Source organism: Vespa crabro, chromosome 7, assembly GCF_910589235.1.
Source record: "Vespa crabro chromosome 7, iyVesCrab1.2, whole genome shotgun sequence".
Lineage (NCBI taxonomy): Eukaryota > Metazoa > Arthropoda > Insecta > Hymenoptera > Vespidae > Vespa > Vespa crabro.
Window position 1 is genome coordinate 2,674,939 of NC_060961.1, and position 72,089 is coordinate 2,747,027.

The 72,089-nt window shown below is 31.7% G+C and overlaps 6 protein-coding genes across 9 annotated transcripts; 4 read left to right on the forward strand and 2 right to left on the reverse strand.

Moving 5' to 3' along the window:
• Positions 1–1,146: 1,146 nt before the first annotated feature.
• On the reverse strand, positions 1,147–4,626 carry LOC124425616 (repetitive organellar protein-like). Its single transcript, XM_046966169.1, has 2 exons — positions 3,244–4,626; positions 1,147–3,177 (listed from the first exon to the last, which is right to left on the reverse strand). Exons 1-2 carry the CDS (start codon positions 4,624–4,626, stop codon positions 1,147–1,149), a joined length of 3,414 nt encoding a protein of 1,137 aa, XP_046822125.1.
• A 1,982-nt stretch (positions 4,627–6,608) lies between these two features.
• LOC124425617 (myosin-2 heavy chain-like) lies at positions 6,609–14,365 on the forward strand. The gene is made up of 12 exons (XM_046966170.1): positions 6,609–6,864; positions 7,130–7,352; positions 7,624–7,931; positions 8,204–8,463; positions 8,655–8,703; positions 8,788–9,114; positions 9,193–10,280; positions 10,353–11,706; positions 11,924–11,986; positions 12,464–12,702; positions 13,446–13,514; positions 14,006–14,365. The coding sequence occupies exons 1-12, from the start codon at positions 6,609–6,611 to the stop codon at positions 14,363–14,365; spliced, it is 4,596 nt and encodes a 1,531-aa protein (XP_046822126.1).
• A 1,954-nt stretch (positions 14,366–16,319) lies between these two features.
• Positions 16,320–18,987, forward strand: LOC124425370. Its single transcript, XM_046965635.1, has 5 exons — positions 16,320–16,422; positions 17,483–17,591; positions 17,823–17,975; positions 18,174–18,329; positions 18,467–18,987. The coding sequence occupies exons 2-5, from the start codon at positions 17,484–17,486 to the stop codon at positions 18,608–18,610; spliced, it is 561 nt and encodes a 186-aa protein (XP_046821591.1). The 5' UTR covers positions 16,320–16,422; position 17,483; the 3' UTR covers positions 18,611–18,987.
• A 5,096-nt stretch (positions 18,988–24,083) lies between these two features.
• LOC124425368 (probable cytochrome P450 6a13) lies at positions 24,084–26,752 on the forward strand. The gene is made up of 5 exons (XM_046965632.1): positions 24,084–24,422; positions 24,958–25,477; positions 25,619–25,840; positions 26,198–26,449; positions 26,574–26,752. Exons 1-5 carry the CDS (start codon positions 24,084–24,086, stop codon positions 26,750–26,752), a joined length of 1,512 nt encoding a protein of 503 aa, XP_046821588.1.
• A 714-nt stretch (positions 26,753–27,466) lies between these two features.
• Positions 27,467–57,365, forward strand: LOC124425367 (hemicentin-2-like). Of its 3 annotated transcripts, none has more exons than XM_046965630.1 (10): positions 27,467–28,547; positions 28,666–28,875; positions 48,695–49,039; positions 49,776–50,090; positions 50,370–50,521; positions 50,625–50,769; positions 51,159–51,452; positions 51,734–52,123; positions 53,491–53,802; positions 56,221–57,365. In XM_046965630.1, exons 2-10 carry the CDS (start codon positions 28,791–28,793, stop codon positions 56,823–56,825), a joined length of 2,643 nt encoding a protein of 880 aa, XP_046821586.1. In that variant the 5' UTR covers positions 27,467–28,547; positions 28,666–28,790; the 3' UTR covers positions 56,826–57,365. The 3 variants fall into 3 exon arrangements, with proteins under 3 accessions (XP_046821586.1, XP_046821585.1, XP_046821584.1); XM_046965629.1 differs by having other exon boundaries at positions 28,669–28,875; XM_046965628.1 differs by having other exon boundaries at positions 27,467–28,028; positions 28,123–28,875.
• Positions 57,366–64,272: 6,907 nt separating this feature from the next.
• Positions 64,273–67,086, reverse strand: LOC124425369 (caspase-1-like). Of its 2 annotated transcripts, none has more exons than XM_046965633.1 (4): positions 66,182–66,344; positions 65,901–66,115; positions 65,188–65,556; positions 64,273–65,114 (listed from the first exon to the last, which is right to left on the reverse strand). In XM_046965633.1, the coding sequence occupies exons 1-4, from the start codon at positions 66,238–66,240 to the stop codon at positions 64,822–64,824; spliced, it is 936 nt and encodes a 311-aa protein (XP_046821589.1). In that variant the 5' UTR covers positions 66,241–66,344; the 3' UTR covers positions 64,273–64,821. The 2 variants fall into 2 exon arrangements, with proteins under 2 accessions (XP_046821589.1, XP_046821590.1); XM_046965634.1 differs by lacking the exon at positions 66,182–66,344 and adding an exon at positions 66,816–67,086 and having other exon boundaries at positions 64,275–65,114.
• Positions 67,087–72,089: the final 5,003 nt, after the last annotated feature.

The following is a 72,089-nucleotide window of genomic DNA, read 5'->3' on the forward strand; positions in this document are numbered from 1 at the left end:
CTACGTGCACGTATATCCGTAAACTCTTCTCTTTATCGTTTATAAGCGATATATAAGCCGATGTAATGAATCTTTTCTAACATTGAAATCATTTTCATAAATTGTACGAGGTTAAAATTACGAAAAAGATATGTGTATGTGTATGTACTATACGTATATGTATATCATTTCATGGATTTTTTTTATATTTTCAGATAATTAATGAATTCGTTGAAATGCTCGAATCGTTTTCATATATTTAATTATTTGAAAGATCAACATCGATGAAGATTATTATTTTATTGATAGTGAAAAGTATGCTTGCAATTTATCTAATTTCTTTTCTTTTTCTTTTTTTGGCAATGTAGAATCTATGGGTATCATTCTTAACGAGTATCATTCATGTAGAAGAGAATTCTGATAGTTTCTGGAAGATTTAAGATCGTGGCTTGAAGATCGCAAGGAAAATGTGGTCAAGGATGTAACGGAATTACGTCTGAAAAGTATTTTCAGTAAGCCACGTCGTTGCCGTTCTCTGCTTTTCCTCTCTGCTTCTACCCTCCGGAGAAATGATAGATGGCCAGGAACTATGTCGCAAAGCGAGCGAGCTTCGTCTTTTTGTCGAAATAATCTCGCGGTAGAATTTTAGTGGAACGCGATAACGTCTCCGCAACGACCCTGGGATGTTCTAAAGCGATTAATATATTACCAGCTCGTGGACGATATCTTCTTGGTTATTCGGCCATTATTAACGCATTTTGCTGTTAATTTTCTCATTTCGAGAGTCACCGGTGCAAGAAGATCTAAGTTATATAGTTGTCCTTACAGTTAACATATACATTTATATAAATGTAAATATATATCTTAAATGTCATCTAAAATGTGAATCGAAATGCGATTAATTTTATACGATCAAAATATGTATCAACGTTTACAATTTATCTTAATCAGAAGTCTAGACACCGAGACTACAGAAGACGTGTTTAATGATATTTAGTTAATATTCAAGAAATGTTACATTTTCTGGAAACATAAGAAAGACTTGAGATTAGTTCATTCATTATGAGATCTTTCGAAATCTTCATATTGAAGTTGGTGGGCATTAGTTTGAGCATTATTGTTAAAATAAGCTTTTCTTCTTATAATTTTTAAGATATGTATTTATTTTTAAAAATTATTACTTTCTCCTTGAGCAAATTTACAATCATCGAATTTAAAATTGAGGATACCCAAAGATTCCTTCATCAACGTATAATCCTTAAGGATACCATTGAGTTCGTTTTCAAAATCGTGCGAGTTCTCAACCGAGACGGTATACTTATTAACGTTCTTTAACGTACCTATCAATTTGTTTTCCAATCTTGCATCAAGCGTTTTCAGTTTTTCGTAAGAATTCTGTAAATCGCCAATTTTCGTTCTAAAATCAGAGTTTGTCTTTCTAAGGACCATGAGTTCGTCCTTCAAAGCGATTTTTTCAATCTTCAGGTTATTCACTTCTTGCCGAGCCTCGTCCAATCGTATTCCGAGAGTTTGCTTCTCGTCTCTGAGCTTTATCAACTCGATCTTAAGAGCTTTCAGTTCATCGAGAGCACGGCGAAGCTCATTGACGGTTTTGTCTTTATCAGTGATCGCAGCGTGCATGCTATCTCGCAAAATATCAATTTCAGCTTTCAAAGCACCGTTAACAATTTTCATTCTCGAGAGAATGTTAGTCAATGTATCAAACTTTTCTTTTAAATCCAGACCAGGTGTTAAAGTCTCCTGATTTGTCTCGCTTGGCGAAACAAGTTGTTGAGAATTTGGCTCGACTTGAGTTTCGCTCTCTTGACTTTTCATAGAAACTCTTCGAAATTCCATGATTTCTAAATGATCGGACCGCTTGTCTCTACTAGTATTACTTTTAATTCGAGCCAATTCGATTTTGATCTTCCTATTTTCGATTCTTAAATTAGTCAATTCTAATTTTAAACTTTCGTTCGCTAGTCTCAATTTTTTCGTATCATTCTTCTTCTTTGACTTGCCCTTGCCCTTGATTTTATCAGCTGATCTTTCATATTCCATAGTTTTTTTCTCATTTGTCTCCTCGTTTTCGTACAACCTAGTATCCTCTTCTTCGTTGAATTCCAAGTTTTGCAGTTGTTCGAGGAATTCGTTCGAACGAGCTTTCAACGCTTCGTTCTCCGAACGTAAAGCTTCGTTGCTAACTTGCAGACTTTTCGCATGATTATCAAGTATTCTGTACTCGTTCCTCATTTCGTTGTATTTCCTATGCAATTCTTCGACTGTTCTCCTCAGTTCGGAATTCCTAGATTTCGCTTCGTCAGATTCGATTCTCGACTTATTCAATTCCACGGAAAGATATTCACATTCGGTTCTCGTTTTATTTAGGTGATCCTTCAACGTGAAGTTCTCTTCATTGAGTTCCTTCGTACGCATTATCAGGTGATTCTTTTCCGTTGAGATCACGCGTAATAGAGCCTCTGTTTCGTTATTCTTTATGGTCAATGCATTTAGATCGTTGCTGAGCGTTGAATTTTCCGTTTGAAGATCTTTGAGCTTTTCGTTGGTTCGCTCAAGGACATTTGCGATCTCGTTTGAGCGTATTTTCCAATTGTTCGCTTCCTCATCTAACGATGACTGAATTATTTGGAATTTTGCCACTTCCTCCAAAAGCGAATTATTTTTCATATTCAATTCGTCGATCATTGATTTAATTGACTTTCTTTCGGCTCCCAGTTCTAAGATTTCACCCTTCAGTTTGTTATTTTCTTTATCGTAACGATCAACTTTAGTTTCTAAAGTTGCATGTTTAGATAACAGCAATTTGTATTCTTCATGAGTCTCTTCCATCACACTCGATCGTTGTCTCAGCATTTCGTTTTCTGAAGTTAAACGTACGACGTCGAGCTCGATCTTTTTACTTTCAGAATTCATCATATCGAGCTTCTCTTTCAGATCATTTATCGTATTTCTCGCTTCATTCAATTTACGTTCTAATTGTTCACGCAAATTTTCTTTCTCCGACGTTTGCATTGACTTCTTCAATTCTTCGTTCAATTCTCTCGATACTGCTTCTAGATTTCTCTCAAGTTTCAATTTTGACGCACGAATTGTAGACAATTCCTCGTTTCTTTCCTTCAACAGTTTATTCATTTTCTCGGTTTCCGTGAATAAATGCTTTTTATCGTTCTGTAGATTCTGTAGTAAGACATAAATAATGAACATTTATACGAAGTAACATATATACGATAAAGGAATCGTTACCTGTAATTGTGTTGTCGAATTATTCAATTCGGCTTTCATTCGTCGCATCTCTTCCAGCCGATTTCTCGAATCCTTTTCGAATTCGTCGATCTCCTTGCTAAGGTTCGTATTTTTCTCTCTCGTTTTCTCCAATTCCTTTTTACCCCATTCGAGTTTTTCCTTTAATACACTCATGATTTCCTCTTTATTCGATAATTCGACTTTCGACTTGACCAACAATTCTTCCAGTTCTTCGATTCTTTCCAATAATTTCGTGTCGTTGCCAGAATAAATGGTACCTTCTAGATCCCTCGATTGAGAACACAATTCGTCGATGAGTTTTTTCAATTCTCCGAGCGTTTTCGGCTGAGACGTTCGTGGATTATCTTCATTTGGATTTGTATCAAATTCGCTGATCTTTCCTTTGCATCTCTTCAATGTCTCTTCCAACTCTGTTAATCTCTTAAAGTACTCGAGACAGCTAGTACCACCTAGTTTACAGTTAGCCACGGGCTCGATCTTCAAGTATGCAAGCTCGATATTCGTTTGTTCTATAATTTTCTCTAATGTTTCTACACTTTTAACGTAATCCTTCTTTATTTTCAATTTCTTCTCGTCTTTACATTTTTCCGTGAGAATTAAAGAATTCTTTAATTCCTCGTGCAATTGTCTTAGGATCAATCGAACTTCGACGATCTTCGTTACGTAACGAAAGCAATCAGGATTGCCAGTAGTTATAAGGGCACGTCGATCGTTTCTCAGTTTGTTTCCCAATTCGTTCATCGTCTTATCGATCTTTCCAATTATTTTCATGTACTTCCAAAAGTCGAAACTATTATTCCAAGAACTAACGTCAATATTTTTCTTAAGATAATCCACGTTCATTTTTAATCGTCGCAAAATATTTTGGAATTCAATGATCCTCTTACGAAAATTTTCTGGATCGCCGGTTTTGATTCTTAACATGGCTTTGATCTTATCGATCTCGTAACGCAATTGTCCATTCTCGCAATTCGATTTGTAAAGATCCTCGTTGGCGTTCACTAATTCCTCTGAGAGATTTGGCACCGTTACAGCAACTCTACCTATGATATCCTTAAAAATGATCTCCATTGTACGATCGCCACTTGCAAATTCTCGTAATTTCGATTTTAATTGCTCGATAGTCTCGATATGTTCATTGCCATTCCATCGTTTCTCTTCGGCTTCTCGAACTCGTCTCTTCAATCGTTGAATCTCATTATTAAGACGCTTTTTCTCATTGGCGAATTTCTCTTTAATCTTAACGATATTGTCTCGCAATTTGCACGCAGTCCCTCGCGTTATATCGTTCTCCGCTTCGGCCAATGCATTTCTTAAATTACTTATTTTCATCTCGAAGCTATTGCCACTTTTAGTAGACATTTTTAATTGCTTCCTAGTTTCAGTGAGTTTATCCTTTTTTTTTTTTCTTCTTGTTCCTTTTCCACGTTCTTCTTTTCGTCAGTCTCGTGTGATCATCTCGACGAAGTTTTATTAATAATCTTTGAAGGTTAAATGTTTTAATTTTATTTCTTTCTTCTTTGCAAACAACTACTATTTTACTTTCCTTTAATGATTTCTCGCAAGAACGCACAATTCTTATCGTATCTCTCCGTGAATTTATTTCCTTTATTTGAATTCAAATCGATAGGGTTAAGTGTTACTCGAAATTAATTACTTTTTAAATTTTCTCTTCCTTCCCCGGTTAAATACTTGTATGATTAACGTTCTGAGAGATTAGAGAAACGAGCAATCTCGATGATATCGGGGATACTTCGCATTTCTTCGATCATTGACGTCAATTCGTAGCTGTTAAATTATTAAAAATGTAATCGGCTCGCTTCGGTGGTAGATTCACTTTCGAACGATGATGCATTGTGACTCTTTAGCGACACTTTTGTTCTCTCCTACGAGAGAGAACAAAATTTATATACGCTTTAATTTATAACTTTTGACCAGTGATTTTGATTGAAATGCCCGAAGTTTCGTATAATACGTTGAAAACAAAGTTCGATCATCGATCTTATTACATCTCGTTCTTCTCTGATAGTCAATGATAATCGATCGATTATTATTATTTAAAATAAAAATCAGTTGAGAACATATTAATTTATATACTTATCACTCACGTATATGTTTTACACGTCGAAAACATTTTCTTCGTCGTTCGCAATTACTGATAGAATTTAATTGACGATGTATATCGTTCGATAAGATCTTCGATGTAATCGGACATGACTCAAAGTACTCTCGAAGCTCTCGAAAGCAAAGGAACGAGGGTATCGTTTTCCAAGTTACTCGATATCGGATCGCGTTATAAGAGACGATAGTATAACGAGAAATTGCGAGAAGGAGCGTGTTCAATGAAGCGAAGAGAATTTAACGCGAAGTCACTGTGTCGCAAACGTCGATATAATTCTTCGTTCGGAGAAATGAGGAAAGTTACGTTCTCGAGAACCAGAGAGTATGATTTTTCGAGGGATGAAAAGGCACTAGGCGCCTTCGAGTCGAAAGAGAGAAACTTTTCAGGCCTTTTTAATTGCCCCACTCACGATCAGATATGATGAAATTTTGTTCTTTAAAAATGAGACGTTTCTTTGATTCCTTGCTCGATTTAAACCAAATTTTTAACAAACATTATTTCATTATATCTAAGTTCTTCGGACGGCACATGATATAGGATTATTGAGAAAAGGTAATTAATTTAATGACGATGAAAGAAATGAACACAGATTAAACTTTACTATCTGATACGTCAATATATTTTTAAATTTAATTATACTTCAAATTTTATAATTTGGTAAAGACAATTAATTAAAAGTTGATTAATATCTATTTCTAAAGTCAAATTATTTGGAGAGCTTGATTTGAAATTATTTTATTATTATAAGATAATTTCCTTTATTATATCCTTCATTAAGATACTATATTTTTATTGACATACTGATACAATCTTTTTTTTTTTATGATTAAATCGTATTAAAAGAGTTCATGAATATGAAAAATCGAGGTTATCGATCAATCGACATTGTTAATCGATAATAAAAGGATAACGCCTATATTTGATTGACGTCAAGGAATCCCTAAGATTTAATGTTAAGTTTTTATCGAAAAAGTTACTCATGCTGACATAGTTTCGCAGCGAAGTAATGTGTTAGGCTTTTTCCATGATAACTTAAAATTCTCGTGCAACTCACTCGCATCGGTGATTCGACGACAGTGAGAGCAATAAAAAATATCTGAAGTGTGAGGGCGTAACCTAAAAAATTTCTTTCCCTTTTTTATTTTAACTCTTTCTTTAATCTTTTTCCTTTCTTTTTCCTTTTTTTTTCTTTTTTTTTTTTTTTTTTTTTGATTAAAGAAGAATGGCAAACCCAGGTGTTTGTCCGTGTGGATGCGACATACCACCGTCTCGTGTTTCCTTACATTCACCGAGCGAGCCATGCTGTTGTTGCGTCTATGATCCTTTCAGTGATAATTCGAAGGAGTCAGAGATCCGGGATCTTTCGTTTGCCTTAAAAAAGCTTGCAGTAATGCGCTGCCAAATGAAGAAATGGCGGATGGAGAGACTTCAGCTTGAAAGCGAAACTAGGTCTCTGAAACAAGCTCTACAATCATTCGGTACCATCATATCTTGAGTGTTGCGTTGAACAAAGATATATATATATATATATATATATATATATATTTTGTTTTTAAACTATTTTTATTTTTATCTTAATTTTTTTTCTTAGGGACACTCGTTTTCTCTCCCTCTCTCTTGCACTCTCTTTATTTGTCTCTTCTTAAATTTTAGCTTGTTTCGCCCGTGATTATTCGCTTCTTTTTTATGAAATAACTAGAGAAACATTTGATTTGGTCGAAATAATGTCTCAACGCTTTGTAGGCGTTGATACGAACGTCGCGTTAAAACCAGATCCTCTGATTGTGCATTATCGCCAAGAGAACGAAAGACTACAAAATGCAAATGAAGAGCTCAAGGAAAAGCTGAAGAATCTCGATGAGAGTCTTGCCGAACGTGAGTGTTGGGAAGATCCTGAAGAGGAGGTTATATATGTCAGGGAGAAGATGAAAACGTTGAAAGAACATTTCGTTGCTGAAAAGAAACAGTAATTTATTCTTAACTATGTTAATTATCTAACATCAGATTAATAAAATGTCAAGTAGTTGTATTAATTAAATTTTATATAACGATGAACATTTATCCATATTACCTATATATATATATATATATATATATATATATATATATATATATATATATATTATTATTATTATTATGTATACTGTTATTAGTAACATAAAGTAATAATTATATATTATATGATGTTGAAGAATAAAACATGAAAAATATGTGTTCTAAAATAAATTTCATTATAGATTTAGAGAGAAAATAAGCGAACTGAAATTGAAATTGGCTGAAGCGGAAGATGATACTTCTTGCGCAGCTTTGAATCGTCTCAGAGCAAAATTACGAGAATTGATGAAGAATGGTGAAGAGGCGGACCGGCAGGTCGCGGATGTCGTCGAAAGGTCTATGGATACGATGGTTGATCTTTCGAAAGGCTGCGAGGAATTGAAGTTAGATAACGAACGACTTTACCGGTTATTGAAAGATCTCGGTATAAGTCCAGAGGAGATCGATGAATATCTGAAGAATCTTGCCGATGATCCTGCAATCTACAAAAGTAAGATTCCTATTGATTTTTCATTATTCTCGACGAATCAATTTTATGAAACTTCTGCTCGTTTTTTCTTTTTTTGCTTTCTTCTTCTTCTTTATTTTTTTTTCTTTTTCCTTTTTCTTCAAAGTTAGGAAAAATGTTTATTCTTTTTTTCTAGTTCAACAACGTTTTGATTCTATATTTAATTTGTCGAGTGAGATAAGAGATTCTGTTAAGTAGTATTAAAAGAAACGATAACGATAAGTCGATGACGATGAGTTTCTACGATGACGTAGAAACGATCGAAGATTCACCCCAGAACAAGTTGCTGAATCTAGAAAAAAAACTGAAAGATTGTGAGGAAGCTATGAAAGGTATGAGGGGACAGCTAGACGAAAAGAATACCATCCTTGAGTCTTTAACGAAAGAGTTAGACCAAGAGAGAAGAACTTCTATCGCTTTTGCATCGGATCTCGATAAGGTTTCCGTAAGCTATAAGACTCTGATGGAAGAAGTAATTGCGGCAAAGACGGAACTTCAAAGAAAAGACGAAAAAGTAAGACCTTGTTATCTCTCAATCGTTTAACCAGATCTCCGATTATACATTATTAATCTCCTGGTGTAGTTTTAATTTTTCTTTTTCTTTTTTTTGTTTCTCTTTTATTTTTGTTTTATTTCTTATCTCATAAAATATATCTTGTATATTTAATAAGATTGATTATAATGAATTTCATGTTATTTCTTCAGATATCCAGTCTCATTCGTGAACTTCGACAATCGATGATTGATTTGAACGGTACGAATGATAATAATTAAGTTTTTGTTATGGACAAGGTTTAATCATTATCGTGATGTGTTTTATCTCGTTTCATTCTTATAGATTTGAATAAGGTGCAGAGAGAAATGGAGGAAGTTAAGCCTCAACTGTACAGTATCACAGTTGAGAGAGATGAACTTTTGGATGAATTAGTGAAAACACGTGAGATCGTTGGAGAAAGAAATGACGAGATTATCAAGATCCTCGAATTGAAGGCAAAATCAGAAAAGGATTGCATTGCAAAGTTGGCCGATATGCAGGAAAAAATGAATGCAAAATTGTCGGAGGAAACGAACCTGAAGAAGGATATCTCTGATTTAGAGAATGAACTTGTACGACTTCGAGGCATGACACAAGATGTAGAAGAGCAACGGGCACTTAACGAGGAGTGTTCGAAGAAAATTAAAGATTTGGAAAATGAATTGACTTCATTAAAAAATATCTTAAATAATTTGAACAATGAAAAAGATAATTTAATTTCGGAGTTAAATAATATGAAGCTCGAAGGGGACAATTTGAAGAAGCTACTTGCCGATGAAGAAAAATTGAAAAATGATCTTAGTAATAAACTCGATGCAATCGAAATAGAGATGGGAAACTTACGTAACGAAAATTTAAATCTCGCCAATCAATCGGAAGAATTACAAAGGGAGAAAGAGAGGAAAGAGAAAGTTGAGGAAGAAATTAAACGTTTTGAAAGTGAACTTGATTCAGCGAGGGCTCAGAAGGAGAAGGCTGAAAAGGAAAATGCAACATTAACCGAGGAACTCGCGAAACTCGGCGAAAAGAACGATAAATTAATAGCAGAAAACGAGTCACTCAAGAGAAAAATAGAAGAGCTCGATGGCGCACTCGAGGCGTTGAATAAATGTAAAGAGGAAAATAATAGTTTGAGAGGTAGGATAAACGAGTTGGAGTCTATAAATAATGCATCGAAGGAAGAGAGTGAACGAGCAAAGGCGGATGCTGAGAGGATAAAGAACGAGAGTATAGCAATGAAGGACGCTCTTGATAAAATGATAGAGGAGTTGGATAAACTTAAAGATGAAAATGAACGGCTGAAAATGCAAAATGACGAGAATAGTCGGCTTAAGCCCGAACTAGAAAATTTGAGGTCTGCTAATGAGACTATCAGAAAAGAATCAGAGACATTAAAGGCAAAGCTGAACGAAACGTTGGATGAGTTAAACGCTGAGAAATTGGCGAGAAGTAACATTGAGAAAGAATTGATGGCATTGAAGAACGAGTTAAAGAATTTGCTCGATAAGATCGACAAATTGAAGGAAGAAAACGAAGCTCTCAAAGAAGAGAAGGAAGAGTTGAAGAAGACACTCTTGAAGTTTGATGATGACATGTCAAAATTGAAGAACGCCAATTGGGATTTGAATAAAGAAAACGAAACGTTAAAGGCTCGAATAGCCGATTTCGAGGCAAAGATTATTAAATTGGAAGAAGAAATTGACCATTGGAAAACGGAGAATTGTAAAATCAATTTAAATGTTGAAAAGTTGAAAGGGAATTTAGAGAAAGCGATGAAAGACTTGGTCGAATGTCAGGTAATGATTCTCTTCGTTCCATTAATTTATATCAAAGAAAATGTGAATATATGCAACTTGGTTATGTTTTAGGTAGCTAAGAAATTATTGGAACAACGAGTTTTTGAATTGGAGGAGGAAAATTCGAAAGTTCAGAAATACAATGCAGACATACTGTCCAACCTGGATCATCTAAAGAAGTCTCATGAACTCGACGAATCATCGAAAGAAGAATGCTTAAAGGATCTCAATAACACAAGGGAGGAGAATAATAGTTTGAAGGATGAATTAACGGCATTGAAGGCCGAATTATTGAAACTTAGAGATGAGAACAAAGATCTGAAAATTTCGCTCGCAGATACTATGAAACGGTTGACGTCGGCCGAAGCTGAAATAGAACAGCAAAAGGCTGAGATATCAACATTGAGAACTGAGAATACTTCGATGAAAGGGGAAGTTGAGAGATTGAAGGCCGAGAAGGAGAAATTCTCGGGAGAAGCAGCCAAGTTAGGAGCGGATTTGGCGAGGTTGCAAAACGAGAACGACAACCTAAAGATCGGCCAACAGAAGCTAGAGGAAGATTACGGTAAACTTCGAGGTCACGGAGATGGGCAAAAGATCGAGATCGATAAACTGAAGTCCGAGTTAGCTGAGGAAAGATCGAACATTGATAAACTGAAAACAGACTTATCTTCTTGTCGGAAAGAAAACGATGAAATAATGACAGAGTTAAAAAGGTTAAAAGAAGAGAATGAAAAGTTGAAGAGTCAATTGGAATCAGGTAAACAAATTTTATTAGACACGGAAAGTAAATTGCAGAATATAGAAAAGAAGATATCGGAGATGGAAAAAGAGAAAGTTAGTTTTCTCGATGAGTTGAAAGATCTAAGATCGCAGATCAATAAACTCGAAGGACAATTGGAGAACGAAAAAAATGCTAAAGAATCTGCAATAAAAGATTCTCTAGCTTGCAAGGAAGAATTGGCTGCATTGAAGGAAGAATTGGCCAAACTGCGTGCCGAAACGGGAAAATTGCAAGCTGAAGCGGACACATTGAAAGCCCGTGCAGCCGATGAGATTAAGCTGCTCGAAAGTAAACTTCAAAAAGAAGCAGATTTGAAATTGGACAATGAGAAATTGAAGAAAGATCTTGCAGAGTGTAACAAGATGAAGGATGCTGCGTTGAAGGAAATAGAAACTCTACGAGGTCTCGTTGCTGAACTGGAGAAAAAATTAGATCAATGTCAAAAGGATACGGAACAATTAAGATCGGACAACGATAGATTAAAGAATGATATTAGTAAGACACGTGAAGATCTTAAAGCATTGGATACGATTAATCTTCAATTGAAGAAAAAGATGGCGGATGATTTAGATGCTTCGAAAAAAGAGATAGATCAATTGATATTGAAGTCGAGGTTAGAGTTAGATACTCTAAGTAAAAAAGGTCAGTTCTTATCTATACCAGGTTTATTACTAAAGTTATTTAAAGTTTTTCTTTCTTTCTTTCCCTCTCCTTTCTCTCTCTCTCTCTCTCTCTTTGTCTTTTTCTCTTGATCTTCAATAAATTTTGAACATTTCGATGTAAGAATTAAGTAAAGTAATAGATTGATATTATTTAATTTCATTGTTTAATTTAATAAAAGATAAACCGATGATTTTAGATGATAGTGATTTTACAATCCCAATCAAGGCGTTGAAGGAAAAAATAGAACAGCAGAATAACGGTAAGAGACGTTCAAAGTTCAAATAGATATTTTCCTAGTATGTAAGAATTTTAACGAGCCGAACGATAATGATCACGAAGTATTCGAAACTTTTAATTGGCGACGAGTTTGATGCTTCTGAATAAGTCTGTGGCTTTGCGAAGTTAGAAACGACAGATGCACAAATACAACTTCCAGGAAATAATGTCGATCTGTAGCAGTTTTCGAGAGAATGTTCTAAAGTCACGATTTCGAGTTCGAATTTCAATTACTGTAATTGAATCAAATTTAATTCCAACTTAAAATTCATATTCTTAATTGATAGTAAAGTTACTTATATATTTCCCATATCTATTTTTCTCTTGGGAATCAAAAGAAAAACATAAATTCATTAAAAATGTTTCCAAGTGTTCCATTGTTTTCTTAAATGACGATTTAACGATAAAAATCAACAATAAAATCAATTCTTTGTTCTTATAAATCGACTTATTCGAGTAGGTGTGAACCGTTTGAGGGATTACATTATGTTTTTACTTGGAAAAATGGAAGAAAAGCCGAAAATGGTTTCGTTCTTCGAAGAAGAGGACGATGATTTCGTTCGAAGATTAATTCCACCTTTCGATGGATTAATTCCGATTTCTCATGAACTCTCCAATAATATTTATCGTGCTGAAATCGAAATACAGGAATTGGATGATTTACGAAAACCTACGAGAGAGGATGATGTTTTGGAAGAGGTTAGTGAAACGTCGACAAATATAATTCATAATTTTTCCCTCTGTCGTAATTATTCTCTCAAGAGATGTAAATACTCATTTAAATGTTTACCGATATTTTATAATCAAAAGTTTGATATTGCAAAAGAAGTCTTTAAATTAATTGCTGTTATTGTTCTTCTGTTCGTATTCGCGAAGGTTTCAATATATCAAACAAATACTTTATTTAAAGTTTGAACATCAAATCTTTTAAAATATGTATTGTAGCAATGGAATGTTTATTTTTTGCGTATGACCTTGAGATAGAGAAAAAAGAAAAAAAAAAAGAATAAAGAAATTTCATCATGTGTATTTAACAATTTTAATTTTGAGGAATTCGATATATGTACATTTATTAATATTTTATGTTGTAAATCAGTCATTTTGATAGCCTTTAATTTTCTACTTGTAGGTAGCGCGTTTGCATATCCATTCTTATAGCATGGTATCAGAAGCTTTGTTTACGAAATGACGTTTAACATTACCAGGCATAGAACACAAATCGTGTAATTACAGTTATTAATTAGTTCGTGCAGATCCAAGCGCTTGGCACTTTCTGACGCTGATGTGTCGCCATCAAGCCGTAATAATAACGTGCAGTTCAGAAATATCTATTATTATGTGATATATATATATATATATATATCGTCTATGTCTACTGTAAATTTTTATAATTTTATTTTTCTAATGTTGAAAAATGAAAACTTATTATAATAATCATTTAGAAATTAATGGAAGACGAATTGCTCGAAGAGGAAGAGAAGCCTCCGCTCGATGTCGATGATTGGTTAAAAGTTAGTATACATATTAGAAATAAGATTAAAATAATAATTATTGAATATTTAACTCTCTATAATCTGTATGTGTATGTGTGTGGATGTATGTATGTGTATATGCTATATATGCTATAGACATATTAAAGATGTATCTTTATATTTGAAATTTTATTTTATTTTATCGCTAATAATTTAATTGTTATTCCATATTTGAAATTTCTAATGTTTCTGAAGCAAAAGTTATAGTATAGTATAATTTTATATTAATATTAGTAATAATGTTATTTCCACATTATATTAATATTTGTTTAAATACAAAAAAACAATTGGTTTATAGAGAGTTAATGTAATAGAAATAAAAAATATGTAATGATAAATCATACTTTTTATATGGATTATATTAAATAACCAAATTCATTATACCAAGCTATTCTTTAAATGTAAATTTTAATTAATTAAAAGTTAATGGAAAAGTGTAAGTGTAAGTAAAAAATAAAATTTCTTTTCAGTCATTAACACTAACAGAAATGGCGGATCTTCACGATAAAATTTGTTTGCTAACGTCAAGTATGGTTCGAGACGATCGCGATGCACCAACCTGCATTACAGCTTTTATCGGTCCTTTTCCCGGACAAAGTCCTTCTCAAGAAGATTACGATGTTTTGAACAAAAGAATTGCAGCGCTACAAAGGCAAATAACCGAGAAACAAATGGAGGCGTCTTGGAAGCTGCAGGAATTAAAGAGGGCTCTTCGTTTCGAGCAGGCGAATCTTATACGAATATCCGACGAAATGAATTTAGAGAGAAAACGAAATCTGGCTCTTCAGCTTACTATGGACGATGGGATTCTGACTTCGGACGAAAATTAGAACATATTTATGTTCAGTGTATTGTTGTTAATATTTGTGCCATTGTAATCACCGGTATGATTTCGATCAAATAAATATCATATATCTTTCGAAATAATTACATTGACGTAATTATTTTGATATATAATATAACATTACCGAAATAATATTCTGTCTGTTTTATTTAAAATATCATTTTTCTTTTTTTTTTAAATTAAAAATAAAATTAAAAGAGAGAGAGAGAGAGAGAGAGAGAGAGAGAGAGAGAGAGAGAGAATACTACCTAATATTCTATACTCTAATAACAAGACTAATTATTTTTAAATAAAATAGAAATATTTTAAATAAAACATATACAGAATTTTTTCGTTTCGAATAATATGTACATTTTATTTGAATTGAAGATAAAATGTCTATTTTTAGAAAAACAATTTCTCTCTCTCTCTCTCTCTTTCTCTGTCTCTTTCTCTTTCTCTCTCTCTTTTTCTTCATCAAGTAGTTTCGCAAAGATTACGAAAAACCTATCATGAAAGTCCGATTTAGTACTTCATGCGATTGTGGCTTTCGATTTCGGAAGAGGAGGTTGCGAGAGATTCGATCGCGATTAATTCAATTGCATTGGACTTTGGTGGCTGGGTGTGGACGGAAACGAGACTGGATACGAGAGTGGTAGTAGGCACATCGACGATGCTTTCGTAGTGCGTTGTTCTGCACAATTGGAAGCCGACCGACAAAGAGTAAACATATAATCGAAATACGCCAATGGATCAAATGTTAAATGTATTGTTGTTGGGATTCGTTTAACTGATGTTTCAATCATTTTGAAATCGAAACAGTCTTCATGAAATTTATTTGAGGATTTTCGATTACGAATACGAATCTTATTATTACTTTAATTCCCTCTTCAAATCGTCATTCATTTATAATAATCTTTGATACGATAAAAAAAAAATATATATATATATAATGTGTAAATACAATTTTCTCTTAGATATGACAAATATTAATACATATTAAATTTATCAAAAAGTCTTATCAATTTTGCAGTGGACGATTATTTTTATATCTTTTTATAATTTTTTTTTTTTTTTTTTTTTATTTCTTAAACATCACTTTTTACGAACATCGGCGAATACAACGTTTTCTCCATTTTCATAGTTTCACAGATAATCTATTTTATTTCCGCAACAGTCTTTTTTTTTCGCTTGCGTAGAAGAAAAAAGTATACGATAACGTAGATGAATTTTATCGGTTTCCATTTTTTCTTCATAATAAAAAATGATATTACGTTGTTACTTAAGATAATTTTTTAGATTAAGATAAAATCATTTCTTAAATTTATCAAGTTTTGTAAAAAAAAAAAAAAAAAAGACTATTAATACGCAGTAACTTATACTTATTTACAATACGATAAACTTTTGCAAAGATCTTCTAATATCAAGTTGATCCCATTCTTCGACGTTTCTATTAGCTTCAAAAGAACACACTGGGATATCAAACGGGATGACTGTAGTTATAACAAACTTCAATGCCGTCTTTTCATAACATTATCTTAACTTAGCTCTTTATTTCTCTCTCTCTCTCTCTCTCTCTCTCTCTCCATTTCTCTCTCTTTCCTTTCTCTCCCTCTTTCGAAGTTACAATACTAACTTGGTGCACTCCTAGTTACGTCGTTCGTTCCAGGCTCGCTCGTGCGAGCTTTTGTAAGCGGCGAAAGCCGGATAGTCGAGGGTAATGAAAACAGGTCACGTTATGCGCCTCTTTGTGAGCGCACTGGGCGAATGCCAATGTTAACAGTCGATGGGGTATTCGGTGCGGTTCGAGCGTTCTTCGCGATACAGCGGCACGCCACGACAGTGAGCGTGATAACAAGGAAAGATCCAGGATTAAATAGGAAAGGCTATCAGGAAACCGGTCGATTTCGTTATTTTGCTCTGATCAAACGTTCTTTTTACTTACGTTCACAAAAAAATCAACGATTGATCACATTCGATTGCTTAATTTCGCTTTCTCATTTATTGAGAGAGAGAGAGAGAGAGAGAGAGAGAGGGAGGAGAGAAACAAAAAGAAAATAAACAGTACGTTTATTATTTAAAGGAAATTAGAAAATGATTAACCTCTTTTGAAAAGAATTTAATTTTAATTTTAATTTTATTTTTACTTTAATAACATTAAAGAAAAATTGGTTGTAATAGTTAAAGTAATAGATATTCATTATTATTTTATTATTCGTTAATGATATTATATTCATTAGTTTATTATTAATGTTAATTAAAAGGGGATCAAAAAGGATCTGATTTGACACTATGCTTTATCTTTAATAATATTAAGAAAAGGTATTAAAAATACTTTAGGGAAAGGAAGGAGTATTCATTATTATTTTATTATTCGTTAGTTAAATTATATACATTATTTCATTATTAAAAGGGAAATTAAAAATTGATTAAGATGATTTTAATTTGATCTGATTTTTTGTTTTTTTCTTTTTTTTTTTTTTTTTGTTTTTCTTTAATAACGTTAAAAAGAAAAGTTCTCAGTACTCGAACGAATATTCTTTATTATTTCATTATTCTTTATTTATATTCATTAGTTCATTATTAAAGGGAATTATAAAGTTATAAGTTGCGTTAGTTTAGAACGGACCGAACTTGATTTTATTTTCTTTTATAATAACATTAACAAATGTTCGTTATACTTGAAAAATCATGTTTTACATGCTACAAAATTCGTATTCTTTCTCTTCCTTCTTTTTATATAATTACGAGATATCACGTAACGTGTGTTATATAAAATTTATTTTTTTCGATGGTATTGTATTAATTATATACGGCTTTTGTATTTTTCTTTCATTCATTTTACAAATGTTGTTTATTATTTTAAAAACAATTAATTTCTTTATTTGACCTTTGTAGGTTTCTTTTAATAATCATCTTCATAAATTAATAACTGTAAATTATAGGGTTTCATATAGAAGTGTCAATATCGTGATTTGTTACGTATATGAGTAAGAACAATAATTAATGATTAACCGGAAACAACAATGAGTAAGATTCTATCGCGTTAACGTGAATCAACATTTCGTGTCAAGTCCTTTTTCCTTTTTAATGAAATATCTGATTATATAATGGATTATGGTAGCATGAATGTCAGTAGTTGCTGTGAGATAGTCGTGACAAGTGTAATAATGGACAGGCAAATGTTACTTCTACTAATTGGATTGTGTACACTTCGATCGGTATTAGGACAGGTAAAAATTTTTGTCTTGTTTTAATATAATTTACGAAAATATTCGAGAAAAAATTTTTAAACGAATATAAAAAAGTATATAAAATAATAAATATAAAAGTGAGAAAAATATAATAAAGATATTTATATATATTATATATAATTATTCTAAGTTTATTAAAAATTTCATAAAGAATTTGTTTATTCTTCGAAAAATAAGGATAAAATGAAAAATAATTTCTTTTGTTTGCAGTCCGATTTACAGATTATAATCGATAACATTGATTTAAAAGTAAATGAGGAATACATTCAAAGTTGTAAAGTAGAACCTTGCGAGACCAGCGACATGGTACCCACATTAACTATCGACTGTCAATTTATTAAGGAAGTACCTGAAGAAGCTATAGTAAGAATGTTAAAACTATTCAAATTTATTAAATATCATAGTAAAAAAATAGATCTATAATTTAAGAGAATATATAGGATAATTGCGGGTACGCAAAATTTTTATTAATGCTATTTACATATATTTGAATATATACAATGACAATCTTTTTCATTTAATTACATTTTTTAATATATGCTATTGTTTAACATGTTTTAGTTACACCTTGTCTTATATGGAATGAATAATGGCGAGCCTACTGATCCAACTGGTATTGATATAGAAATGAGTTCGTGCCAAATGGTAAACGATACTATAATTATGGGTCCGATTTTAAAGGCGATGAAGATGTCCTCAAAATGTCCATTACCACCGGTAAATCAATTTCTTTTTATTTTGGATCTTTTGAATCGATAATTTTTAATATGTTTATTAATGAATTGAAATGATTAATCCAAGAATTATTATTAACCAATATTAATTTATTAATCATGACTTTTTTAATATTTCAGACACATATGCTTCTGGATTGTTTTGTTCTACCGATGGACGAGTTTCCTGATTATTTTCCATCTGGAGAATACATTTTCAATATTGTTCTCTATCATAAAATTGTTAATCTGTTTGTAATGGATGTGTATTTGACTTTATATTGATATAACTTTTTATTATTTCTCACTTCTATATATTTCGTCAGAATTTTTATCAATTGATAGTAAGTATTTTTTAAAAAAGTGGTTAATATATGTGAATATTTTGATCAGTATAAACAGTTAAGTGTCAGGGTTACGTCTGGATTATGCGTCACTTATATTACATATTGATATTTTGTTATAAACATTAACCATTTATTAAAAATATTGATCAAATGTTTAAAAATACTAACACAATAAATAACGGCTATTATTTCTGAATATTACTGTAATACTTTCCGCGATAATATAATAACATTCGTCTTTATTAATGTAACCCATAATCTTTCTATGATTCTAACATCTGTATGTAACTAGAATATAGAATTATACAAATTTTAGTTATTTTCAATTTTATTATATATTTGATTACAAGAATAGAAGAATAAAATTCATTCCGCGATATGCGAATACTTATATGCATGTATTATATAAAATATATACCTACAATAATTAATTAGAATCGAATGTTAATTGATTTTCTTGCTATGTTTTTCCTTTTTTTTTTTCAACTTTCATTTCGATGTAATTTCGAACTTCGTCAAATAAATAATTATAATCAATATATGAAAATGAGATGAGAGGGAGAAAATAATTAACATTTAAGGCTGTTCATCATTCTTGCTTTTATAATGGTTTACGTCATCAATGAGATTAGGAGTAATTCTTGATCGAATTTGATCAACAAGATTTCATTTTAAAGACGAAGGTACAATTTAGTATTTCGTTTTAAGAAATTTTTGAAAAAAAAATCGTGTTAAACGGTATAGAATAAACTAATATTTAAACTATAATACATTAGCTAAAACATTATAAAGATCGTAAAAGATCGTAAAGCGCGAGGAACTTAAAATAATGTTAATATAAACTTTCAATATTTAAAAATTTTAATCTAAGATTAGTTGCCTTATGTGATATAAACATATTCGGTCTTTTAATTAACTTTAAAAATTATCGATTTAATTTTCTTTTGTATTCCGACGAGTGAACATTTAAAATCTCACTTTTTTTAAACGTCAAACCTTATAAATTAATACTTTCGATAATTTTTCAATTATTTAAATAATCTCTAATGTATACGGAGTACAATAAAATAATATTTAAACAATAGTACATTCGCTTAATCATTAGAAAATTCGTAATCGTAATCGTATTAGTTCTCATTTATTCTTTTATAAGTAAACAACGAAGATCTATCAGAATGTTTTTGTTGCATACATCAACGAACATTTAAAGTAAGTATATTTTTATTACACGATTTTTCCAATAATTTATACAGTTTTTTATTATAAGATTAATAATAATAATAATTTTCTTTTTATTTTTCTTTTTTAGAACATCATTGCAATCGCCCGCGAAGCAGAGATTTAGTGAGTGTGTTTGTGTCGTTAAATTTTAAATATCACGAAGTAGAAGCAGCGTTTGTTTGTTCGCGTTTTACGATTTAACTTCTTGTTCAAGTGCGTTAATTATAATCATTTGAAATTTTGAATATTTCAATACATTATTAAATATTTTTTATCTCGCGAAAATAGTAAAAAATAGTTATTCGTGATTTTTAATAAGGAATGAACAAAAAAAGACATAGTCTCTGGATTAGAATTAAAATTGTATAATTTGTTTTCTAATAATTAGAGTAATAGCTTATAAAAAGGAACGTCGAAGGATTTTTTTTTAAATAAAAATTAATCAAATATTTAATCAATTTTATTGATAAAAGAAAAGTCTCGTATCGTAAAAAAATAAAGTCATTGTTTTTGAATGAAAAAAGTCGAGTGGAAGCATTGCTTTTGAAAGATAAAAATCATCTAGATTTATCATTGATAAAAGATAAAGAGACTTAAGTAGAATCACAGTTCGTAGGTCGTAGAATAAATTAATTAATTTTTAGCATTTGATTTTCAGCAATTAATATACCAATTCTCGTTTCTCATCCTATGCTTTCTCGATTGTTCTTTTTAGGGTTGGATTAGAGTTATGTTAGATTTATCAATTTTTATCCAGGTTTTAGAATAAGGAATAATTTTAATTCCTCGGAATCCTTCGAGAATGGCTCTTAGTCATATTTTAATTTTACCATGTTCTCTCTCTCTTTTTTTTTTTTTTTTTTTTTTTTTTAATTAAATTAAATAATTAAATTAAATTAAATTCTCTTCTTCATCTTCTCTTCATCTTTTTCAGAGATCATCGAAGGATCATTGAGGGATCATCGAGTGATAAATTCATCATCGATTTTTATGCGATAATATGGGAAGGATAAGGAGAACATTTGCGTGCGTGTCGGTTGGCATAATCCAACATTAATTACATTAATGGTGGACGCGATTAAAAGTTCTATCGGCAGACTTAATTTTATTTCCCTGAAGGTTCATTTAGATTATCTTACGAATGCGGATTTTAGAATAAAGTCAACGTTAGCCCGTGGATCTCCAGATGCAGTAACCTCCACGTGGTGAGACCTGAATCGGTATTACTTGCGATATATTGAAATCTAATTGTAAATCATCCGACGCAAGTACTACCGGGTGAAAAGTTCCGTATCTCAATGTATTTTCAAAATTCTTTCAATTTAATTCTGTTCAAATACTGAAGTATTAACACTTTATCATTTCCAATAATACTTTTACAAACAAATAGATAAAATACAGTTAAATTCAAAGATAATTTCTTATAATTCGCAAAATATGTTACATCATACGTGTTAATTATATTTATTATTCTTTATGATTTTATCGTTAAACAAATGTTTATCGACGTTTTATTTTGCATAGATTACTTCGAGACGCATGTTACCATTAAAGAAAGATTTACATATGAAAGATTGAAAAGTGTGAGTCTACTAAATTACTTAAACCAGACAAAACCAATAATTATGCATGTGTGATAGAGAAATAACAAATACAAGTTTATATACCGATATGATAGATGAATGGTGGGGACAGCGTTCTCCACTTGTATTAGTAATTTATATTTTGTCTATACTTATCGCTGAAGTCAGACATGGATCGAACAAAAAATAATGAACAGCCTTAATCAAGAATTGAGAGCGACGAATCATGAAAGAATACGAGAATTTCTCGAGGCTTTCTAACGGCTGCGGTTCTGCGGCGTCGCGGTTCCGCACGGACGTGGCCGTTTCCGTGACGGATAATTAAGGCAGAAGAATGACTGTGACATTTTTGTTAGCCCGTTTCCAGGTCCCGTCGGAAATGCTATTCATTCGCTTTGCACGTTTTTTCACGTCGCTAGAGAAGCTCGACTCGAACGCGTCTTATTGACGGACCGGAAGGCAGGAAAAACTCCATTTCCGGTACAGGCTAATGAAGGACGACGTTGTCTCGCTTATTCACGGCGAACAATTCTCGAGGAAAATGGGTTGGAGTTCATCCTCAGTCCATACCGTGATACGCGCAACTTTTTTTTTATTATTATTTTCTTTCACTCTTTTAAATGTTTTATTATTTTGCTCATGAAATTCTTTTGTCGATTCTTTTCTTTAAATAAAATAATTAAAATTTAAAATATTTAATTAAATAACAATTATAATTATCGATATGTTAAATAACGATTATTTCTTATGTCTTTTTGTTATAATATTATCTTGTTAATTTTACTCGAGAGTAATCGATCGATCAATGAGAAAGCTTTTTAGTAAAATGTAAAATACAAACAGGAAGTAATATTATTGATGAAGAGTGTAATCCTGTTTCCACTCTGATATATATATATATATATATATATATATATATATATATATATATTCTTTTTGCATTTAAATATAAATATTAAGGCTATAATATCGTTCGATTAGTTAACGTATCGAGTTAATTATCAGACAAACGTAAAATATTTATAATATATATCGATTGCAGTATATTTATCAATTTATTGAAATTTATTAAAATAATGCAATCTGGATGCAATAACGAGATACAAATTTCAACAAAAAATATTCTTATTAAGCAATACGTATTTGTCTATTTTATAAGATGTATTTTGTTTTTATCTATATGGTTTAACATTTTATTTATGTCTTTTTTAACTTACACGTTACATTGAAATAAATATTTTTTGTCTTTACTTACGCGTGAAGCTATTATTAAAGTAGACTGTCAACTAATGATCGGCGATCATTAAATTCAAAGGAATATATGAGCGTTTACATATTTGATACGGATGATCAATGATTCGTCGGTGATTAGGATCGATTAGTATGCAATGTCAAGATCGAAGGTATTAATTGAAGATAAGATATAAAAACGAATTTTAGATTTTTTATAATTTTTGTTTTCTTCAAGTTACAGATAATTATGAGTAAGAAAAACAGTCAAGTTAATACTTTACGAGATAATATATTTTTTTAACTACTCTGATAGAATGGCTATTAATTAAGCTGACGAAACGTAGGGACAATCAACCGTAACGATTCATTGCGATGTTATCCATGACGAGCCACGAGCAAGGGGCAATTAGAGAAAATCAATGTTGAAAAGCGGATTTGCATGTTGCACTTAATATTTGTGATCGAGTAGAATTCAATTCGTGTTTTAACGATGTGACTAATAGACTATCTCTTTTTCTCTTTCGATTTTTCTTCTATCCAATTATATTATTGTAAAAATTATAAATATATATATATATATATATTATGTGTATTCCAACATGTAATATACTACACATATGAAATACTACATTTTTATTTGAAATAGTACAAATAACGTTTTCACGGATTTGATGTTTTATGATGATTAGGAAGTGAATTTCATAGAGAGTTTCAAAATGTTAGAGAGGGAAATAGCATGTATAAATTAATTTAAAATTATTTAACATGAAAACTTTATGGAAATATTTGTATCTGGTCATTAGAGGTTCATTAGATTATTACATGGTACTAACTATTAATGTTACAATCTTAAAAGATACAAAATTTTACATAATGATTTACAGAATCCAATATGATTGAAGCATTTATTTAAATCCCGAAATTTTTAATATAATATATTAGATTTAATTTGATCATTGGTTATTGAGTAATTATTAAATTTTTGTTTCCATAATCTACCTTATAAGACAATGTTAAAATCTTTTCTTTTTATCTTGAATGTAACAGAATAAACATTTTAAATGTACAAACATTTTTATTACCACGGTACATCGTTCAAGGTTCATTAAAAAACGTTCGTAAGATATATGAAAGAACGTTCTTATTTAAGCTATTACGATAAGAACATTGTAGAGATAAAGTATCATCCTGACATGAAGAACAGTCAGTATTTCTCTGGATATCGTTAACAATTTATAGAATTAATTCACGAGTAGTTTAAATTATATTGATTTAATAATAAATTATATTGAATTAATAATTTTTCTCATTCACTCGTTCTCTTATTTTTTTTTTTTTTCACTACTACAATTTATTAATACAAACGAAAATACGATGTCTCTTAGTATAACAGAAGTAATATGCTTGATATTTGCGAGTTTATTATTATTGTATTACTATCTTACACGAACATTTGATTATTGGAAAATCCGAGGTGTAAAAGGACCAAAGCCTATATTAATATTTGGCAATGTAATAGATGTAATGCGAGCTAAAATATCTATATCAATTTTTCTTAAGAATATGTACGATAAATATAAGGACGAACGAATGGTTGGTATATTTGAAAAAGATCTACCATCATTAATTCTACGCGATCCTGATCTCATCAAAGATGTGCTCATTAAGGATTTCTCTGTTTTTCCTGAACGACCGATGTTTTCTAATGAAAAGGTGAGTCAATTTATTAATTTTGCATTTTGTTCGTACAGATATTCAGCAATATAACTGTTATATATAAACGTTAAAATATTACATTTCTTTTAAGCATTTGACGATTATTGTACCTATAGAAATTATAGAAAAAGAAATTTCGATAAGGATATGATAATAATAATAATAAATTTAATTATATCAATAATAACGACAGTGTGTGCGGAGTTTAAGTTATAGATTGGAATTAAATCTTTCTATGCACAACGTTTTAAGATTTTATTTTTGTGTAAGGAAAAAGAATTATGTATTGTTACATTAATAATATGTTAATTTAACAATGGAAGAAAAATTTTTTATTGTAATTTTATGACAAATGTATATTTTGTTTGCAAACTGTAATGTATGTATACGTAAATACAAAGTGTTAAAAATATAATATAAAAAATGTTTTAAATTGGCATTTGGATCGTCGTTCACATATCTGTACGTACGATATATTGTGTGATTTGAAAAAAGTATAGGACTGGAATATGATTTTCGTTTTCTTTTTCAGCATGAACCGCTATCGGAGAATCTATTCAGGGTTAAAGCATCTAAATGGCGGCCATTAAGAACAAAGTTAACATCTGTCTTTACATCCGGCAAATTGAAGAACATGTTTCACTTGTTAATCGAATGTTCCGAACATTTCGAGAAGTATATGATGCATATTGCAGAGAAAAACGAGCCAATAGAGTGCCGAGATCTTACAGCTAGATATACTACTGATGTTATTGGTTCTTGTGCTTTTGGTCTTGATATTAACGCTATCAATGATGAGATAAATGAATTTCGTCGAATGGGAAAAAAGATCTTTCGAAATGATTATAAAACTTATGCCAAGGAATTAGTTCGAAAAACGCCATGGCTTTACAATATTATTGGTCGATTATTTGTTGATAAAGACGTTGAAAAATTTTTTATAAAAATTACAATGGATATGATACATTATAGAAAAATAAATAACATTCGTAGGCATGATTTCATCGATATTTTGATGGATCTAAAGGATCAAGAAAAACTCGCTGATTTTGGTAAGATTTTTCAATATTTATTCTTTTTTTTTTTTATACGTATATATTGTATATCATTGAAATTCAAATACGTACATATACTCGACAATATACTGAAAATGTATTGAAAATAATACTGAAATATTTTATTATTATTTATAGAACTGACCGATACTCTTATTACTGCGCAAGCATTCATATTCTTTGCTGCTGGATTCGAAACGTCTTCGGCTACATTAAGTAATGCCATGTACGAGTTGGCAATGAATCACACAATTCAAACGAAACTTCGACAAGAGATCAAAGAAGTTCTCAAATTGACTGATGGAAAAATTACTTATGATTGTTTAAAGTATATGAAATATTTAGATGCTGTTTTTCAAGGTACATACATACACGTAAAATTATTATTATGATGAATGATAAGAGGAAAGAAGAAGATTTTTTTTTTCATTTTTATTAAAATCAACTTCATTGAAGTAAAGAACGAATCATTATTAATTAATGATAATTTTCCATCAATATGATATTATCATTATAAATATTATCATTAATATGAGTTACCATATATATTCTTTTACGAATTTTTATATATATATATATATTCTTACGAGAAAAGGAATCAGTATTTGTTTGAACAATAATAATTCATATTAATTAATTATTTCTACAGCAGTCTCGTTAATTTTAAAAAAATTTTCTTCTAAATACAATGTTTTTATTAATAATTATTTAACACAGAAACTCTACGGAAATATCCACCGGTGATGTATCTCGTTAGAGGCTCATTAACGAATTACACGTTTAATGGTACTAATGTTACGATATCGAAAGGTACAAAAGTTTTCATACCGATTTACGCAATCCAACATGATCCAAACATTTATCCAGATCCCGAAGTTTTCGATCCTAACAGATTTACGCCTGAAGTTATAAAATTGAGACATCCTATGTATTTCCTACCATTCGGAGATGGTCCTAGGAATTGTATCGGTAAGAGAAAATCACATTGATTTTTGTTAATAATTGAAACAATGAATAAATATATGTGTGCGTGTATATATATATATATATATATATATATATATATGTATGTATGTATAACATCTTTTTACAGGTCTACGATTTGCATATCTTCAAACAAAGATAGGCCTTATCAAAATTCTTAACAATTATTTAATTGACGTTTGTGAGAAAACACCAACACCACCGTATCCTTTGAATATGCAGGATGTCGTAATGCTACAACCGACGTGTGGAATATACGTAAAGCTATCACCTATTACCGCTTCCTGATGCATTATGCACGAAATTATACCGTCATTTGTGATTAATAATACTCTTATACTCTTATCGTTAACGTCGTATTAAATTCGAAATTATCGCTATGCAGGAGATTACGTTGGTATTCATAATTATCACCATATATGATAATAATCGTTCTTAATTGTCATAATCTCCTTTCCTTATAAATTTATTGATGATAATTTATTTAATACATAATCAAAATACGTGGAGATAGTTTCATCTTTAAAAACACACAAATTTCTATTACGTGAACGATTTGCGAAATGTAACAACAGAATATATATTCTTGGAAGTAAAAGTATTCCTAGAAAGCAATTTGCTTTTATTTACCTTATATTTGAACATAATTTTATTTAGAATTAAGTATTGAAGGTAAATTGAAAAAGTCTATGTTGTCTGTTAGCGGAATTGGTAAGAACGAAAGGTGACTTTTTTTTTTAACATTTATTCGAATAACCGATCGTTTTGTAAGATGGCCAAGAAGAGAATTTGTTCGTCCGGGTCGAAGAAGGTGGCCATGGCTGAGTGGTGATGTTTGCGTGACTGTGCGTTTGTATTTGTGCGGGTTTCGATGGCCGGCCGAGGTAGAGTAAAAGTGATCGGACGAATACTTTGAGCGACCGTCGGAGGGCGACGGAGTCGCACGAATCGTACCGAGCTGAGCCGAAAGCTTGGTGGCCCCTGTCAGTAGGCCTGCCGCAACGCAGCAGAGAGCGCGCCTTCCGTCTTGCGCAGGGGTCTAACGCTTTTCGAATCTCTTTCTTCACACAAGTTTCATATTTATTATCCGATAAATTTGTTATAAAATATTTCGTAAAAAGTGTACAATTTTACAAATCGAAAAGTCAATTTTTATGCATTTACGTGAACGAAAAAGGGGACGAATAAATTAATCGAACAAAAATAGAAAATATTTGTTTTATTTATAAACGACTTCCGAACAATGTTCATTTCTTTAAAAATGACGAATATTATTATTGCGTATAAAAGAACGAATGATTAAAATTTCGTCGATCTCATCGCATTGTGGAAATTAAGTATCGTAAGTGTGTACGTTTAATTCTATGAATAATTTAAACGATTTCTTTCTATAATCAAAAACCAAGAAATAGTGATCGCAAGATTGAAACGATTTGGAAGGATGAAATGATAATTATAATAATTGTGAAATAAAAAAGAAAGATCGAAGAAACGTGAAGAAGAGGTGTCAAGAAGATATCTTTATAGGAACGTGCGTGGGGTGGCATCGATGTCGGGATAAAAAGTATATACGAAGATATACGAGTATTCAGATATGACGTTGTCTCGTTGGCAATCGAAGTGTTGCAGGAGTATCCATTGGTTTTCGATTTTTACAGGTCGCTCGTAAGTCGGCCCATTACGTCATTATCGCTCGACGATGACGGGAACTCGTTGGTGCGTATGATAAGTTTACCGATGTATATAAAGGGTCGTCGTTCGTTCGAGCGTGCACGGATATACTATATAAGGAGTAGGATCGTTCGATCGAGTAAGTCCATTAATGTCGCGGCAACGACAGATACGTCGAAGCATAAATAGACAGGCTGCTGCCGTCTCTTGGTGAAAATGAACGATCGCTCGAGTGAGGAAGAGAAGAAAAGGGAGGACGACGACATCATCGTGAGAAAGAGAGAGAGAAAGATAGTAGTTGTATTGCTTTCTTCGTTCCATGAATGAAGAAGAAAAATCTTATCGAGATCTACGACAGTTAATCAACGCCGATTACGTGAACTTATATTAAATTGAATAAAGCTTCGAATTGGTACGTGTCTATTATGTGTTTTACGTGTGTGCGTTAGTTTAAGTGATAAGGAAGTAGGAAGAGGAAGGATCTGAATTTCGGATTATCGGAAGACCTGACTCATTGAAACTCGACTTAGTAGGTACTTCAGAGAAGTTATACCTTCGTGGAACGTTAAAGAGGCCGATATTTGAACGAGAACGGAAGACGGACGGATTGATAGAGATAGAGATAGATTCGTCTATCCAGTTATAGCGACGCAGGATGTTCAAGAGAATGCTTTTGCTGATGAGCGTTTTCGCTCGGTTTGCCGTAGCGGAAGTTGTCCTCGGCGATGTCGACGAACCTAGTAAGTCCCTTAAATTACATACAAGGGTTCTATCCTCGTTCTCTTAAAAACGTACTTAGGTGAATTAAAAAATATACATATATCTACGTATAGGTAGGTATTGTACGTACAAACGTATTTTTACGTTGCCATTAAGTTTTCGATATGTCGGCGACTTTTCGACGGACGATTTCAAACTTTCTTGAAACGACTTCAAACTTAAATGATTATTTTAACTTTCGATCGGAACTTTTGAACTTCTCTTTACATTTTTTGCCAATGAAATCTTCTTATGTATTCTCAACACTTTAAGTTCGACGTTGTTTAAATTTGATATTAAGAACTAAATAAAAGTGTTTTGGAAGATAACGAAATAATGAAATTTTTAAGAAATAATCATCAAAAGCTTTTAATCTTATTAGACAGATCTTTTTTATATCGAGAAAAATCAGTGAACAATATTTTCGCAAGGATGACATCCAAACGGATTAAAACGTACTGTCGTTTCTCATCGCTGACATTCAATTTTGTGGATTTTCCAACACGATTAGTTTCCAAATAATTCAACCAACAATCCCAACGCATTTCTAGGACATCGTGCGAGTTCGCATAAATCGTGTTAATTGACTCAGCTAATCATGCTTCTCACAATTCATATATATATATATATGTACATATATATTTTTATATATATGTATGCACATACATATACACATGAACATGTATGTATATATATATATATATATAGATCTTAAACTTTTATGTTTAATCTTGTCTATAATATTTCGACTTCTCCAATGATTCTCTATATAGAGCGAAAGATACAACTAGACGATAAATATCGTAACGATAAACGATATAATCTCGAGATATTATCGATCGTAGTCACGGTTTAACGTTTTCGAGGATTTTTTCGCGTTGTGATACGTCGCTTGGCAGCGTTTTTACGCGTCGCTCGTTGCTTCTCTCGATGTGAAATAAAAAAAAAAAAAAAGGAAATGGAGAAGAGCGTGCGTACTTGTAAAAGAGAAAAAAGGGAAAGAGATAGACAAAGAGAGAGAGAGAGAGAGAGAGAGAACGTTTATCTAAAAACACGTGTAAAATAGAACGAGCTCGGATTAACAGAAGCTCGCACATTTATCGTTGGTAAAGGCAAAAATCGTGCTTTTCGTGTTATATTTTGTTTCTGCTTTTTAAGGATGGGATAGTGTCGAAGAACAAGTAAATTCATGCTCGTTAATGTAATGTAAGGCATTCTTTTCTATGTTCACTTACGATTCGCGTGAATCTACGTGATCAATTTTTCTCGTTGCAAAAGTCTTCTTTTGTTGTTTCTTTCTTTCTTTTTCTTTTTTTTTTTCTTACTTTCCTAGAATTTTGTTAGAATTTGTTCACACAAGAACATTCGGTAAATTGGTATAACGATTTGGAGTATTAGTTTGTATGCATATTTCCAATAATTCATGTCTTAGACTTAATTTAAAATTTATTCCTTGAATGTCCCAGTTAATCAGATCAATGTGATGTTTCTTGTTAAAGTCTTCTCGGAATAAATTTAGAATATAAGTTGTTAGATAGAAAATTCGGTTGATTTTCTAGTTTTCTTTTTTCTTTTTTCTTTTTTTTTTTTTTTATATATTTCGTAGCAAAACGTTTTTTTGTATTTTCAACTGATTCCATCTTGAGATCTTTCCTGAGATTTTCATTTCTAATATACAACGAAACCTTAATTACCGTGCACAAGATTATTGATTGTAAAAGTTTCATTTTTTAAAAGTTGTTCATGGCTGCTGTACACCAGAATTCAATTCCATAGATCCAGATAAGTTTAATAATAGTTTTGTACAGTAGGAGTTTATTGATTGAGTTCAGTTTTTAGTTTCTTCCTGTATTAAGTTCTTTCTTTATTATTTTTTTTTTTTTTTAATCTACTTCATCTTTTCTTTTGGGTGTAATGTTTATTTTGAGTATAATGTTAATTTATTATCTAGATACATGCCTAAGTGTTTTACAACTATAGCTTGGAGAGTATGATTTTTCTTTTATTTAGAAATACAGGAGTAGATGTTTGTTTTTTTAATGTTAAGGTAATGTGTACGGATTTTGTCTCGTTCACTTTTATTTTTCATTTTAAGAATCAAATTTCCTAAAGTAAGTGCAGAAACTGAGAATCGGTGTTAGAGTCATTGTGCATTGGAAAAAACAGTAGTGTCATTAAAACATTGAAAAACTGATGAAAATAGAAAAAGAAGTATCCCGTGAAATGATTATATCAGCAATGTAAAAGTTATAAAGTATACGTTCTGAGACACTATTTTGTGGAATACCAGAATTTATTGAATATTGATTGGAGTAATTGTCTTGAACTTCGACTATAAATTTTCTATTTGATAGGTAAGATTTAATGAGATAAGTGTTGGAAAATTGTTTACTGTTTCAAAGTGTAAGACTTCGTTAAAAGATTTCTCAATATTTAGAAATACGGCTGAATAATATAATTTTTCTTTTTTTTTTTTTCAAAGCAGATAATGATGGCATTGAAAATTTTATACACTTGTTGGATCGTAGAATGTTTATTACGGAAACGAAATTGATAGTCGGGTATGAGCATTTTTGACGAGATAATTGATATCAATTTTCTGAGTATTATTCTCTCTGAATTTTATTTTTGACGTGATTGCTAGCTATGAAATTGGCTTATATGAAGTCGGTTAGGATAAATCTTTTTGATAACATTATTATTTGCATTATCTTTTATTAATCCGTAAAAAAATTTTAATCGCAGTACTACATCGAAGATGATTGTAATCAGCTTTTATAGCTTTAAAAATTCTTTTATAATTTTTCCAATGATCAGATGTCAATGTCTGGTGTTCTCTTTAATTGTAAGTTCGATACGATTCTTTTTTACATCTTTAAGCGTAAGCTCTGAGCTCATATTCTGTCTATTGAGTTTAAAGTGTCTTTTGCTGAATAGGAATGAAAAACTTTAAATAAGTGTTTTGTAAACGCAATTGCTTTTTTATCGCCGCATTTGGCTCGCTTATCATTTACTTTTCTAATCGGACTAAAAGCTATTGGACGTTTCAATCTTTTTATCGTCTTTCAAAATGAATAATTAGCATCGCTCGACGGAAACAAATTATAGATGTAATTGTAGAAATTGTGATTATTAAATTCTTGCATTGTTTCTTGTATATCCTCTGGTTGTTACGTTAATCAGTTTTTTGTTATACCAAGTTTTTTTGTTTTGTTTGTGGTAGTTGTTCTCGATTTTTTTTTTGTATTATACATATAGCTAGAATTTCTTTTGTATTATACATACAGCTAACAATTCTATGGATCTATAGAATTGTTTAGAGTATTTTATGGTGTAATTTTTGAGGTTGCGTTGTAAATAATTTCATAAAGATCATTAATAGCAGTTTCTATTTGATTAGGAGTCTTTAAGGATATATTGCAATTCAGGCGTATGCTCTTTCACTTTTTTAATAAATCTCATTCGATGCTATTATTGTAAATTGAGAATACGTCGTACGTGAGTATCGGCCTTTGTTTATCTTCTATTATAACAAGAGAGTGATCGGAGTTTAGATACATGGAAGATTTAGCGATCGAATGTTTATTGTTATTTATGCCTAGTCAAGAAGGAAAGTCATAAAGGTCGAGCGTCTTTTCATTAATTTGGAGTCAGTCGTAGGTAGGAGCCTGTCGAGATAACATCGAGGGAGAGTTAGCGTATCGTCTGTACGAGGTATCTGCTTTTGAGATTTTTAACTTTTACTAATTTCTCGCATTAAAATCGAAAAAAATTCTTTGCTTAAAAATCGCTTATTAATAATGAAGGATCAAAAAAAAAAAAAAGAAAAAAATTCATCTATCGTTCTTTACTTATTTTAAATTTCGATGGATTATAAATTATTGCAATAGTAATTGAGCCGATAAAATATATCGTTCATGATACGGAAAAATTTTAATTTTTATGTGTAATATATCTTTAGTTAGGCCAGCTTTTAATTGCTATTCCAGACCGTGAGAATTAATTTATGATCCATTATGGTTTTTATTTAACATGAGTTTTGCAAGGAAGTTTCGCATTGTATTGTTCTGATAAATTCATTTGCTCGTTATGAATGTTTATAAAAATTCCCAATTTTTCGACAGATAGAACGAATAATATTTTTGATTTTACAAGTATCCGAGATAGTGTTAATTCCAGCGTGATCAATGAAATTATTTATCGGCAATGAATTTACTCTTGCATGAGTATTACCGCTAATAGCACGTCGATATGATTTTGTAATGACTTGGTCATCAAATTGAGCGATAACCTTTGTAATGGAAGGATCTGTATTTGAGTGAGTATAGAGCGACTTGTGTCAAAGCGGAGAGAATAGTTTCTGCCGCAATTGTTTTCTAATATTACATATAACTCATGTAACTATTAGGATGATTATTTTAACAGTTAAAATATTTAATATTATCACTGTAAACTTTTCTTGAACAACTAGAGATAACATGATATCCGACATACTTGACGTAAACCGATGTTTCATTAATTTTTAATACGATCAAAAAACTGACATCCTAGTGCATTGAGAAATATCTCTTTTTGATATGGTTAATTGAAAAGAAACAATCGTGTTTAGTAAGCAAATTATAGATTTCTTTGTTATTCCCTTATGGTTCGAGTTCGATAATAAAATGTAGAAAAGATTTTTCTTATAGTTCAACCATAAAATTCGATCGAAAAATCATTGAGTTTTAATGTCATTCATAATAATTTTTGAATGATTACATTTATGAATTACTTTATAGCCTTTATCTTTTTTAGATTGATATGCATAATAATTGACGTTATTTTCATTTAGAGCTTTGATAACATTCCTATAACCTAACGATGTATTAATATGAATTTTAGCCTGATTATTACGTAGCTGTTTATATAATAGTATATTCATTGAAAGCAACTTTATTAATAAGTATTTTTAAAGATTTTATTATTTGACCTCTTATGAATATCAGTAACGATTTCGGTTGTTTATCTTGTGCGACCTTTGATATATGATTATCGTTAATAAAAAGGATCTTGTACAAATTTGATACAGGAATATTCATATTTACATTAGATGAGCAGTTTACACGATTGGAAATATGTTATTTCGTTATTGAATAATACAGGATATTAATATCGACAGGATTATCAATCGTTTCTATATTCGTGCTTCTTCTGTTAGTATATATGAGATATGAATTTAGAGATAATTCTTTTTTTACGTAAATTATTATTGATAATATTATGATCACCTTTCTTTGTTAAATAGAAAGATAGACTAATTTTTATAGTTTGTACATTATTAAGATCGACCATGACATATTGAGAGATAACTTTTAGTCTTTATCTTTTTTATATATGATCACAAATGATAACTTTTAGTTGCTTAGATACTATTTAGACATTTTCAGTACACTGCTAAGATACCGATATAAACGTTTGCTTTACGATTGTAAACATTTGACTCGAATGACTGTTTCGATAAAACTCGTTACAGAAATTAACATTTCGTAATACTGTTTGTTAAATTAATATAGAGAATTATAGAATTGTAGAATGAACTTTTACATGCATATTCGTTTAAATTATATTTCTTAAAATATATTTCTTTATTTTTATGGATGAAGTAAACTTTTATATTTGTTGAAAGATTTTTAAAATTACTTCATTAAAATAAGATCAAATGAAATGTTGATTCATTTTAATATTATCGATTTTCATCATATAGCGATAAAAATATTAGATATATGTAGAAGTAATGATATAGGAGCAAGCTTTTCTCTCTCTTTCTCTCTCTCTCTCTCTCTCTCTCTCTGTGTCATTCTTTCTTTTGGATTCTACTAAAATTTGGTCGGTTAATTTAATGATTTTAATCGGTTGATGATGTGAAAAGCAACGTTGCTGAACGTCAGTCATCGCTAATTGTATCCGAGGGTAATATGCAATATGTTATTATATATACGGGATGTCCGAAAATTATTTGTAAAACTTTATCTTTGAATGAAATTTATGACAGCATATATAATAGGATTATCATAGAAGAATTTTTAGAACTTGTATTTTCCGAAATTTCTTTTATCAAAGTAAAAATGTTACAAACATTTGATATATGTGCATCATTAATGATACGCAAAATATTCAGTCAATATTCAAATGTTGTCGTATAGGCTGTAGCGTGTCCACATCGAATTCATTCAACAGCAGCTGCGATTCTTGTTTTTAAATCGTCTATGTCTGTTATCCACGTATTGTACATATGATTTTCACTGAATCAACAGTGATTTTCAATATCTATCTGGACATACTGCAACACTGTTTATTCACAACTAGAAGAGTTGCATCCATGCATTATTTTACAATAAGATAGCGCATTGCTAAGTGAGACATTTTCAAACATATGAATTGATCGTGGAGATGCAATTCATTGGTCCATCCGAATACATTTCTTGACATCATAATTTGTGATTTTTTTCTCTGTCGATTGGTTGGAGATTTCGTGACACTCTGTATACATTATTTGAATTTAATTCATTAGTTAAAAGAATTTATTCGTCGAAATTATTAGAAAAGAAAAAAATAATGATATGCAATAATTAAAATTAATTAACGAATATTACGAAAAAAGAAAAAAATAAATATATAAAGTATTTATGAATCTCGAGTATTAAGATAGCCAACGTGTACGTGCTCGAGAATCATCGAATCAATTATGCTCATAATAATGATCTAACGTAATATACAGGACGTTCCATATTCTATACATACGTTATCAACATCAAGGGGGAAAAGAAGACATGGCGCTTATTAATTTTGACACGGCCTAAAACGCGAATGGCATGGAGAATTCGGCTGTCAATAATTGTTTTGCGGTAGGTCCGCGTGCACGGCAGCCACGACTCGAGCGCGTACTCGACGACATCGGACAGGACCGCAACCCGTTTATTTAATCGATGCATTATGCAAATTGACATAACGGCTCCACCTCGGACCCGGTAATCGACCAGTGTCTCTACGGATTCACAATAGATATATGATGTACACGTTGAATAATTGTCTATAATTATTCATAAATTAAAAATCAAACAGTCCTTCAAGTTTTTCGTTTTATTCTTTCTTTTTCTTTTCCTTTTTTTTTTTTTTTTTCTTTCTTTCTTTCAACTTTCTCAATGCTATCATATTGAGGGATAAAAGATCTAGTCTAGTTTATCTCGAAAGTGTTATCATTTTGTATGGATCGTGAGAAGAACGCGAAACTTCTTGACAGTTATACGGGAATCGTAATTACGAATTTCACACGCAATAGGTCGGTCGTTGCCGTGGAGTCCTAAATTCAGACGAGAAGAGAAAAATGAAGAGAGTTATCGTTAATAGGCACGCGAATCTCGAGGGTGAAACACGTTAAAGCCGAGTCGAGTAGCCGAATTTCCTCATTGGTCTGTCGACGATATAAATAGACCTTTGCTTGGAGAGATATCGATGATGTTCGAATAAAAGAGTTTGTGTGAAAGAGAGAGAGAGAGAGAGAGAGAGAGAGAGAAAAAATGGTTTATCAGAGTATTTAGTTTAATTAAAATACCAGCAATATTATAAATTTCTTATCACATTTTTCCATCCCATTTTTGATAAACATTTAATTTATTAAATCAATTTATAAATGATAATTAATAAATAAAAGTTTATATAAATAGGACTGATTCGTTTGCGAATAAAGCTTATAAGTAATGATTCCCTGAGGATATTCTTATTTTAAATATTGCTATATTCCAATACGAATGATCGATTTTATCTCACGTTGGCTCACGCATCAGGGATTAGATATGACGTTTCGCAGTTCATAAAGTATAAAATGCGCCATGCCACGATCATCTCCCTTCGAAATAAAATACAAGTGTAATCGTGAGAGCATGCGAGTTTGTGAAGACGGACGGAGTAAGAGAGAGAGAGAGAGAGAGAGAGAGAGAGAGAGAGAGAGAGAGAGAGAGAGAGAGAGAGAGAGAGAAAGAGAAAGAGACAGAGAAAAAGAGTCAAGACGGACGAGCCACACGACGTTCCATAAGAGAGAAAAGGAAAGACGATCCCTTGGGATATCATTCTCGTCTATATAGCCGTGGGCTTTACTAGTAAGAGAGAGAGAGAGAGAGAGAGGGAGAGGGTGAGAGAGAAAAAGAGGGAAAAAGGAGAAAAAATGGGTTTCAACGTCCAATGCGAGATACGCGGTAACGATCGGTGATTCGAGATAACCGGAAACTTCCCGTAGCTCGAGCTTCCGGGCATACGATGTCGTCTCTCTCTCTCTCTCTCTCTCTCTCTCTTTCTCCCTTTCTCTTTTTCTTTCTCTATTTTTTTTCCCTGATATACGTTGGTGGTTTACCTGTATACTCACGATACCAGAACATTTTCCATTCTATATATGTGCAGAACGTTACGTTACATTCTACCCTCTCAATCCTCAACCACGTTTGTAAAGCGAGCCGAGCTGACATAAAAAAGACCATTCTTCATTTAAACGTACGGTCCTTTCGTAACGAAAGCGAAAAGAATCAATGTCGTTATCCATTGGATTGAAGACGATTCGTTGATATTAATTAGTTTTTAATAGAGAAGGACATAGAAAATAAAATAGAGAGAGAGAGAGAGAGAGAGAGAGAGAGAGAGAGGGAGAGAGAGAGAAGTAGAGATAGAGAGAGATAGAGAATGAGGGAAAGAGAGATATAAAAAAAAATCGACAGACAAATAGAAAAAGGCAAAAAAGAAAAATTCGTATTTGGTAAAAGTACGACATCGTCTCTCCATCTTCTCGTTTCCAGCTCATCGCACTTCTGTTTCACGCGTTCGTAGGCGTATCTACTCTTGATGCAATGTCGTAACATTTTCCATTTATAAAGTAACGTCGAGCGTCATCCCCTTTAGCAGTAGCTGCCAGAGCACGACCGAAGCTTTCGATTCGCATGGGAAACTATTCGATCCGATTTCCCTCGTCGCACGTGCTTCACGTAGATTCTTTCTATCTGCTTTTCTAGTACCGAAGAACGAATATTCTCTTTCTTTTTCGACTATTTCTTTTGGATCACGGACTACTTGTCGGCACGTTTTATACGTTCACGCATATTCCATATGGTTTTATTATATCATAATATTGATTATAAGATATTACGATAAAATTATTTATCGTAAAATTTTTTTATCGTCATTAACGCAAACTTTTTGAATTTATTTATTATTATTTGTAAAAAGAATGAAATCAATGGTAATAATTAACGATAAGACTTAAGTCTTAATATTTAAGAATAAATAAATTCATACGATATTTATTATTTAATAATGTAGAGCTTCAAAATGATTTCGTCAAATTTTATATTAAATTCTGTTTGTGATGAAATCCTGTCAGAAGTATATTTTCGTAATTCGTTGAAAGAAAAATTGGCAGATGGTTTTAGTGAAATTTCAAAATGTTGATCCGATGGAAAATAAAAAATGAATAGAGAATCGAGAACATCTAAGGATTATTTTTACGTTGGTGCATGAGCAATGACTTGTTCTATTTCTCTCCTTCTTTCTCGCCAAAATAAGTTGGAAGCAGCCGAGCGATATGTAGTATGAGAGAAAACACGAGAGCACGGTATTTCAAAGTCCGTGTTGGGACTAACGAACGACTTTCTCTCTTTCTCTCTCTCTCTCTCTCTCTCTCTCTCTCTCTCTCTCTTGTTCACTCTTTCTCTGTGGAAAGACCAGTACAGGCTGGTCGTGGCTGGTCAAACTTTTCGCTAGAGACCGTTCCACGAAAAGCATAGTAGACGAAAATTTAGCTGGGAACTCCGGCGAGCTGTGACTAATGGACCACTTCGAAAGCCGTAGCTGCGTATTAACCTGTTAACTGGTGTAGGTCTATTTTAAAAATGTGTATCTATGTTATATAGTAAAAATTAGGAGATGACGAATGTACTCGTCAAACACAGAGTATATTGTAAAATTGAATTAAATTGTAAAGAAATAATAGTTACTTTTTTTTTTCCTTCTTTCTTTCTTTTTTTCTTTCTTTTTTTTTTTTTTTTCTTGAAAAATCAATAATTTTATTGATTAAATTCATTGATATTATCGTTAAAACTTGTTATATGTATTAAACGAGTACATTTGTTAAGATAAAATGATAATCTTTTTTTTCTGCAATGTCGAATATACTAGTAATGGAAGAAATGAAAATTCCTTTTGCCATTTCAGTAAAATTTTAATGGGAACGAAAAATTATTCTTAAATTTAAAACATTTTAGAATATTTTGATCCGTACAAGGTAGGAAAAAGGATTGACAAATGTTACGTTACAGGGATTAGGTATGGATATTAAGTCGCCCGTAAAAAACCTTTTACAACAATAATTGTTGACTGTCTAATGGATTTTTATTTATTTCATTGTTGCTTTAAAATATTATGAAAAGTTTTAAATTCACGAATATTTTTCAGCTTTTATTAAAATTTTCATTTACAAAAGCAAGAGGTAATTTCTTTTTTTGCATAACACGAACTAATATATCTGTCATAACACAAAAAATTGTCATATTTTTATGTTAAATATACTTAGTAAATACGGTCAACAGATCGATGGCTTGGCGGCCATTAGCTAGGACCTCCTTTCTTTCTCCTTCTTCTTTTTTTTTATTTTGTGCTTTTCCTTCTCTCTTGTTGACCAGTTTTACCTTTCGAGATTTCTTGGAATCTAATTCTCTTGCTGTCTCGCGCGTTCTAATTTATTTCTACTCTTTTGTACGAGACCTCTAATTAGTCAAACGTGTTTTCTGTGAACGTCAAGTTTCCACAAATAAAAAGGATTCGATGAGCTCTATGCGACGAGCTTAAAATGATTCATATTTGTCTTAATATATTAGATAAAGAAGAGAAGTATTGTGTAATATGCGTAAAATTATAAAAATTATTAGTTGAAGATTGTTATTATTTTATTTAATTTCTTTCATTTGTATTTGCAAATTTAAAGAATCATTTATAATTTGATATAGTAATATAGTACTCGTTGCAATATCATAATTCATATAAATACTGAAGAAGATAAAGAGAGATTTGCATATAAAGTAAAAGATTTATCGTTTCGGAAGATCATTAGCTTTTTTTTTTTCTCAGACTAATTAACGTAGCGTTTTAGCTTCGCTAAAAATCGCTTCGCTAAAAATCGATTCGCTATCAACTTTATTCTCATATCGATTTTAAATAAAAAATTTATGAAACGTGGTTATTTTATTTAGACATAGCTGCATTTGTGGTAGTTTAATTGTGAATTAATGATAATTTGATCGTTGGTGTGTGCGTGTGTAAGAAATTTTTATTCAATGCGAAAAAATATAAAAAATAAGATCGCGATAAAATGTGATAAACAAGTTCAAGAAAAAAAGGTATAATTTTTAAATTGTAAATAAAGCTTAAAGGAATTAAACTATTAAGCCTAGTAATAAATTCGATATTATTTTAAGATTATTGAAATTATTTTTTTTTTATAATATATAATTTATTTACAAAATATATAATTTATATATTTTATATTTTCATTAGATCATATATTATGGCATCAGTATTAATTTTAAAATTTATATTCATAAAAGGGTCAACGAACGGAAAAGACGTTCCTTTGGTTCTTATCGAAACAAAACTACTGCCCGTTAATTATCATAAGTCCTTCGAAAGAAACTCAGAACTCGCCCTTTTTCCCTTAGCTTCTTATATATCGTTCACGATATCTTGCATTATCTCTATCCCTCGATCCTCGAATAGGATCCAGTTTGAAATCATATATATCTGAGGTGTGTGATCCTGCTTTCTACGTCCGATCGGAAGAAGGAGATTTCCGATGGAGCATAGGTCGTGACCCTGGCTCTTACTAGAACTCTTTTAGAAAAGACATTTTACCTCCTCTTAACAGAGAACGATCTTTCTTCTCTTCTTTCAAATGGATATATCTGATTTGGACAAGATACTGATAGTATGTACATATATAAGTAAAGTTGAAATAACTAAAGTACAATATATAGAGTAATAGGAATGTTAAGAAGAAGAAAAAAATAAAAAAGTAGTGAGAGAGAGAGAGAGAGAGAGAGAGAGAGAAGGGATAAGAAAACACTATAGTTCAGTAGTAAACTGATTGATCCGTGCAATTGTTCATGGATTCGCGATTGTCTCATACCGTGGATATGGAGCTGAAAGAAGAAAAGAGAAAGAGATTATATTGAGAATCGAAAGAAACTGATAAAAAGGAGAAAAAAAGAGAGAGAGAGAGAGAGAGGAAGGAAAGAAGCGAATGAAAGAGAAAAAGAGCTCGAGATAGTCGGACTTTCTTTTCTTTCGTTTTATCCTCGAAGAAGCCGGATTCATTTGGTCAATCGATCGTCCAAGCATTTACCATCCCCTAATATCGCAATTTTTATATGTTTGTTGTTTTCTTTCTTATTCATCAGTTATATAGTTTCATGGAATTGAAGCTTGGCGCCGATGTCATAGCATTTGAATCGACGCTGGAATAGCTTACATCATTTCATCGAAGTGATTATTCGAATTGAGGAAAATCTTTAAGATCTTCAAATCAATTATCTCGATGAAGAAAACTCACGAGATTCTCGACTTTTGTCTTTGTTTAAAAATCCATCGTATCTTCTTTTCTGTTTAAAAGCTAAAGACGTTCTTCGTCTTTCTGAGAATCACTAATGTCGATTCATGAATCTTTCGATTCGTTTAAATCCCCTCTTATATATTTACGTCCGATCGTTCAAGTTTGTCTTTTGGAAACGCGTTCTATTGTCTTCAAGAAACGAGGGATCTTTTCTTTGTCGCAATTAATAGACGATATGAAAAGAATAATTCACATTTTTATTCATACTTTATTAAATGAAATATTTTTTTTTATATGAATGGCGTTCTTTCTTTGATGATGGAATTCGCATAAATTGAAAGTTGAAGGATGAGTATATTAAGGCAATGATTAATTAAACATGCTTTTGTTTAATATATATATTATATATATAATATAAAAATGTATAATACATATAATAATAATAATATTTAATACAAAAGAATATATATATATATATATATATTCTTTTGTTTTCGATAAGAATAAAATCATAGTTTATTTGTTGTTTTAATTCAATATATATAATGTATGTATATAATATATATATATATATATATATATATATATATATATATATATATATACATTATGATATGAGTGATTAATACGGGTATTATTTATAATGCCCAGTCGTTATGAATAATGACAAACAAAATCGGGCAGAGTAATAAATTTCACATTATTTGTCATAATTTATCATTGATCAATATGAATACTGCTATCATCGGACAAACTGATAATAATGATTCCTTTTTGATAGTATTAGAAGCTGTAGAGGTGTTTGTGGGGGAGAGAAGAGTAGAGGAGTAATAATCCGACTGCGATCCGATTTGCGTCATGGGTGCGCATTGCATTTAGCATCGAATTGCAAATTGATCTTGCAAGTACTGTAGTTAATTTTGTCGGACATTTTAATTCTTTTTCTTGTTTTTTTTTGTTTTTTTTTTCTTTTCATTCGTAAGAAATTTTCTAGTATTCTCTTATAAGGAATTTTTCAATATCATATTGAGAAAGAAAAGAAAGAAGAATCTTGACTTGAGCCGATATATAGCGCTAAGAACATTGAGAAGAAAACGTGATATCCATTTTCCATACCATCTAATTAGTTATCTAAAATGATATTTAGAATTTTTTAAAATTGAAAATTTAATAAAAAATTGATATAAAATAAAATCGAATAGTGTAATAAGTTTATTACAGAAAACTATATAAAAAGATATAATCCTAACACTGAAATTTATTACAGTGTATTATGAATTAATTGTAAGTGATTAATACAAGCATTATGAATAATAACGAATAAAACAGTCAATGATTATGCATATTCGAAACATGTTATATAGAAATATATTATTTTATTAATATGATCCGTATATAATATGAAATTGTTTTATTTGAAAATCCATTGAAATAATTCACAAAAATTAATAATGCTTGATGCTAAGGTACATTATTTTTATTTTTTTCTCTCTTCTTTTTTTTTTTCTTTTCTTTTGTTTTTTTTAGATCAAATTGCTCAAAGGGGATTAGTAATTTTCTCCTTAAAAGGACAAATGTCCTTAAATGGTCAGTAAAAGAAATTAATTATTAGGCTGCGCGGTCGTTTTTAATTATTATTTGTAATGACCGGACATTATAAATAATGATCAATTAATCATTTGTAAAAATATATATTATATATTTAGAGATCTTTTTACTTGAAATTTTTCGAGAATAATTGGAGCCTTGTTGATTTTTAATTTTCGAAGGAATATTCTTTGTTATAATTTCATGTATCGTCTTATCTATCTGGGCAAGTTATATGAGTCATTCCTTGGTTCTCCTTGAAGTAGATTCTAGCAAGAATATGCAAACGTCGTTTACGTTTGGAATACTAAGCATCTTGGATATAATATTAAGCAAACACATGCAAATTTGTGCTGAAGTAATTGTCGATATTTTGATAGACGATTCTATAGATAATAAATATTTGTTATTTTATCGATAACATTAAATATAGTATAGATATAAGAAGTAAAATATTAGCATAATTCCCGGTTCGATGGATCGGCAAATCGCTCTCTTTTTTCAGTTGTTACCATCGAAGCGAAAATACGCATAAAACAACCCACGTGATTTTGTGCACGCTTTTTTGAACTAATATTGTCAACGTCAATGATAGTCGAGGCCAGCTTGAACTATTTTGACGTTGTAATGGATGAGATGATTCAAGATAATTCATATGGAAAGATATAATGTAATATTATACATATATATATATATATATATATATATATATATATATATATAATATTATATATGCGGATTTATAGGAATATATTTATGATATAAAAATTATTTATCGTTCTATAATAATAATGAAATATTAATAATATTTTAATAATAAAATATTTTTTTTCTATTACTAATATGTTTATAGAAATTATATCTTTGTTTCAATTGAATGATCTTCAATAGTTTTGTACATTTATAAAATATTCGTTGTTTCTAATATTCGATATTCCTAGAGAAGAAACAAAGAACGGTGAGTTGTGAATGTTAATAGATTATCGAAGATATCGGTTCAAGATTAATTATGTAATTAGGAGACAGGAAATTATTTCGTGTATATGTACATAAATGTGTGCGTATGCGTATGTATATATGTATGTTTCTAGGAACGACACATCTAATGTCTCGATCTAAGCTTCAAATGTATTCGGCTCTACGTTCTATCTACCCATCTATTTACCTAACTGTCGGTGCTTCGGTTTGTTTCCAATGTATACACTATACAGTCGCTGTAGCACTTCACGATACTAGATACTAGTTGAAGTAACACTTCACGATACTAGATATGTCCAAAGATAATATTCGGACGTTTACATGGGAGAGTATATATATATATATATATATATATATATATTGTATAACTTGGTCGTTTGGTACGATCAGCCTAAAAAATTTTTATCGTTCGGTATCGTAATTTCGTATATATCTTTGAAAATTTTGTCAATGACGGTGTAAAAAATAAAATTGTTATCTTTTTTTTTTTTTTTTCATATATTTTACTAATGATCCAATGGAATTTTTTTTTGTAATATTATTCATAACATCTTTTCATTTTATCATTGAATCGAATATATTTTAAGAATTATTTTATTTAATATTTTTATTATAGAAAAATTAATTTTCTTTCATTTATACGTAAAAAGGATATATTTGACAAGAGGAAACAATGAAAGATAAAGTAAAATGTAAAAATGTAATGAATAAAATCATGTGAATTTGTTCATAGAAATAATTTTTAATTATAATTAATTCTAAAATTGTGCTATAGTTAATGCATATATATATATATATATATACATACTTCATAAATTTATAATTAAATATATAAGTACTTACGTTATTTTTACTTTCCAAATGATTTATGCTTTTTTTTTTTTTTGAAACACATAAGATTCCTTTTACAAAAGAAACATATATTACATAGAAAGATTAGAAGGAGAAATGTTGTCGTGCAATTTATAGAAATAGCGGTTGCGAGAAACTTCTCTAACAAAAGAAAATATGTAATCCTCTGCTTGATGTATCATAAAATTCAATTATAAGGTAGACTGAAACGAAACTAAAGATACGACGGATGAACGGCATTAATCAGGAAATTCGGTCCAGTAACATGACCACGTGTACATTTAATTCATCTGAAAGTCATTCGCTTTTGTCATTATTACATTTTTTTTTTTTTTTTTTTCTTTCAAAGCTTACAGGAAGATTAAAAACGGGATTTAAAGAGATATTTGAAAATGTAGATTGAAAAATTCTACATAGTACATTAACAAATAAAAGTAATAAAAGAAAGATACGTCAGATGCAAGAATTTTATATATGTTTTAGGAAGAAATTAAAAAATAAAAAGGAAAAGAAAAAAAAAAGAAAAGAGAGAAAAATCCTAAAGAAAAATTGATAGGATACAACGAAGATGAATTCTGTAAGTAAAAATACTTGATATCTTATAAAAGAAATCAAAGAGATTCACTCGAAACATTAATCTTTCGAGCTGATGCTTCAAATCAAGAAAATATTTAAGTCCAGGGAAAAGAGAAAAAATGAATTTTTTATAAGTTTGGTTAATCATTTTCGATGATTTTTAAACCTTCAACACTGATAGCACGTAGATTGCTATGAGAGAATAATCAACATATATAAATGGGGCTATAGGTAAATGTTAGGTTTGTGGAAAGCTGATGGGATTATTAGACCATCTAGCTAGTTAAATAATGTAATATAAATTACTTTCAAAGATAATTAGATCATTTTCCCCTAAATATACAGTATGATTCTAAAAGGTGTCCCGTTATATTGAAACAATGTAAAAGAAAAATGTAAGAACGAAAGCGTACAAGTATTTTACTTTGGAACCAATTAATTTTTCTTTATAACGTTCTTTATACAAGTAGACAATTTATAGTCCTGTCTAAACTATCACGATAACAATGTTATTCACGGAAATAACTGTCTTTTCTGCTTAACTATTTGTAAGATAAAGTTAATGGTACTCGTAGATTTTTTTTTTTCGTGCTCGTTTGATCGTTCAACCGCTATTCGTAGAACATTTTCTTGCTTGTAATGTCTGATCATTAATGACTATACTCCTTGCATGTCAACTATGGATAATTTATGGATGGATAATTGGCAGGAATTCGTTCGACTCTCGTTAACATTCCCCTTACGATGATTCAACATAGAATTAATTTAATATAGATCGTGCGAGCTTCAAGTTACGAGGTTCTTTAACTCTTCACATTTATCATCGGGAGGTTTTTTTTTTTTTTCTTTCTTTTTCCTTTACGTTTCTTTTATTTCCTTTTCATCCACCTTGTTCATAACTGTTTCTTTCTCTTCTGACGTAACGATCGATAAAAAAGACTGAAGCGGTCTTTCGTTTAACGTTTCACTTATTTCTTTACATTAATATTTGTTCGTTTTTCTTTTTTCCTTTTTTATTATTATTTCTTTTTTTTTTTCTCTCTTTTTTTTTTTCTCCTTTTCATTTATACAAAATTACACGATTTAATCATAATTGCCTTTTATATAATTTCGTTATTGTTATTGTTATTTCCATATCGTTAAGTTTGATAATAGCTTAATTGATCCATTTGCTTCCTGGTTGGACTCGCACCGTCATGTTTGTTATTTGCAAATGAGCTTGCAAACACGTCGACTCGTTATTTTAGATCGTCCAGAGGGAATAAAACTTATGATAAAGGTACGCTTATCCATACATTATTATGTATTATATTTTAATTCTTATAGAACTAGTTGTAACGAGCGTCATCCATGAATTCGGATTATGGATTCGCCTAATATACAGTACACTTGAAACGCTAACAAGCGATTATATCTGACGACATGAACGATGATTATACGTATATACATACACTAGCGAAGATGTGTGTGTGTGGGAGTGTGTATGTGCTCATGCCTGGTATATGTGTAAGCAAGTACAAAGCGATCATAGATCTAAATTACAGACAGCGTTAACAAATCCATTATTATTATATTTGCTATTTTAGATAGCTCATTATAATGGCATGTTTTGATGGGTTATCTTTCGTTTATTATTATTATTTAGTAACAAATAATAAAGAAATAATAACAAATAATAAGAAAATGGAGAGACGTGTTAAATTGTTAAAAATATCAATAACAAATTGATACGTTTTTCTTATTGTACGAATGAACATGAATTATTGTTAAAATGAGATAATAAAAATGAAAAAATAATATTTTCGATTGACGTATCTCGCGATTTTGTTCGAGTGAAGATATATTTTAAGGTATTTAAAATGACGAGGAAGGACGTAAGAACGATAGATATGAATGGGAGTTAAGGAGAAGGGAAATTAAAGTCGCAAGGTCGTAATCGAGTCGCTAACGACTGACCTCGTAACGACTGTCGCGAAACGTGAATTATACCGATATTATTAACATTTCCATAGAGTCGCTCGAGAAATGTTGTTCTGCTGTTCGTAAAATAATAATGGATGATAGGGAGCTAAACGTAGCGAGAGGAAATAACCTTCGTGTGTTATGCAGATAAAAAGTTCGATCGATTCTGAAATGAAATGTATCTATGGTGTGTTTTATTGATTAGGTGTCTGAACGTTGTCTATTAATCTTCGGAAACAACAAATTTCATCAAATATTTTTATTTGCCTTCTCGAGCGACAGTTTTTGACAGATTTATGTATTTTGGGGGAAAAAAAAAAAGAAAGAAAAAAAAAGAAAAAGCTCAAGTTGATTGTTTATCGAGGGATAGTTACAAATATGCAAATAGATGTAGAGAAATTTTTACATACATTTGTTTCTGATAAGAGACGATATTTTGTAAAATTTGTTTCATTCGCTTTTTTGTTCCCTTTTCGTCTTTTTTATTTTATTTATTTATTTATTTTTTCGTCTATCAATAGAACACGTTTCTATAATAATTTAACATAGAAAGCAACAAATAAACGGAATACAAATAAGTTGACCGGAGTCCCAACAATTTGCAGTTAAGTCGTACCACTCGCACTAAAGGTATTGACTAAAACTCGAAATTTGCGGTTCCGACAAGAAAATCTACCATTTCTTTGCGAACGTTGCGCGAACGACCAAAGAGATATCGGTTCCGTGTCTTCGCTTTGCCTCTAACGAAGTAACTCAGCTACGTGTCTTGTTTTTCAAGTCTAGTACTAACAGCCTTTACCACGTGATTCCTTACTTCCTTACGAATTTGATCGTTTTCCTAGATCAAAAGATATAGTCGAATTAAATAGAAAATAAAAACTTTAATGCCTTTGTTACTTTGTTCGCTGACGTTAATACACATTTAAAATAAATACAAACGGGTATGATTTACGTGTAACAATTACATTTCAAGATTTTCTTCGGATAATAAAAAGTGTTAATTAATAATATGACGAGAGAAGAGAAGACATGAAGAAATTTCGATTAAAGTTTGTTATTTCAAATGTCAAAATGACAGTTTTGACTTAATCTAAGAAAATACGTAATTAAAGAATAAAGACGAAGGAGTAAATTGAAGACGTATTTCGATATCGAAGAAATATTAAATCCTTCGGGAACGACTTGAAGGAATGAGAAAAGTTACGAGCCATTCGATTTTCCAGTTCCCGTATTAGACATAACGGCAGTGGCCGGTTTCAAAGCGCAAATACCTTGCGATATCGAGCCACCGACGAAAGACGAGATGGTTATCATGGTCTTTTGGTACAAAGACGGGAAGGAAGGCGAGCCAATATACAGTGTGGATGCCCGCGGTAGAGCCGTAGGTCAAGCAAAGCTTTGGTCGGATCCATATGTATTTGGGGAAAGAGCGACTATGAGGACAAACGTGATGCCAGCTGAACTAGAGATCGATCCTTTGCAATCGACCGACGGAGGAGTATATACATGTAGAGTGGACTTTAAGGATAGCCCAACGAAGAATCAGAAGATCAACCTCACCGTTATAGGTGAGCTTAATCGATCCTGTCCTTATCACTTCCTTTTCCACTTTTCTTCCAATTTTCTTTTTCATACGATGTAGGTCAAGTGTTTTGTTATTCTTCGTGAAAATTACAAACTCATTAACCCGAAGAATTCGAAAAGACCGCGATATTTCAAATATTTCGTAGAGGGAAAGTAGAGGAAAGTTTAGAAGAAGTAGTCTATTTAACTGGAAGAAGGAAAGTTGCTAAGTCGAATGGATCTCATTAATGAAGCGTAAAAGAGAACGAAGACGGGTCATCGCGTAACGAGTTTGACTAGCTTTTGGTAGGCGAAGGGCAACGCGATTTCGAATTAATTAATCGAACGCAGTAACCGTTCAACAGGTGTTGACCTCATCTGCGGCTAGCCGCATTTTCATTTTCTCGATTGGATCAGTCAAAGAGATGGCTAACTTTCCTTTCTAGTTTTATTAAAACGTTGAATCAACCAATGTTATTATGAATCGAGATAGTTGTTTGAAGATTTCTCATTGTTGGTTAAACTTTACTTTTTAATTTCAACGCTCATTCTTTTATTTAATTGATTTATATTGTATTTCTAGTTTGATTATATACCCCTGTGATTTTAAAAGCGTTTAAAAATAAAATGCTTCTATAATTCTTCGTTAACTTGTTAGTTCCATGAAAAAATAAATATTTTTGTTAACCTGATTGCGCCGATTAATCGTCGGCCCTTTTTTTTCTTTTTATCGAACAATAGTGCCATCAAAGAAACCGGTGATCTACATGGGCTCGAGTAAAGTTCTGGCGAAGATATTACAACCCTTTAACGAGGGTAGCGAGATGACGCTATTGTGCGAGGTGATCGGAGGCACGCCACCACCGAGGGTCACTTGGTATTTTGAAGGAAAATTACTCGACGATACGTACACGTTAGAGCATGGAGACGTTACTATAAATCGTTTGGATGTATCGCGAGTTACAAGGGATTTTTTAAGGGCTAGGTTGATTTGCAGAGCGAGCAATACACAACTTATGTCTCCGTTAACATCCGAGATTATTCTCGACGTTAATCGTGAGTTTTTTTTTATATCTCTATTGAATATCTTCTAGCTTGTAGAGTGTAAAAATGATTTTCAAGATTTTTTATATTTGTTTTCTATTTTTCTATCTTTCTTTGTCTTTTTTTTTATTTTTTTATTTTTTTATTTTTTTATTTTTTTAATTGTTTTTTTTTCAGAATCATATGATTATTAATTTCGTGCAATTCCGTGAAATCTTTTGATATTTTTGCAGACTGGAATATCATTTTGAGAGACGAGTTAATATATTCGAGTTCTTATTTTTATTTTAGTAAAACCATTAATAGTGAATATAACAAACAAACGAAATCACATATCGGCATTAAGAACGTACGAAATAGAATGTGCGAGTTCTGGTTCAAGACCGGAAGCCATTATAACTTGGTGGAAAGGGACGCATCAAGTGAAGCATATGGCTAGAAATGTGAGTGCAATTGCTATTAAACTGCTACGCGAAATATCAGACGTTATCTATATAACGAATATTGTTTCGTCTTATACGAGCTTAGATACTGAGTTCTTCATAGTTTGCAGATAGTCCGAACATAACGAGAAGTGTGCTGAGTTATGTTCCTACAATCGAGGACGAAGGAAAGTATTTGACTTGTCGTGCCGAAAATCCTGTTGTACCTGACAGTGCCTTGGAAGATAGATGGCGATTGCTCGTTCATTGTAAGTGAAAATATATAGTAATAATCATTAAACGTTGAATATTATTAAAATCGTCAACGGTAAGAAATATTATTATATCGCTATTAACTTATATTATTATTATTATTATTATTATTATTATTATTATTATTAAATATTATTTTATTTTTGTATCACTTTAGTGCGAATATATTTATAAATAGAGTAATTCTTTTCTTTTTCAATTCGACATAAGTGTTAATTGAGCGAACAGAGAAATAGAGTGGAAAAAAAAATGTTTATGGTTAAGAATGATTTATATGTGTATAGAATGAAATTGAATGGCGCATAAGATGATTTCACGCGAGGAGAAAATATTTGTGGGACATTGGAGTTCAGTGGGATCGATTTATCGCGTTTGCGGCTTACAGACGCTCCAGTGGTCACGATCAAATTGGGCTCGAGTTTGCGGGCGAACGATATAAACGAGGGTGACGACGTCTACTTCGAGTGCGACGTCCGGGCCAATCCAAAAGCTTACAAGTTGGCCTGGTTCAAGGACGGCAAAGAATTACATCAGAACGCGACAGCCGGGATCATACTTCCTGGTGGTAATTCTTTGGTTTTGCAGAGTGTAACTAGAAGTTCGGCTGGCGAGTATTCGTGTATGGCTACCAATCTTGAAGGAAAATCTACCAGTAGACCAGTTACTTTAGAGATAATGTGTAAGTTGATCATTTAACAAAAATATATAAGGAATAAAAAGTGAACGTTAATCATTTTTATACGTATAAATTAATATCTTTATATTTAATGACTTTTTATATAATATTATTTGAAATAGAGAAGATTGTATTTAGATTTATGGGAGATGAGTGGGATGATTTGAACGACATATAATCTTATTATTTATTACAATAATAAATCTCATTCTGATTATTATTAATGATTGTTAATTGGATCGATCTAATCAAGATGAAAAAATGATTTTTTGTTAATATTTTAGATGCCCCAATTTGCAAAGAAGGCTCATCAACACAAGTGGTAGGCGCGTTAAAGCACGAGACGATATCTCTCGTTTGCGGTGTACAATCGAAACCACCTCCTACGACCTTTCAATGGACGTTCAACAACTCCGGCGAACTGATGAACGTGCCGGCGAACCGATTCACGCAGGTCAAACCGTTGAGCCTCGTCACGAGCCATTGGCACGGCTCCAGAATGAATTACACGCCGTCGAACGACATGGACTATGGGACGATAGCTTGCTGGGCGAGAAATCGTATAGGGCTGCAGAAAACGCCCTGTCTTTTTCAGATCATTGTAGCTGGGAAGCCATACCCACTGCAGAATTGTACATACGTACAATCGACCGGAGCCTTCTCCTATCGAATGGGTAAGTGACCTGCTCTATCTTCCTATCGTGTTGGCTACTAAGCCAAGTTTATATAAATCGATATTTTTTCTTACATGCCAGCGATTAAGAATTACTCATTATTTTCTTATTTTTATCAATATAGTTAAACATTTATGATTAATTGGCTAACTATATTATTTTTCATGGGGTTCTATTTAATTTTTTATTCACCCTTTACAACATTATTTATGAATATGAATTGAATAAGTGAATTATGAATGAAGGTACTTCAATAACTTTAGCCTTTTAATATTTAATAAAAAAATTCGTGCTAATTTGTGTTAATTTGAAAAGTAGGTAATGCCTCTAAATTGTGTTTAAGATTAAAACGGTTATCGCGAATGTGAATTCTCTTGAAATTTGTCTTTTAGGACGTCTATTAAAGACGATAGGGTAGTTTAGCCAGTGAAAAACGCAAACAGTCGACCGAGAAATGTCTTTTCTCTTTTTCTTCTTTCTATTTCTCTGTATTTCTACTGCTGCTGCCACGTCACGTCGAAAGAAATGGTCGCACATCACTGACGTTTTTTCCGTAGAGTCAGCAGCGTTGTGTACGCTGCCGTTGTCGGATGAAAGAGCTGCCGCTCTGCTTGGAAGGGGAGCAGCTAAGTGCTGAGAAACAAGTGTTCGGATTTCGACGGCACAGCATTTTGCAATGTAGGTCAGGTGCTACCGGTTTCGTAACTTCGACTACCTCGCGATGTTCCCTCTTTGTTTCTTTACTCCCGAAGGATAAATACTTTTTAATAGTTTTGACGAATGCGCTCCCGGGAACGATGGGATTCACTCTTTTTTCCTTTTTTCTTTTTTTTTTTTTTTTTTTTTTTTATCGTACTATCTTCGAAATCTTACGAAAGGACAAGAAAAAAGAGAAAAAGAAGAGAAAGAGAAAAAAGTCGTTAACGTCGATTTACACCTTTCTATTGAACGACGATAGTGAACGAGGAACGTGTGTCTGTTCGAGAGTTTAAAAAGTATCCAGTGTGAACGCAACGATATCGCTAGGCTTTATCAAGTTCCATTTGAATTTTTTTCGGATTTTAGGATTTTATATCATATAAAAAGTATGAACGATATATAAAAGCGATGGATTAAAGAAAAAGACGATTCTTATGTTGAATCGAAAATGATAAATGATCATTCTAAATAAATGAGTTGATTTGTTCGGTTGTTCATGGATACCGATTAATACGTATTATCAAACTTCTAATTTTAATCCCATTACTTTTGAGTTCACTTCATTAACGTAAATTAGTCCATTTCGTTTTTGCCGTGATTAAACTGCAAGAGTTTTGTTGTCTCATGAGAATCGTCCGTGTAGATAAGCACGCGTCTATGTAAAACAGGACACGAAGACTTTAAAGCTACCGACCCGAGGGACGCCGATTGGTTGATCGTCAGATGCTCCGAGGGATTTGACGGTGGTCTGCCGTTGACTAATTACGAGTTGGAGGTTTACAGCGAGGATAACGTTTATCATGTAAATACTATTTACTTGAATCACACGGATAGATCAACTGGCCCGGTCTTTGAGGTATCAGGATTGGAACCAGGTTGCAATTATAGGCTACATCTTTATGCCGTAAATGCAAAAGGTCGAAGCGATCCCGTCGTCCTTGAACCTGTTTCTCTCAAAGGAGTCGCCATGTATACAACAGGTGAGAAAAAAAAAGAAACATACCTGGATCCTTTTTCATCAATTATTTCCAACCTTTCCGATCCTTCCGATAATACAATCTTTTTAATGGCATAAAAAGACAGATACAAGATTTATGCCTTTTATCGTGAAACGAATGGAGATTTTGTATATATATATAAGAATTCTATATATAGAATTCTATATATATATATATATATCAGCGTGAACTGAATGATGTATTTGAAAGTGACATTTGTTAAGCTTTCTTCGAAGAAAAGACGATTATAATTGACAAATCTTCATTTAAAATCAATTCTTCGTATATACCTTCCTTTAAGATCTTTATCAATCATTTGTCTCTTTTTGCAATATTTATTTCTAATATTACATGTATAAAGATTGACATCACTTCGTAATATCTTGATAATTGAGATCATAAATGACGTGTATAAATAAAATATATTATAGTTTCGGACCACTGTAGAGAGGCTGCCCGTTATTACATATATGTATGAATAATTAGTTATTTATTGCGAGAGTCTTAAAAGTTTGACAGGGAGCAAAGTGTTATCGACAAAGTATAAAGTGTTATCTAACTTTAAGCGGTATAGTTTAATATTAACATAAAGTTATAATTAAAAGATTCCATAAATTATATTGTCGATATCTTAATTATATGATCAATGTCTGACAATCGAGTATTTGAGTTTCGATAAATGTCATTACGGAGTATCAAAAAGAATATCGCTGTTAATTTCCATTCAGATAATAAAAAAAATTTCTTCTGTTACGGAGTGGCAAACGTTAACGAATCATTTTAATAAGAAATAATGAGTATATTGTTGAATGAAGAGAGAGAGAGAGAGAGAGAGAGAGAAAAGGACGTCAAGTCGTGCGTCGCTTGTAGCAACAGGATCGAGAACATCCTTCAACGTTCTTGTTTACTTTTGTTACTATTATACTCGTTTCCCTTTCTTTTCTCTCCTTTCTCTTTCTCATTACGAGGAAGAGTAATAGTGGAGAGGTAAAAATGAAAAAGAAAGAATTTTTCTTTCTTTTTTCTCCTCTCACGCGAGCCTCCTTCGGTAACATCCATCGTAAGGGCTGAATTAAAATCGCATAAACGAGCCGAGTAGCTCTCCTCATTCTCGGCCGCATTTATCGTCTTTAATTTCCATCCTCATGCGTAATTCATATCGGTTACGCGATACGATTCCGTTTTATGAGAAGGTACGCGTGTGCGAGTTCTTCTTTCAAGAGCATTCGCTCGCTCTTCGAGCCTCTTCTTGCTCGTTTTGCGTTCTCGATTGAATCGTGGCTTACCACCAATTGTGATCTTTTTTTTTTCTTTTTTTTTTTCTCTTTTTTTTCTTAAATAGCCATAAAACTAGTTAATATGATAATATGTTCAACGTAAGCGAATATGAATGTAAAACGGTGTCACGACGATTATATTAACTGATATACTTTCTAATTTTTTATATGACAAAATATCAAGAGATAATTTGTATTAGAATATTATTATTAGGGGAATAAAACGATTTAAGATAAATAAGTATATTTAACATTCGAAAAGCCATCTTTTTTCGTATTCTCAAAAAGAATCCTCTCAGAGGACATCGCGTATGTATAAACGAACGTATATATTTTTCATAGATACATACATACATACTTACATACATACATACATATATACATACATACGTAGAAGTAGGTAAACACGTAGGAATCCTTCAGAAGAGGCTAACAAGCCACAGCGTTTTCTGAATTCCAAAAAGGTCATCGTTCTCCGCGAACCGGTTCTCCGTTTCCTCTTAATCTTCGCTTCCGGAATCTACCTGCGTTTCCTTCGTGATCCAATAACAGAGAGAAAAAGCGAATTCCGCTTACCGGACACGTCTGTCCGAGATCGGCAAGCGTTCGGACGAGAGAACCCTCTTTCTTCCTTTTCTTCTCCATCCTTTTCTTTTCTTCCTTCTCGTCCTTTTCGATAAGAAGAACGATCCTTTCGAAGACGAGCCAATCTTAGCTCATAGACTTTGCTTCGATTACGTTGCAGTCTTTTCCTCGCAACTCGCCGTGGGTACAAATTAGTCGTCAGTTTGATTTTTCGATTTCTCTTAGAGTCAATTCAAGAAAATCGTTTCGACGAAGAAAAAGAAGACGTAGAAGAAGAAGAAGAAAAAAGGAAAAAAAAAAAAAAGAAAAGAATTCGAACGAATCTTTCTAATCAACGTTAACTAAATATTCCTTAAATCCTTAGTGTTTTCTTTCTTCCTCTCTCCTTTTTTTTGTTTTTTATTTTTCTTTTATTTTTCTTTAATTTTTTTTTTCTTTTTTTTTTTTTTATAAATCCCACTACGTTAATTATCATACATCTATCTCAATACAATATTCTATGTGTAACTTAGTCTATTATTGATTTAATTCTTCCAAGGTCGTGGCACTTCCGAAGAAACTACAGATTACAGTCTATTGGTGGCTTGCTTTGCCGGCGGTATAACAGCGGTGTGCATCCTTATTGTTGGAATAACTTTAACTCTCTATCGTCGGAATCATCCGATGCAAGGTATAAAGACATTAACAGAAGTGGTTCAATATGAGAGTAAAGATAATCGAATGTTAGCAACAACTACTACTATGCCCGGTGTGGCCGGTGCTATGATGACAAGTAATACTACTAGCAAGGACATAAGAGATGAGTTTAAAGAACGTAGCAGTGGAATGCCAACAGAATTACCCGACGACGATCCGGACTTGATACCAAACAAGCTCTTAGAGCAACGACCCGACATTTTCGAGCCAAACTATGCGCCAAGTGGAGCGAATAGAACGAAAGACTTTGGTTGCCTCGAGGAGCTTGATTTTCCTTCGCCATCCTCGGTTCTACGAGCGAAGGATTCCTGGATCTACCCAAACGGTTACGTTGAGAGAGGAGGATCCGAAAGGAGCCTTAGTCCAGCTCGACCTAGCACGTTACCGGTTCATCGTACTCATGATATCTATACGAGGAGTCTTCGTGTTCAGGAAAGTTGTATATAAATGATTGACTAAAAATAGAAAGAGAGAGAGAGAGAGAGAGAGAGAGAGAGAGAGAGAATGAGTCATTCTGTGAGCGCATGCCTGTATGGTAGAACCATTTTGACTATTTCAATCCTCGTACCATACGTTGTTCACTCGACGTTTGTACATAGAGACAATAAATATCGCTAAGGTTCATTGTCCTATCCCTTTTATCGCGTCTTTATCCCAATGCCCTGTTTCTTCTTCAGTCCTTCCTTTTAGAATTTAGGATAATTGTTCAAAGAATCTAATATCACTTCCCGAAGGATCGCGTTTGTAAATAGACAATAAATCTCTCGTCGTTTAAGATTCCTCGTATTTATAATACCTTTGATTTTCGACTTTTCGATACACATTTCTCCTAATTGTCGCCTCAATATGGAAAAATTAAAAAAAACAGTTTATTGGATTCATAAGGTTACGACTGGTATCACATTCGTTTTTCATTTCATTTTTCAGCTCCTCGAGAGTTTATGTAAACGTTTGTATATATGGATAATAAATCTCGTTGTGTAATAATTTCTTAGGATCCATTATTAATTATCCCAATGTTTTGAAACGAACGGTAATTTTTGACTATTTCATTATTACTTTGAAATATGGTTATTAATGATATATGAAAGCTCATATATCATTAATTATTTGAAATATTTATTTTCTCTTTTTCCTTTAATTGGATTGAATTTAAATTAAAAACAAATTAAATATGATATCTGAGCGTATTTTCGTTATGAAAATAGATTATGTTTTTGAGGTAAATTATTAATTTTAGTCGAAATCAAATATAGAGATTGCTATATCAAACGAATTAATTTTGCTTATTTTATATATTTTTATAATTCATTTTACATTAACATATAATTATAATTTATATAATCTATATTGCAATGTATTTAATTTCAAACGAAATTGTAAATATTAATTTCTTAAAACGATCAATTCTTATATGAAACGAGCATTAAATGATAATTTTGAGAATCAAACCAAAATCCGTGACGTTGCGAAGGTACATCCGATCAAGAAATTCCGCTGACGGGAATATTTTTTGCTTTTTGCGAGTAGTCGTTGATTTTCAACGAACGGTTTGCTCTGCCGACGGATTCGCCGATAAGCCGCTTATCGTCGTTTCGACGCTCGAAAGGTCCACGTCGATAGTCGCTTTGGTGAGCCGGCCAAGAGCCGACTGGACGTCAAACGGCGTTCGCACGACGAAAACGACGGAAACGTCGTGGCTGGGAGCTTTCTCGCGTGCAAACACACTGTGTTGTCCAGTCCGATAAATCACATCGTTAGGACAACGGCTGTTTCGACCCATCGAATTTCTCCTTTCGCTTGAAACGGAAATAACCTGCTAGCAAGCCAAAGGGTCTTATAGAGAAAGGAAAATGTACTTGCTGTACGTGATAACAAGAAAAAAAAACAAAAATCTGTCTGAACGGATTTACAATTAATTAATTGACGCAGCATCATTTCTTATTATGCACACTTCATTCAATTCATTTTTTTTTTTTTATAAATGCAATTTTAATTTCTTTTTAAATTCTATCTGAATCGTTATTGTACGTAATTTAATTGTATACATTGTGTATTGTATTTTTTGTATCGCATACAATATACACGTCGATCTAAATCTTAGAATAGTTTTTTTTTTTTTTTTTAAGCAATTGTTCTAATTTTCACGTAAGCTATCGTTTTTGCATTCAACGAAAATATTTATAATATACTTGTAATATTATTGAAATATTCTTTTCAATAGTTTTGTTTAAAGACTATCCTTTCAATGTACGAAAGAACGAAATTTTTTTATTTATATGGATTTGAATGAATTTTTGAACGATCTTTGAAAGAGTTTCGACATATATATATAACTATCGTAATTGTATGGAATCGTGAATGATCGTTAATCCTGTTAGAAAATTTACTTTATATTTGTAAGTAGAATTTTACGAGATAAACTTAGTAACAATTCTATTATTATTAAGATGAGTACATAATCGATTTATTAATGGAAATTCACACATATCACTATGAGTAATATGATAATATTTTTTCCTTTTAAGAAAGTTATATTTATTACGCGATAAGAATATTTTTGAGGTAACATTGAAACTATTCCATTCATTTATTTTTATTATAGCAACCGGCATGGCTGTTTGTACGATTCGTCAAAATTATTCGTACGAGATGTTGGAAGGCTTGAAAGTAAAAGATATTTTTCGTTAAAATCAAAATGCGTCGAAAGATACCCCCAGAGCGTTACAACAACATTAAGAGAATTTCGTCGAAATCGAAAAAAAAGGCGGGTAAGTATGAAATATTTGTTAATCGACGTTTATTAACCTAAACTATGTCAATATTTTTGACGTAATAATTAATTGTGTCATTGTGTAATATATATTCAATTCCGAAGAAAAGAATCATAGAGTTTTGATAGACTTCAAACTGCAATATTAATTTTTACATAAATTTTCTGACTCATTTAATGTTTATTAAAAAATGTAAGGAAAGTCGTTAGTCTCTTTTAGTATTTTAAAGTACTATCTTTGAGAAGGAAAAATATTCGACGAGATTTCTGAAAAGAAGAATTCTTTATAGGATGTGCCGGTCGTATCTAAAAAAAGAAAAGAAAAAGAAAAAAAATAGAAAGAAAAGAATATTAAAAAAAGATTAATAAGTCAAAAGAGAACAATTAAAAATTTAAAGAATTAAAAAATTAACAAAATTAAGAGACGGAAAAAAATGATCGTGAGGTGCTTATTCCGTTGAGATTTAGCTTTTTATTTTATTTTTTTCTCGTTGAGCATTCTTTTCGTCATCGAGCTGCAACGAAAACGTACAGGAGATTATTTTTTGAAGAAAATGGTGTGGTTCCACAAGAAGAGTGCTAGTAGAGAAAGAGAAGAATCATCACGAGCATTTGTAAAAGACAAATTGCTTAGCGCACTTTACGAGATGAGCTACATCGACGTCAGATCGATAAAAGACCATCGAGTATCTAGAAAAGATATGAAATGTTAACATAGTGATGTCATTCGAATATTTTTTTCTTTTTTTTTTTCTTTTTTTTTATAGATAAATGAATCATACTTCATCAATGAATCATACTTCAATCAAACTTTTGCGAAATTTTCTCATAAAATTTAATAAGTTTATCAGAAGATTGAAAATTATATAAAAACAATTATTTCTAGGTATACGTTACGTAAATATAAATGTATATATGTACGTACGTATATATATATATATATATACGTAATTTTATATATAAAAGTAATTTTCTTTTGTGTCATATTATATAGCACATCGTTGTTTTATATTTCGAATTAAAAGTAAATTGATGAAAACTCGGAGAAAACGTTTACGTGTAGATTGTCATTCTGTCTAAATGTCTACGTGTAGACAGGATGAAAAGATGATTTTTTCATCATACGAAGTAAAGTAAAAAGAAAAGATTTCGTCGAGCTTTCCCACAATTTTTTCTTTCTTTCTCTTTCGTTACGTTTCACTTTAACCATCGAAATTTTACTTTGAAACACTTCCTACATTTTTTTTTCTTTCTTTTTTTTTTTTGTTTTCTTTTTTTATTATTCTTTTATGGTATCTTCTCTTCGTTGCATTGGCAAATTTATGAAAGAGAAATGAAAGTAGATGTACAGCGACACATCCTGTCGGTTCGCGAGATATTTTAAAGATTTATATATTATACTTACTATACTAGTTATAATCGATATATTAGTTTCTAACTTTTCGAAACTCAAAGAGAACACATATATAATAAATCTATGTACTTTACTGTATAATCACGTGATAGAATTTTTGAAAAAAAATCAAAGTTCGAAATATTCTACCTATTCAGCTATTAATATACTATACAGAAGGATTCAATAACACTTTGTATTATATTATATTAAAGATAGAAAGAGAGAGATAGAGATAGAGAGAGAGAGAGAGAGAGAGAGAGAAAACTAAAAGACTAAATTTAATAAAACTTGAAGTAATTATATTTAGGAAATTTACAACGAGCTTCGTCGAAAGATCGAAAGAACGCAGTGATTTTTAATGATCGAACATTTTCAATGATGCGTCTTGTGAAAAAAATTTTTGCTTATATATGTTATCCTCTTGAATCCGATCATATTCGAGGATTTATCGAAATTTTCCAAATTTACGTAAAATATTCCAAATATTATGGAAAATGAAGAATGTTTAAAAGGGAAGAGAATATCAATCGAAAAAATTTGATTCGAATTTAAATTAGAGGAAAGAAGAAAGCAAGATGTCTATTCAACTTGATCAAAATGAATATTTAAAGAATTTAATAATAATCAGACTATGAAAGAGATTAACTTCGTTAGATATATTAGTGGTAATATTAGAGAAAAAAAAACATTGCAAACATTGTAATATATTTTTTAATTAGTTATGTATAGTAATATATATATATTAATTTTGGTTGTGATTATAGTATTTTTAATAATTCGATTGTTACTTTTGTTACTATTGAATGGAGTATAGTGCCATAATTCTATTTTTTATTTTTCTTTGACATACCAGTAAATGGAAATTACGTTTTATCGAGAAGTGCCGAAGCTGTATTGTCAACTATCGTTGAGGGAATCCTTGATGAATCATTGGAAGACGCGAAAAATATGGCAATTATGTCTGATAAGAATTGCGTGACCTGCGAGGAAATGGAAAAGGCCTTGAAGAAACTTTGCTTACGATTGAACGATCATTTCGTTATTAGTAAGAGCAAGCACGATTTTTCTATAACTGAAACGAATCTATCGATCAATTGATTCTCATTGATAAATCCATTTGTCGTTGATTCATCATATTAATTCATTTATATTATATCTGTATTTTGATTGGAAACAATTAAAAATGTTATATTCTTCTGTCAAACACGTCATTCTTTTCTTGAAATCATATCAAAGATTTATGTATATGTATCTATTGAACCATTTTACAGAGATATATTACAACGATCAATTACAATAGATATTCAAGTTAGGAAAGGGTTCGGTACGAAGAACAAACTGGATGTAACGAATGTTTTCTCTCTCTCTCTCTCTCTTTCTCTCTCTATCTATCTATCTATCTATCTATCTCTCTCTATCTCTTGAATTTTAGGATTTAAAACGGATTTTCGATCGCAATGGATGGCATTGCTGTGGTCCGACGATACAAAGCCTTTCTGTTACAACTGGCTGTCATTCTCGTTCTTTTGGATTTTTCGTTTTATACCGAGTGTCTCATTTAAAATGATACGGTCAAATATCTCCGATTCTATCTGTTTTATAAACAAATGTTCCGAATAAAAGTTGTTAGTTTTTTGAGGGTGAAATGCAATATTTATTGCAGCTATTTCGTAAAGGCCGCAGTTATAACAATTTTTTTCTTTTTTTTTTTTTTCTTTTTTTTTTTTTTAATGGAAATCAATATTTTATATCTAACAAAAGTTGTAGAGAATATTAATACGAATCCAACGAGCACCTGTAGTTTATTTTTTAGATGGACGACTAGACAGTTTTCAGACATATATTACTTCCTCGAATATTTTCTTTTCGTCATCTTAATTATTCATGAATTAAGTAAAAAATAGGTGGTGTATATTACGTGAAAAATATTGATGAATATAACAATGTGTATATGAGAATGTGTAGATCTTTCTTAATTGTTTGATAATGTGTACGAGTGCATGCGTATGTGCGTGTATGTGTATGTGTATGTGTGTGTATGTATATATGTGATTGTAAATTGCTATTATCATAGGAAAAGATATTAAAAATAAGAGATACATTGTAGATATAACGCATATAGGGAGTTAAATAAAAATCCTAAACTGTGTTCACAATTTAGAAAATATACAGTAGTCATTAAGTTGAGTCAAAAACGTTTAATCAATGTAGTTTGAAAAATTGATTTTAATAAAGTTATAAGAGATTTTTAGCGTTTGGATTTCTGGTGACTCAATCTTTTTTATTCATCGTATAATTTTCTATTCATTTTTTAAATATCAATAAAATTTATCTTAAGAAATTTTTAATTTATATTTTAAATATTAGAAAATAATGAGAAATCATTATCGTTTTTCTATAGATATTTAAATGATAATCTTTTCAAGCTGTCTCGTAGGATTTATTATTTAATCAAATAGGCCTATTAGATATAGTTAATCATAAATTTCTAGATAGTTAAATAATTCTTAGTGTAATTCAACGATTTTATTTGTGGGTTGAAAGTTTGTAGTTCCTATTTGTAGATACAAATGCTGGAAGTGTTTTATGCAATCGCTATAACGAAAAGCGTTCGCTAGCTATAACTTTTGATAGAAATGGTATTTGTCAATTCTCTTTGAAGTTCTGTATATGACAATTCCTGTGTGCGTGTGTGCGTGCGTGCGTGTGTGTGTGTGTGTATGCGTATAAACTTTTTTCGTCTATAGTAACAAATTTTCAAAACCAAATCTAACAAAGTTTTATACGTAGGCTATATACTATAGTGAAAATTCGTGTATACAATTTTCAAGTAAATTGCCGAAAAACTTTCAAAATGGTATCTATTTTATTATAAACATTTTAATGTTAAATATTCATGAAATGGCCGAATGGATTTTATCGATATTTCATAAGAATTATTTTTGAAATACGAAGATATTTTATTTTTAATTTCGAATAAATTACTTGATTATTTTCAAAAATAAAAAATTTTATAATAAATATTTTAATATTAAAATATGAAGAATATTGATGGTCGAATCTAATGCATAAAAAACAAGTATAAAAGCAGTATGATCTCTTCAGCCTTTGAAGATGCGAAAATGTGAAGTTTTTTCACTGTGGTTCAGGGGGCGTAGTTCTCTGGCCTGACCGGACGCTGGAGGCCGCTTTATATATATATATATATATATATATATATATATATATATATATACACACATATATGTAAAGTATACTATCAGATGGATACAATCAACGGCTTGCATATATAGAAATAGAAACGCGAATGGAAACATTTTTTCCATATAGCCAGGCGAAAGAATGGAGCAAACAAAAAGAAGAAAGGGACGGACGACGATAATCAATCGAAAAATGATTTTGGACGATGAAACGTAACGGTGTGTACCATGCTATAAATCTTCGAACCTACCGATTAAACAGATACCACCGACCGTCCATTTTAAAGCACGAATACCCAACTATTTTCAGGAACGTGGAGTACAAAATATATTGGCGTTTTAGGTAAAACGAACATATCTAGAATTTCCCCATTTTAATCGATCCAACCGAATATTATTGCAATTGTTAACGAAAAAAAAGTTTAGATAAATTTTAAAGAATTTCAATATAATATTGCAGTTGTTTCGAATAACAAATCAAAAGATTCGATCGGTATTCAAATAATTATTACGCATTTACATTTTTTAATTTTATTTTGTATGTGAACGTGTATATTCAAATGTATTATCTCCAATATAAAGAATTGTATATTTCGAATAAGTTCGAAGTTATCGTGCAGGAAAACAATTTAAATTGGTATATTTTCGTTTCGCTTTTCTTTTTACACCGTGAGGTAATAAGTTTATGGAATAGTTGGAATTCTGAATAGAGCCAAAAGATTCGAATAGGAAAAAGGCAAGCCGTGTCATGGCAACGAAAGAATAGTACTAACAATAAGAATAGTCTACTTGAATCTAAACGAAGGAAAAACTCACTCCCGTCTGTTCGCTTACAGCCCCAAGGCTTTGCTATTATGAAACGGCCAACTATTGTGTAGTTTGCGGTAACCAAGAGGACATTTTTCTTTCTCTCTCTTTCTCCATCTCTTTGTCTTTTTCTTTATTAATCTTTTTCTTTGATTACATAAACAAATTTATTTTTGGATTTTGTTGTTTAATTTAAAATTATTTGTATTCGAAAGTATGAACCATTAAATGATATAATACTGATGTAATATCATAAAATCCATTTTGTTATTTCTCGAAGGTATCTACGTATTGATCTAATCGTAAATCCACAGGTACGTCTTCGGCTTCTTCAGGAAAAAAATACAATTGTTTGATTAATGTATGTGTGATACACGGTATTTGTGTTTTATCATTCTTTTTCGGTTCCTCATATGATAAAGATATGTATTTCAGTGCGACATGTTGGGCGACGAAAGTGAGTAAAGTTAATATGTCGTACTTTCTTCCATATCTTTTAAATATCGTGCAAAGTTCTTCGATATACCAGGATCCTTTATCTCTTCTAAATGCACAATGACCTAATTGATGAAATGTTTGATTTATTTTTAATAATGATTAATAATACAGTTCTACCAAGTTATAATCGCTTACCAGCTATGGTTGCATATCCGATTAAGAAATCTGGTTCATTTGGTGTAAGAAACATTTCCATATCTTTTTGGGTCAATTTGAAATTGATTACGTCAGTTGTACTATTGGAATTAGGTGGTAATTCATTTCGATGGTGTGTTTCACTTCGATATTCCAAATTGATACCAGAATCAGTATCATTACCTCGGCAAGCTTGTATAAAAAATAATTTCGGTTTTCCTTTGAGAGAGGGACATTTAGTTTCTGTAAACTTAGACCAAAGTTTGCAGACATCATAATCTTCATCGTATGACCGAAGTATACCTGAATCACCATGTGACATTACAATGATTATGAGACAATCATTATTAGAATGATCCATGCGTGAAACTGTAAAAAGAAGTGTTTTGATAATTTTAATATAAAGCACGTAGTGGATATTTAATTGGCATAAAATGAAGTTTAAAATTTATAAGACTCAATACGTCAAGACACAATTTACACGTAATCCGCACGTAATTCTTACTTTTATAAGATCTTTTATCTGATTATGATTCACGTTTATTTTTATCGATACAATGTATCGCCAAGTTAAATATTTTACTTATCGTGTAAATATGTCATTTTTAGATAAGATAAATTTAAATAGAGTGATTGAAAAAAGAAATATATATATATATATATATATATACATCCAAATAAAATATATTAAACAGTTTATTTAATAAGATTACCTTCAGACAATGTTTTGAATATTTTCCGTTTTGGATAATCCTTACAAATCATTACCTCGAAGCCAAATTTTGTTAGTAAAGCTTTCATTTTTTTACGATCTGATTTATTTCCTACCCGTAGATTACCACGTTTTAGAAACTTATAGTGAGAAAAAATAATAGCCAAGCCACGTTTCTCACCATTCATTGGATAGACTCTTTTTATTTGAATTTTTCTGTTTTAAAATATCGTGATAAGAATCTAATTTATTAGAAGAAGTAAAGTTTTTTTTAATACATACAGTAAAGCTTTCATTATCCGAACACACATTATATCCGAATACCAATGATATCCAAACATTCTACTAATCAAACATTCTATTATCTAAACTTTATATTATCTTTAATTACAACAATGTAATCAGACACTATTATGATACTTATAAGTTCAATGGAAATAAAATTTCATTTGAAATTGACATTGGAGATGTTAGTGTATGATATAATGACTTAAAATGTTTCAACTATTAAAACGAAAAACTATAGAACTTGGAAAAGTTATATTATTACGTTATTATATAGATAAGTAGGGTGTGATAAATACGATAAAAAATGACGTCATGAGAAATGACGTCTAAAGTGATAAAAACTATACGAGAAGGCTATTATTAACAATATTTTAAATAATAAATATTGAAATAGTAGAGGAATGCAATGAAAGTAACAATGAAGATGTGTATTTTCACTTTGAAGCATATAAGGCATTAGAAAAAAGACCGATGGTTTTAAATTAAGAAAAGTCTGTATTCCATTATCTGAAAATTCCATTATCCGAACGGTCTTATTTTCCTATTAGTTCGTATAATGAAGATTATATAACAATTAAAATTATTTCTTAATCCCTTCAAATATTGAAATCGATAAATTCAATCTCACCTAGGATCGGCATCGAACAAATCTGAATCCTTCTTTAATTCGTCGTCGATATTCATTTTTACAAATACTTAAAGAGAAAGAGAGAGAGAAAGAGAGAGAGAGAGAGAGAGAGAAAGAGAGAGAGAGAGAGAGAGATAGACAGACAGACAGACAGACAGACAGATAGACAAACAGAGAGTCAGAGAGAAATAAATAAAGAATGAAGAAATCGAGTTGCCTTTACAGTTTCTATGCAACGACTACTCTTTGCGATAACATTTTCTACTTTACCGTTCTTCAATTATCGCTTGAAATGGCTTATCTATCTTCTCCGATTATAACCGATCAAAACCGATAACATCCGAATTACATAATCTTCCTTCCTCTATGCATTTATCAATTGTGATATTGCAAGTGATAAAGTACATTTTGTTACTCGCGAACAACAATATTTTGTTAATTCTAAATTCAATATTTCTCGATTATATTAATTAATCTTTACAAGAATATAGATTTATTTGGTCTATTTATTTCATAAATCAGATAGTAGAGAAATCGTTAAAAAAAGTGAGGATAATAAAATGGATAAAAATTAAAAGAAAAATTATATTTGGAATATGTAAGTTTGGATTACATACTCACACACACACACACACACACACACAGAGAGAGAGAGAGAGAGAGAGAGAAGTTTGGATTAGAGAAAGAGACAAAGAGGAAGGCAGAAAGAGAAAAAGAAGTATGCATCCCGAAATGGACGCACAGTAATGTCATCCTTATGCCGCATGCATAATGCAGTGAGACACATGCAAAAATGCTCGCTTGTAGAGAAGACGGTACGGTGTGTCTTTGCCTTTACAATGCGGTCAACAGTTTTCCAGCCGGACATACCACAGCGATGAAATTAAAACGAAAGCGGAAATACACGTAAAACGCGTAGACGAGACGTCTGACTGTCCGCGTTCTTTCTCGGTCGAGCACGCTTGCAAACTCACTACTGGGGTAAACTCGTGGTTAAGAGATGATATATCTTAGGATAATGTTTTTCTCTTTTTTTCCTCTTATCGAATAAAAATGAATGATCATAAATTATTGAATGTATTTCATATATCGATGATAATAATAATAATAATGATAATAATAATAATCAAAAAAAAAAAAAAAAAAGAGAAAAAAAAAAGAAAAAAAAAAATAGGATACTACGTTATTAATGGTATCATTCTTTTTTTTTTTTTTTTTATCACGTCTCTATAATTTAAATTTGTTTCGTATTAATAATTAATGAATGAATTGTTGGTATAAGTTCAGCGTATACGACATTCGTGATCCGATCTTTCATGTTATTTGTCGATTCGATGAATAGTATAAGAAGAATAGGAGTTGCATGCCTAGTCATGTCCCTAGAGAAGAGAAAAGAACGAATAGTCAACGTTGTATTGTAGATAGTAGCTTAAAGAGTGCTTCAAGAAGCGAGCTACGAGGTAAGCCTGCTTTACTTGGTGATAGTCGAACGTGCTGCTCGACTGTCCACTTCTTAGGATCACGTATCCTCGATGGCTCACGTTCACGACTTACAGTTTCCACACGATCGCCAGGGTATCCCAGATATGGCTAGCTTCTTCTCACTGAAAGCAACGATCTTCGAACTTTAAAGGTCCAACTCTGTAGCATCCTATTCTTTCTCTCTCTCTCTCTCTCTCTCTCTCTCTCTCTCTCTCTCTCTCTGCAATACGAAATCGTTCTCGCGTATTTCCTGGAATTTCAATTCGACCGATTCGCGATTCATGCCGATAATCGGTACTCAGGGAAACGTTTGGAGTATTGGAAAACCGCTTGTCTAGACTTCCGACCGAATGTTTTCGTATTAGTATTGCTATTTTTTTTTTCTTTTTGTTTTTTTTTTTTTTATGTCGACGATACCGATATTTTTCAAATGATCAATGTACAAAGACTACGTTTATTTATTTGAAAATTTGAAATATTTGGAATAAATGGAAGAATTGTGAAGACAAAAATGCATACAGATCTTTTCATAAATTCTAGGAAATAATGAAAGAGTTCGCTAAAAAGAAAAATTTTGAAGGGGAATAATGTCCAATTAATCAGATAATACAGGTTACTTTGTGTAATATTCACATGCTCGCTTAAATAGCAACATGTTTCAAAGAGCCTCGTCACTCGTATATTTCACAGTGAGAGATATTTTCCTGTAGCGAGTTGTCCTTTTGAAGATATAAGAAGCACGAAACTAGGTACGCATACTACAACGTCCTCATTTCCTTTGTTATTCAGAAAATTATGAATTTTCATCCAGTGCATTTTAATGCGAAAATCTTTCTCTTATATTATTCAATATTATAATGTTCCTGTTACAGTCACAACGGGGACGTACTTTGATCGTTTTAATTTAATTATTATATTTTGGTATAACATTACCTTATCTCGACGATTATAAAAATAATAAATTAAATTCAACCAGGAAGTTCTATATTCGTCTGTATTATTTAAGAACAAGCAGACATAACAATTACCAATTTTGCAATACATATGTCCTACATAGAAACGGATTAGCACGAATGGTTTTTGGATGCGGCAAACGCATAATGACGCTCGCCGGTACGGTTCATTTAGTCGCGGTAACGATTTCACGGATCTCCGTGGCACATCACAGCGTAATGCTTTTAGCGACGGACGGTAAACTCTTTATTTCCGCGTGATATACGAGCGGATTCCACTGTTCTCCGAGCGGATTAAACGAGCTGGCTCGACTGCGTCGTCAATGGACTTCGTTTCGAGAGTCCTTTCATTATCCTGGAAAGAGGAGGTGAGTCGTTGAGATAGTACTAGTAGTAGTAGTAGTAGTAGTAGTAGTAGTAGTAGTAGTAGTAGTAGTAGTAGTAGTAGTAGTAGTAGTAGTGACAGTGATAGTAGTAGTGGTAGTAGTAGTGGTGGTAGTGATGGTACTATCGCTGAAAGAGGTGAAGAGATAGGAAGAAGACGGGACGATCGGTAAAGGGTGGAAAGAGAAAGAGTAGAATCGACGAGCTGAGAGAGAAAGGACGAAAAGAGCAGACAACCGGGTGGAAAAACGAAGAGAATGAGCGCGCGCACGAGAGAGAGAGAGAGAGAGAGAGAGAGAGAGAGAGAGAGAGAGAGAGGGAGAGATGCAAGGAAAGAGTGAAAGAGAGATGGAGAGGGAGAGGATGGTTAGAGGGATGGGTGGGCATTAGAAGAAACAAAAGGGGTATTTTCGTCGCGGTGAGAGGAACCCAAATGGAGAGAAGCGGACTTTTCTCTTCTCGTACTACTCCCTACCTACTCTTCTCTCACCCTTCCACATATCCTTTCGCCTAGCCTAACCCTTTATGTCTGCGGTCTCCAAGGATTAATGTCGCGCGGCACACTGCCAAAAATAGAATGGCTGACCCGCCGAATATACCTACCCGACTTTAAAACGTGACCATCGGCTCGCGTGAACGATAATAATGTCTGAATACGTAGCTTTCAAATTTGACGAGTTGAAAGAAAGTTTGATAAATGAAACAATTTTTTAAAGAAATATTGCAATTATATTAATCATTATAACCTCGATATTATTATATACAAGTATTTTAAATATTTTTCTTATATCTTTTAAATGATCGTATAACCGGAAGATTTCGACGTGAGTTTGGAACAATAAACGGTGACACAGTGGTTCGCTCGTAAACCATCATCCCCGTCGTCTCGTGTAAACGTCCTGACGTCGCTTTTAGCTGTCGTGCACGTGTCTGGCCGTGCGAAATAAAGTGTAGGTACGCGTTTGCTCCTCTCCACTCTTTTCTCCCCCTCTCTGCTCTTACCCTTCCCGCGTAAATATTTAGAGGCGTTTTCCCGGTAGGGAGAAAAAAAAGAGTAACGGAGGAAACGCTGTCAGCAAGGTAGAACGGTGGTTGCGACGTTACCTCCCTCTCCCACCCTCTCCCACCCTCTCACTTTCTCTCTCTCTCTCTCTCTCTCTCTCTCTCTCTCTTTCTCTCTCTCACTCTTTCTTTCGGGGGTTGGATCCCAACGAACACGTGTGCACGACACGTTGGCCTGCCTGCTCTCATGCATTCATTATTTTCTCGTCGGCGAGGACAAGGACGAAGAGGAGGATACTGACGAGGAGGAAGAGAACGACGATGGTGGCCGTTTGGGCCGCGTGCGATGCTTCTAAATTATTTTAAACCGTTGTACGTACTGGCACGATATAACGGAGACACATATCCGAGCCGAGTCCGATGGCGGACTCGCGAGCATTAAAAAATGTGCGCGCAGGTGTCGTCGGAGGATATATGGTTGGCCCTGTCAAAACCACAGGAACGGAGGCAAGCGAGTTCTCTAGCAACGTGTTCCACGACCTATGTCTTTGCAATATAGTATTTGCCTGTTTATTTATGTAAGCTCGTGATATAGTCACATGTAATTTGATAGATTAATAAGACTTTGATGAATGAATAATTATGCTCAGGTGAAATTAATTCGCGTTAACCGAATGGTTTTCAACTTATCGTAGAATTTAATTATCCGTATATTTCACGATTCGAAGTAATTATATTTTGATGATAGGAATTGTTAATTAAATGATCATACTTTTCATTTTGTTTTCATATTGGCTATGACATTAATGTAATATTTTATGATATCTTTGAAAATCTGTTCGGATTTGGATTAATCGAATGATTAATTTATTCATAGAAAATTTCTCGGTCGAATGTCGATATAGATAATTCTTACGTATTTCATAATATCTATGATCGTAACACAATTTCTCCTATTCCAAAGTAGTAATAAAAAGAGGCTAAAGAGGAGTTGTGGTTAAAGGTAAAAGAAGAAAATATATCGTACGTGACGTTATTACAATAAGGTCGACGATTTGTAGGATAGGATGGAGAAAGATAGATGGATAGATAGAGTGGAGAGGAAAGAGAGAGGAAAGAGAGAGAGAGAGAGAGAGAAAGGAACAAAAGCGTAAGAGAGAATAATAGAAGATGAAGGACGATGGTACGAGGTCGAGCAGGTCTAGAATGAGGAGGTTGAGAAGGGACGAGGAGGGGATGAAGAGGCAAAGTCACGGACCAAGAGAGATAAGACCATAGTTCTTCGAGTTGAAGCTGTAACGGCCGCGGAACTAAAAGTTCCTTCTGATATCAGTTACCGCGTAGAAAGTAAGGTGGTACCTTGGCAACCTCTTCCCTCTTCGCTAACTATAACTCGAAAACGTCCGAGGAGTTCGCTACAAGTTATTTTATTAAATGCACGAGCTGCTAGGAA

What these genes read in the sequence shown, in the direction of transcription:
- LOC124425616 (XM_046966169.1), bottom strand. Translation starts at nt 4,626, where the DNA reads ATGTCTACTAAAAGTGGCAATAGCTTCGAGATGAAAATAAGTAATTTA. An exon ending in ATTCGACAACACAATTACAG is followed by an intron (nt 3,178 to 3,243) that starts GTAACGATTCCT and finishes GTCTTACTACAG; the next exon opens with AATCTACAGAACGATAAAAA.
- LOC124425617 (XM_046966170.1), top strand. Translation starts at nt 6,609, where the DNA reads ATGGCAAACCCAGGTGTTTGTCCGTGTGGATGCGACATACCACCGTCT. An exon ending in ATCGATGATTGATTTGAACG is followed by an intron (nt 8,704 to 8,787) that starts GTACGAATGATA and finishes TCATTCTTATAG; the next exon opens with ATTTGAATAAGGTGCAGAGA. An exon ending in AGGATGATGTTTTGGAAGAG is followed by an intron (nt 12,703 to 13,445) that starts GTTAGTGAAACG and finishes ATAATCATTTAG; the next exon opens with AAATTAATGGAAGACGAATT.
- LOC124425370 (XM_046965635.1), top strand. Translation starts at nt 17,484, where the DNA reads ATGAATGTCAGTAGTTGCTGTGAGATAGTCGTGACAAGTGTAATAATG. An exon ending in TTCGATCGGTATTAGGACAG is followed by an intron (nt 17,592 to 17,822) that starts GTAAAAATTTTT and finishes TTTTGTTTGCAG; the next exon opens with TCCGATTTACAGATTATAAT. An exon ending in AAGTACCTGAAGAAGCTATA is followed by an intron (nt 17,976 to 18,173) that starts GTAAGAATGTTA and finishes AACATGTTTTAG; the next exon opens with TTACACCTTGTCTTATATGG.
- LOC124425368 (XM_046965632.1), top strand. Translation starts at nt 24,084, where the DNA reads ATGTCTCTTAGTATAACAGAAGTAATATGCTTGATATTTGCGAGTTTA. An exon ending in CGATGTTTTCTAATGAAAAG is followed by an intron (nt 24,423 to 24,957) that starts GTGAGTCAATTT and finishes TTTCTTTTTCAG; the next exon opens with CATGAACCGCTATCGGAGAA. An exon ending in TTTAGATGCTGTTTTTCAAG is followed by an intron (nt 25,841 to 26,197) that starts GTACATACATAC and finishes TATTTAACACAG; the next exon opens with AAACTCTACGGAAATATCCA.
- LOC124425369 (XM_046965633.1), bottom strand. Translation starts at nt 66,240, where the DNA reads ATGTTTGGATATCATTGGTATTCGGATATAATGTGTGTTCGGATAATG. An exon ending in ATTCAAAACATTGTCTGAAG is followed by an intron (nt 65,557 to 65,900) that starts GTAATCTTATTA and finishes TTCTTTTTACAG; the next exon opens with TTTCACGCATGGATCATTCT. An exon ending in CGGATATGCAACCATAGCTG is followed by an intron (nt 65,115 to 65,187) that starts GTAAGCGATTAT and finishes TTCATCAATTAG; the next exon opens with GTCATTGTGCATTTAGAAGA.
- LOC124425367 (XM_046965630.1), top strand. Translation starts at nt 28,791, where the DNA reads ATGTTCAAGAGAATGCTTTTGCTGATGAGCGTTTTCGCTCGGTTTGCC. An exon ending in TGAAGCATATGGCTAGAAAT is followed by an intron (nt 50,522 to 50,624) that starts GTGAGTGCAATT and finishes AGTTCTTCATAG; the next exon opens with TTTGCAGATAGTCCGAACAT. An exon ending in AGTTACTTTAGAGATAATGT is followed by an intron (nt 51,453 to 51,733) that starts GTAAGTTGATCA and finishes TTAATATTTTAG; the next exon opens with ATGCCCCAATTTGCAAAGAA.